This window comes from Haliaeetus leucocephalus, unplaced genomic scaffold (assembly GCF_000737465.1).
Source record: "Haliaeetus leucocephalus isolate CR32 unplaced genomic scaffold, Haliaeetus_leucocephalus-4.0 Scaffold473, whole genome shotgun sequence".
Classification (NCBI taxonomy): Eukaryota; Metazoa; Chordata; class Aves; order Accipitriformes; family Accipitridae; genus Haliaeetus; species Haliaeetus leucocephalus.
The window spans coordinates 3202197-3259716 of NW_010972909.1; the positions used below are offsets into that span (position 1 = coordinate 3202197).

The window sequence follows — 57520 nt, forward strand, 5'->3', positions numbered from 1 at the left end:
TAAGTGATTCCACAAAATATTTACACGGAGTAGTGGACTTGTTACAACGCACTTATTTCTTAACACTGGCCATGGTAAGGTGGACTGATGCATTTCTACATTAGTCCTATAGCAGATAGAGAAATACTTCCTTTCCCTCATCAGTTCTCTTAACAATGAAAAGCTGGGGGGACCAAACATTAAAGTTAAAACACAAAGCCCTTCATCCAAGTCAATCTACAACAAGAACATAAGAAACACCCCACTGTATCATTCATTTTAGGCTACCTAGACGAGTGCATGTAGCAAAGGCTGGCTACCCAGCAGTTGCAAACAAAGCTACCTGAAACACGCTAGGCTAGCCTGCTTAATCAAAACAGGGGATCCCACACAGACATAAAGCACAGAAAAACCTGAAACCAGCTGGCAAATAGTACCTACTTTCTCTTGTCGCATGTCCTTCTACTCCTCCTCTTTGCTGCTCCCTCAGCTCCACACAAGAGTCTCCCTGGATAGGTGCAGGCAGAGGAGCTGCTGCCTGACTCTGCCCCCAGCTTATCAAGTCCCACCCTGGGTAAGGCAGGGTCCCTCCCTTCTATCCACCTTATATGGCTGCCCTTGCAAAAGGCAGAAAAAGAACTGGGGAACAGTTTTGACGATTTCAGAGAGGAGTTAATTCTGCTTCTTCCTGTTGTCAAAACAAGCAATCACAAGCAACAGCTTAATTTTGCTGAGGATCATCCTCCCTTCCCTCCCAGTCCTTTTCTTATCTGCATGCACTTAATTGCAATGGGTTAAAAGTGGCATTTCCTTTCGGCACATCTAAAAAACTGAATTAGGTGTTGCTTGTAGCTAGCTGGAGGCTCTGCAGCAGGCTTTCATATTGAGTAAGTCTAAACAGGCATCTTCAGTTGTTTGTTTTTTTCCATTAAGGTTTTGGCAAAACCAAAAGCAGCACTTCATTATGTTACATTAAGTAATGGAAAATCAGAGTTCTCTATTGTTGTTGCCTTTCTGAACTATGGCTTATTTTTGTTACTAATTTGGGAGGAAAAGAATCCCAAACATAACCATTCCAGCACCAAACTCCTCATTTTATTGTTGAACTTTCTAATCAGGGAGGAGAAAGTGAATACTGCTATTTCTCTCTTTTTCTCCCTTTTGTCATAGAAATCAGACTGTTGTCCAAAACACCAGCATTCTGACCATGATTTCCTTCCCACTTTTCCACAGCCATGTGGCTGGGAATGAAACAGAAGTAACCACCTTTTCTTTTGGCAGTAGGGGAATGTTGCCGTTGTACATGGTCTTCAACTTTTATCGTAATTGTTCATGGGGCTAAGACCTCTCATTCCTTGGGAAGATTATCCCAGAAAGTTACTTTCTTAGTTTCCCAGTTACATTTCCATACAACTGGAACAAAAAAATGTTCTTGGTTCCTTTCTTTTTCTGATAAACGTAGTCTGATCAGTCTTATGTTTTTACTTCTCTAAAAATCACGCCCTCCAGAACATTGTCCTTCGATGCTGTGTGACTCAGTTCACACTGTACACAGAATCAAATACAGTATTCCAGATAGTACTGTAGGTGAGCTGTTGCGAAGGACTGATACCTCACTGGAGCCACAGAAAACCTTCTCCAGGTTTTTGCTCATGCTTCTTCCTTGAAATGCTTTCTGCACCAATTAATACTACTATACTCTCTGCTGTATTAACTTTTCCAGACAGTAGTTTCCTAAACATAAAAATAGCTGTCTCTTCTCACCTCTGACCTCTCCTGAATATAATCATTCAAGCTCTAGGTAACTAGCCAAAGTATGTAGGAAAAAAAGCATTTTAAAAAAACCAACCAAACAAACAATAATTATCTTTGATATTTTAAGGTTTAAGCTTACTGCAAATGCAGAAACTCAATAGGAGCAGGTCTGAAACCACTGCAGAAATAGAACACAGAGCATCTGACTACTATTTCTTGATCAAGGAAAAGAGATGATTTTTGTTAGACTGAAATGTGGAAGACATGAACTCATTCCTTCACTCCTTCACATAGCACCCTCCCCCCCCCCCCAAATGTAGTATATCACATCTTTGGGTCAAACTCTCAAAAGGCAATTAGTAACCTACCTAATTTATGACTTATGTGAAATGAAAATGCGTGATTTCAGGAATGTCCAACAGTTGAAGTTTTCACTGGTAAAATTGTATATGCTGTATTGGGTTTGTGTGGTGGGGTTTTGGTAGCGGGGGGGGGGCTGCAGGATTGGCTCCTGTGAGAAGCTGCTAGAAGCTTCCCTGGCTCCAAGTTGGACCAGCCTCTGGCCAAGACTGAGCCCATCAGTGACAGTGGTAGCGCCTCAGGGAGAACAGATTTAAGAAAGGGAAAAAAAACCCCAACCTGCTGGAAAACCTGCAGCAGAGAGAGGAGTGGGATGTGAGAGAAACAACCCTGCAGACACCCAGGTCAGTGAAGAAGGAGGGGGAGGAGATGCTCCAGGCGCCAGAGCAGAGATTCCCCTGCAGCCTGTGGTGGTGAAGACCACGGTGAGGCAGGCTGTCTCCCAGCAGCCCATGGAGGTCCACGCTGGAGCAGTCATCCACCCACAGCCTGTGGAGGACCCCATGCCAGAGCAGGGGGATGCCCCAAAGAAGGCCATGACTCTGTGGGAAGCCTGTGCTGGAGCAGTCTGTGCCTGAAGGACTGCAGCCCGTGGAAAGGACCCATGCTGGAGAAGTTTGTGAAGAACTGCTGCCCATGGGAAGGACTCACGTTGGAGAAGTTCATGGAGAACTGTCTCCTGTGGGAGGGAGCCCATGCTGGAGCAGGGGAAGAGTGAGTAGTCCTCCCCCTGAGAAGGAAGGAGCAGCAGAGACAAGGTGTGATGAACTGACTCCAACCCCCGTCCCCTTGCACTGCTGGGGAGGACGAGGTGGAGAAAATCAGGAGTGGAGTTGAGCCTGGGAAGAATGGAGGGGTGGGAGAAGGTGTTTTTAAGATTTGGTTTTATTTATCGTTATCCTACTCTGATTTGATTGGTAATAAATTAAACTGATTTCCCCCCCCCAAGTCGAGTCTATTTTGCCTGTGACCATAAGTGGTGAGTGATCTCTCCCTCTCCTTGTCTCGACCCACAAGCCTGTCACTATATTTTCTCCTCCCCATCCCAGCGTGCGGGAGCAGTGAGCCACGTGGTGCTCTGTTGCCGGCTGGGCTCAAACCACGACATATGTATATAACACCCTGCAACTGTATATAAACAAAAGTGTGGCTTTTGTGGCTGGGTTCACTTCTCATCTCATGTTTAATCTTGATGTGCCTGATGCAGCCCACATGCTCAGAGAGCATATACACCCCACACTGACAGCAGTGTATTTAGCACTAGGCACAGGAAGCATGATAACTTACAACCTAAAGGCCAGGATGGGGAAGCACAAGGAAATGTCTGGTTTTGAGATGCAGATTTGAACCCCTTCTTGACAAGGAGACACTTCTCAGGAAACTACCCTAAACACAGCACCAAACCCATTTTCCATTGGTATCACCATCACTGTCTCCTCCAGGGGTTGTATTTTAGAGGAAAAGCGTTAATCAGCCATGCAAGAAACATAAAGGAACAATATGGATATTACAACTGGATACCTAAAAGTTAGACACTGCTGAGCGCCATATACCATTCTGGTTTAGCTATAGAATCTTTTCTTAGCAATAATCATGCTAGGGCACAAAATCAGTGTGTAGTATGGCTTGGACTGGTTGTGCCCAGGCTGCCCTTAAGGGCCAAATTGCCACCCTTGCTTTCTGCTTGAGCTTCCCAGCCTGGTGAGCCAATGGTCTTACAAGGGACTGTAAACGAAAGCTTATTGTGGGTAATTAGGGATCCTGGAATGGGATATAGGCTTGAGCTCTAAGTTCATGTAACAGTACTCCCTGTACTTTTCATTTTTGAACTGCAGATTGAAACTGGGGTAATACCTGTCTTGTAAATATGTTAGGTAGTTCAGTTGTCTGTATAGTACTTTGCAATCCATGTAATGTGCACCATGAATACCATTATTCTTCTTTGCAAGGACATGCTGAAGATAAATTAAGATTATCATGACCTGTGTACTATGATATTGGAAGGATGGTACATAAAAAAACAGCAGATTGTGACACTGGGCTTCCATTCACTCCCAATTCCCATATTTTACTTGTCAAGTAAAATATATTGTAGCATTTTACAGCATGGGGGAAGATCTGAAATGCTAAATTGCCTTTTATGCACGTTGGCTTCATTATTTTAGTATTAATATAGATAGTCTACAAGGCTGACTGCTTGACCCACAGTGGTATCTGATAATTCTATAAATTTCTCATTTCCATTATGGAATTGCTGTGAGAAATTGAGATGAGTCCTTCAGTTATGCAGGTTTTTTCTCTCTGTTCAAACTGAAAATAAAATGGTTTATGGGAAAAACAAAACAGAAAATGCAAGTTCTTCAAGAAATGCCTGAAATTAGTAACAGTTGTGATGTGAAGAAAATGTCAGTCTCCTAGTATGATACATATCATATACATATAGATCTTGTACTAGACCTTAGTATAAGACCTAAGCTACATCTTATACTTTAAAATATGGTTGTTATGCCAACTCAAATTAAACAAATTCTATCCGCCTGGTGGAAATATTAATTAATTAATTAATTCAAATTATCATTATAGGGGGAACTAGTAGCAACTTCCAGATCAGTTTGTCTGTCTGTTCTTACCACACCTGTCCTTTTCATTTTTTGAAATTTCATCAACATTGCAAGCATATGGACTGAAATTTTCTTTTGGAAGTCTCTAATGCTGGTTTTGACTGGTTGGTTAAAGAGCTATTCAGCAACCTTTGATCATAAAGACAAATAGCCAGCTCTTTTAAAATAAAAACCACTGACAACAGACATATAGCAATCCCAAACCAAAACCAACAGTATGGTATTCCTCCTTTTGCTTATTCTGTTTCATTCATTTTTTCTGTTACCTCAACCATCCACCCTATCCAGGCAAACTCTGCCATTTTGTGCAATGAAAAGGGAAGAAGTGCTGGTTGCAGTGGCAGGTACAATAACGCTATTAAATGTTCCACACTAAAGCACTGGGCAACATGGTGAAGAAGCAACTCAAAGGGAAGGGTGAGAAGGTGTCGTGGTTTAACCCCAGCCAGCAACTAAGCACCACGCAGCCGCTCACTCACTCCCCCCATCCAGTGGGATGGGGGAGAAAATCAGGAAAAGAAGTAAAACTCCTGGGTTGAGATAAGAACGATTTAATAGAACAGAAAAGAAGAAACTAATAATGATAATGATAACACTAATAAAATGACAGCAGTAGTAATAAAAGGATTGGAATGTACAAATGATGCACAGGGCAATTGCTCACCACCCGCCGACCGACACCCAGCCAGTCCCCGAGCGGCGAATCCCTGCCCCCCTCTTCCCAGTTCCTAAACTAGATGGGACGTCCCATGGTATGGAATACACTGTTGGCCAGTTTGGGTCAGGTGCCCTGGCTGGGCATGAGAAGCTGAAAAATCCTTGACTCTAGTCTAAACACTACTGAGCAACAACTGAAAACATCAGTGTTATCAACATTCTTCACATACTGAACTCAAAACATAGCACTGTACCAGCTACTGGGAAGACAGTTAACTACATCCCAGCTGAAACCAGGACAGAAGGATATCAATGTAAAATACTCACTGACAAAGGGAGTGCCTTAATTTGAAGGATGCCGCTTTCGGTCTGGAAATAATAAGAGCACTGTATACACCCAATGGTATTGCCCACAGTCACACGTCCTGTGGCTGTCCTCGGCCTATAGGAATGACAAGAGGGTGAAAACGCAACAGGTTGTATATCGAAAGCACACTTTGATTCGTCCCCTTCCAGAGCACGTTCAATGGCGTGCCCCGATTCAGCACCCTGGAGAGTGCAAAGAGATCCTGCCCAGCGAGCCCCCACCTGCTCCCCCAGCCCCTGCACCCTCTGAAAACTACAGATAACCACCAGCAGCCAACCAAGAGGGAATCTTAAACGTGTTAAACTCCCACAGAAATGTACAAAGCGTTTGATGCACAGAAGAGCTCCCAGATCACGCCCCCCACAAGCGAGCAAGGTTTTCTTCCCTTAGTCCTGGTAAAAGAAGGGAATTCCTGATTTCAGAATGGTTCTTCAGATTAGGTTGCTTGGGAAACTGGGCCAGCATCTGGACTAACACTTGTGAGCTGCTGTCCTTATTTCCATTTACTCTTAAATCAGTGATTTACATCATTAAAGATCTATGGGCTAGTGTGTCCCTATACAAGGTGAGTGCATCTGTAGGATGTTGAATGTCACTATGGGAAGCATCTCTGATGCAAAGAAAGGTGTGTGTGAACGGGGTACCAAGACAGCATGGGACAGCACAAGTAGCAGCACTGTGAGTAAAGGAGAACAGTGCTCCCAAATGTTGACCCTGTAAAATGCTTAAATGTTTTGTGTGAGTCGTTATTTCTAAATATGCCACCATTTATGAATACTAAAAACTGAAATGGAAATTCTGAGAACTTGTTCTTTAAATTGGTGCTGTCCGATGCTCATTCAGGGCTATGTGTGAAATCATCACTTTGTTAGAGGTCAGGCAGAAGATGGACATGAGCCATTCAGATCAGCTGAGACCCCCATGTCTTCAGGCTGTATCAGGCGGTTTGCCACCTGCCCCCCCCCCCCCCCCCCAATCCGCCACAACAGGCAGCTGCCTATTCCACTCGGCTTTCAACCAAGTTTAGGAACAATAAATCTATTCCAAGGCCAGCTGGGCCACCTACGATAGCAGTGCACGATGCCTTACAAGGTCTTTGTCCAGCAAGAAGAGATACAAACAGCTAAGCTTTTCACTCACTGAGATGAAACCCAGGAACAAAATGTCACCTGTTCCCCTTTGGACTAGTATTATGAAGAGCTTGTCTTTTAAGGGAACATTTCCAAAGCAGACTTAAAAACTTTACAGGTCATTGGTTACAAACAGCAGATAAATCCTTACAATATTAAGATATGAGAAGAGTGAATGCCTCCTAAGTTTATGTATTTTCCCTCTTTATCTTGCCAAATTTGCAATTGCTATATGGTTCAGGATGAGGAGAGATGAGCAAAAGAAAGAATTATTTTTATTCATTGTTAACTCTGCTTTTGTGCAATTTTTCTTGTATGTCACCAGTTAAGCAAACCATCTAAGTCAATGCTGTCCCTATTTCTCAAAAGACCTTAGTTATTAATTACATCAAAGACCTTAGACATTAATTACCCTTAGACCAGCATATTATTTCTAGGCAATATTTGATATACCTTATACTTGAAAGAAGGAACACGATGGTGGGAATGAATCAAACCATCCATTTGTCCTCACACGAAACATCAGAATTTTCAGAATCTTTATTTCTGAGGTTTTCTCTCATTTTTATGAGTTCTCTGGGTCAACAGCGGTCCAACACTCATCTCAATAAATGCATACATTTTCATTTTTTTTCTACTTCACTTTTAGCAAGGATGTCATGTTCAGCTTATCTTTTTTTTATTTTTTGTGTGAAAAATCTCAGATAAGCAAATTACTTGTGTGACTTAACTGTCGTTTCACAATCTTTCAGGATACATTTCACTTTTCCATGAAGAATATACATTCTGTGCCTCAGTCTCGTAGCTTGGTATCCTGTTGCTACTTTACGTTGTCTCCCACTCCAAGGACAGGAGAGAGAAAAGCTGGAGAATCAGGGGGAAGAGTTGACAAAGGAGTATGTTTTCCTCTGCAGGAAGGAACTGTGAAAAGTATTCAACTCCATGACTTTTGCACCATAGTTCAGCTAAGTTTCAAGTGCACTAATTTCTATTAGACAGATGCTGTGCCAATGCCATTGTGGTCTGTATGTGCTATGGAAGTGTAACGTCACTCTCATTTGCACAAAGCACTGATCTGTTCGGTTAATAGTTGTATGGTAAAGACAATATTGGGCCCAGAAAAATGAGATCTGATATTCCAGAGTTCAAGAGATCCGTAGCAGAAAGGAAGTAACTCTGGGATGTCATGGCTTCAGGCATCATTGTTCTTGACCCCACTGAGCACAGCCATAATCATGCACTGTCATGAAACAAATGGGACAACAACCTTGCTAATTACACTGTCAGTTCAGTAGGCTTTTGGAAAGAAGGGAATTGTTAAATTGAAATATTGAGAATAAGGAGAAGTTTATATCATGAGAGTGCATTTTCTAACTTGGCATTATATGCTGATTAAGAAAATTTTGTTTATTGAAAGCCAGCATCATAGGGTCCTGATCCTGTTTGCCATTTTAGGCACTATTGTAAATCAAGCAATAATTACAATGCATTCCATGACAGTTGTTTTTTACAATGCTGAAGCCAAATTCTGCTGATCTTATGTTATTCTACCTGGACAATAGGGAACAGCTTGGTGTGCAGTTTATGGTGTGCTTCATCTTTAAGTTTAGTGCTCTTTACCAGGTCAGCAGAATTTTTAAACTAATAATAATCACAGTACACCTTCATAGAAACCCATAGTATTTCTAATACCTGGATAAATAAGAATAAAAACACTAAATAAAATGTATGAACTAAAATAAACTGCTACCACATAGGACAAAGTATCTGTTGATGTGCTTAAGTTGCATAAAAGGAAGACAAAATTACTGTTTGAAATATCGTACCTATTCTAATTGATGAAGAGGTATCAGATACCAGTCATGGAGAACCTTCAAATAATAAGAGACAATACAAATTCTTGTAGGGTGAACCTCAACTGTTACTTGATTCCTATCTTCAATTATATTAAGTGTCCTAGCATTGTTTTATTGGGTTTGTTTAAATCATTAGTGATGCATTGGAGGAGAAGGATACTGTTATTCGTACTGAGGTGGTAACAGAATACCATTAAAATGGTTGCTTATTACAAGTATATTTGAAAAGATTGATCAAAATATAACTATTGCTTCAGGTGAGACTTTTCCCATAGGAGATGTGTGTTATAACTGAAGAGAGAGTTTGGAAAGATGACAACGATCCTTTAAGTGTAATTGCGGCTGTACATTTTTACATTTACTTGTATGAGTTTAAAAAGTCAGTTAAGACATTCCGTTAATTTTAGTTAAAGATTTCCATAAAGCTTTTTTCTGTAGGCTGTAGGCTCTTTTATACAACCTCTAATTGATTATCAAGCTGATATTAAAGGGAAGTAAACTAAACTTGAAATACTTAATGTAACAGGTCCACATTACCTTCTCTTCCTGTACTAATCTGGAGTTTGAGGCAGTAATTCTTCTGAAATGATAGGCCCAAAACAGAGAATATCCTCAGCAAATCTCCTATTTCTTACTTTCATCTTCTGTAATTTTTAAGACAACTGTCTATTACTCTTTCTGGTAGTTCTAAATTCTTTACTGCTTCTAGAGTATGTAGAGTATGTAGAGTATGTATGTATGTAGAGTATGCAGTGCACATGTGCAACATGACCAGAAAACCAGGCTTCAGTATTCATAATCTATTCTGCATAGATTTGAAGAGCATGATCACAGAGGGGCTGCTCAAGTGCCCTCCCACTGTGTTCCAAGCAATCAAATTAACCCAGGCTGACTTAGCTTCAGTACAGGCAGAAAGGTATACAGCTACATGGTAATTACTGTGCCACTGCTCTGTGCACTCAGAATGTTAACCAGGGGTGGGATCGTAGAAGCAGATTCCCTCTTTCACCAGTAAGTTTTTGCTTTCTGAATGACCAATGTGAAATTGCATCTGACTGGGAAAATAAAAGAGGAACCATAATCTTTTAGCTACAGTTGACAAAGACGACAGAGCCCTTGTAAATGCTGGCTTTTTCACGAAGAAGATGGGAAAAGAAATCACAAAAATGGAAACAGGGAGGAAAATTGTGGTAACATAATCTATGATTTAACTACATGCAGTGAACATGCACTTACCTGACACCAACTCCAATAGCTTTCTGCTTATCTGAGTTTCTAACATGTCTGTTCTTCTTCCCCATATGCCATTTCTATGCAAAACCACGGTTTTGAATAAAAATGAAGTGGCTTTAGTTGTACTGTAACTGGAAATGCTTTTCCAAATGTGTGTGCATCTCAAAATAAAGGAATAACACTTGTATGCTGAAGAAGTATACAAAGAATGTACACCGAGGTAATTTTATAAGGCCAGTCTATAGGTCTGTTGATTTCAAGTTAATGTACTTGTAAGTAAGTGGATCACTATAGCAGTAGGGTTAGGAATATCTGTTTAATCTTAACCAGTTTCTCTGTGATAGAATTAAGCTATAGCTCATGAAACACCATTCAGATGAAATGCTTAATTATAAAAACACAGATTACACTATTTTTTTTAAGATTTCTGGAAAAGCTTGCTAGGATGAAAAAAGATTAAATAAAAAAAATTATCACAGAGATGTATTTATTGAACAGCAACATCTACCAAAAATAGTTCTAAGTAGCCGCTATAGTAAATAGAAACAAAGTATTTTATCTGTGTAACAATTTTTAGTAACTAGTGATGGTGCATGAAAAGCTGAAAAATACTGTATCTGTATTGCATTCATGGTTTGTCTCATGGTCACTTATAGGAAAACTGGATCTTTATTCTCTGCATCTATTTCTCCTTTTTTTCTCTCACTCTTCCATTTCTCAAGTATTATGGGGCTAATAATGATGAGGAAAACAGACTTACGCCCTCACAGAGAAATAAGCACATAGAGCAGAGGAAATACTGAAGAACTAAAATATCTTGTCATGCAAATACCAAATAATTCAAATCCAGGAAAGAATAAGAAATAAGTTATTTTAAACAGTTTTCTTTGCACCTGCTAATAATAGTCCTGGCAGAGTTTTGTTTTCTGCTTGTCTTACAAGAAATCAGCTTTGACTGTGTGGACTGAATTTTTTTTTAGGTATACATTTGTTGAAGATAAGATGGAATGGAGAAATAGTCCTGATGGAAGGTTTTGAGAAAACCTTGGTGGCTGCAGAGATCCTGCTCATTCTAGTGCATTTCCCAGCCTATTCATATAATTCTCTATTGCTGTAGCATCAGCAGTTTTCATAGTACCACTAATACAAACAAGTGATAACACATGGTGATGACTCAGCTGAATATGATGAGTTCACCCTGGATCTGAGGCACTTAAGTCCAGTTTTGGCCACCTTTTGGAAATTGGGGACTGTGTTTATCTTGCCTGAATCAAAGAAATCTAAACAAAGAAATGTGTGATAAGACACAATTTGATCTGTTTAAAAGTAGCTCTAGAAAAGAGGCTGCCTTGACAGTAAGTATTCTGAAGGAGGCTTGGATTCTTGAGAGCTGCTTGTTCTAGCAACTAGAACATCCCATAAATGTTTCTTTAAAAAAAACCCTTCTGAAGTAGACAGCTGGATGTTCACTTTCTTGAGTAAAATCTAACACGAGCAGCAGCGTGTTGAGCATGGACCATTCCACTGAAAGCAGATGTTTAAACAATAATTGTGACTAACTGGATTCTTTTTAGGAAAATCATGAAAAATTTGAAGACGATTTTAAAATAAATTAATAACTTTTGATACTGCAACCCAACATGTGCAAGTGATCCATGCTGAAGTCATGAAACAGGAACTCCTAGCTAACACATAACACCTGAGCTTGGATCTTGTTCTGTTACCTGCACTACATGCTTTCAACAACAAAAGACCTCTTCTTATGTCACCCTAATGTGGAAAATAAGATAAGATTCAGAGCGTCTTCGAAGTAAGAATGTTCTAGTGAGAATATACAAAAGGATTTCAAAAGGTCAGTAAGGCTAAGTCATTGTTTAGTATTTGTAAAATTCGCTAACTATACTAAGTGCTAATGTAAACCAATGACTTATCAAACTTCACATATTAACACCACTCTCCATTTTGTCTTCATGTGCATAAACTGACTTGCAAGGTTTCTGTCATGAGGACATAGATAGAGGCGTAGCTGTGCGTGAACACAGAGTGTTTCTCTCGACCTTGACAATGACACCTCACTGTGAAGGCAAGAGGCCGTACCTGACAAATATTCTGAAAATGAAGATACAATAACTTTTTTTTTAATTGGAAAAGCAATTATTATTTATAAGGGGTATTTCTGAATGTGTTACATGATATTCAGTGCAATTTTATATATCCCATCTGTATAGCATGACGAATATATACTTTCTGTCTCCAGAGGTGTGTCACGGCACCTTACTAGTAGTAACATTCAATTTTGTATTTCAGGATAGATTCAAGCTCTTCAGGCACTCAAGTCCAAATCCTCACTTGGATGCCTAGCTCTCTTTGATATCTGGACATTTTAGCTTCACAATTAACTTCTTGAGAATTTAAAGATTTAAAGAATTCAATTAAATAATCTTAGTTTGGAGTAATTATCAGACACTGCTATTAAGGGTTTCATCAGATCTTGGTTTGCCCTTTTTCCATGCGCTGTTAACAATGAGATGGACATTCCATAATTCAAAGTTTGTAAAATTAACAAAAATCTTGTGGAAATCTGAAACTGGAAGGTTTACTTTGTATTTAGCACTAGTAATTAAGCACTATCCATCATTTGTAAGAATGCATTCTGACCAACAATTGTGTTAAAGTGGATGAAGTCATTGTGAGATGCTGTATTAATAATGAAAGGGTAAAATGCATTATGGTTATGTTGCAATTTGAAAAAAAGATTAAAGCCAGGAACACTTTGAGCGTGGCCAGGGATACAAGTATATTGCTACAATAAAACCCCCTAACACCTGTACCTAACAGGATCCAAGAAGCAGAAAAAAACCCAAATTTAAGAAAAGCAGCGGTATCTAGCCCAGATTTACACACGACAGCACAATCATTTTGTTTCCGTATGACAGGGCTGAACCCATTTGCTTTTTGCTGAAGAAATTCACAGAGCTTCGCTTAACAGGGTTTGCTGAAAGAGCCTATCCCCGTCTACAAAGAGCACGCAGGGACTGAGAAGTTGTATTTTTAATTGTGAGAGTAAAAAACTGACTTCGGGAAGGAGCCACCCGCAGAAATCTCCATCCCATGACCGCGGCCCGGGCCAGTCCCGCAGGTCGGCTGCGCTCCCACAGCCAGCGCAGGAGTGACAGACACTAAGATGGCGGACGCGCCACACCGGTGCGAGGCAATTTCTTGAGCACGACCCTACGCCACTCTCCGCTCCTCCCTCGCCCTCCGCCTCCCTCCCATGACTAATAAGAGCAGGGCCGGGGGTTCTTTCCCCTTCCCCCGGGCGCCTCGGCCAGCTCCGCACCTCCCCTCACGGGCCGCGGCCCTTCCCGCTCCCCTCCTCCTCCTCGAGGGCGGGGAATGGCCACGCTTCGCCTTTGCAGCTGCCTTGGCCCGAGCCGGCTTCCGTCCTGCCGGCAGGTCGCTTGGGGCGGGGCACTACGCGCGTCAGGTCCCGAAAATGGCGCCCGTCAGCGGGGCGGTGCGGGCTGGTGCGAGTTACTGGGCCGTGTTCTCCCGGTGTTGCGGGAGGGTCGTGGTCGCGCCTCGCTTCGAGGGTGCGGCTTATTCCTCTGTGCTTGCGGTGAACAGCGGGGAAGGCCGGCAGAGGGAAGGTGAGAGCGGCCCGGCCCCCTCTGCTGTGGTGGCCGGGGGGCTCGGGCTGCGCCGGGCTGGGGGGGGGCTGAGCGCGGGCGGGAAGCTCAGGCCCGTGGCCCTCCTTCCTTCCCGGCTGCAGGCGGCTCTGAAAAAAGATCAAGTTTTGGTTGCAAGTATTTGCCGGAGAGCTTTTGTTTAAAAAAAAAAAAAAAAAAAAAAGAAAATCTCTATGGTAAAGGTTACAGATGCTGCGAGTAGTCTGAAGAAAGAAATGGGCAAACTGGTGTTTGCTAGACAGATTTTCAGCTCAGGATTGCAGTGGTACAGCGGACCTGCAGTGCATTGCCTGGTTTTAGATATTCCAAGTGAGAATTTCATCGTTTGTTAAGGGATGTGTACTCGTGTTAAGCATTGGATGTCGTGCCTGGCCTCAAGCTGAGCTGTTCAGGGTGTTCTGGGTGCAGATGGAAACTGTTGATCAGGGTTGTACCAATATTTTTCCGAAGGCTGGGCGGGCACTTGTCATCTGCAGATTCAGGAGCAGGCTAGGTTGCTGAAAGGGCCTTTAAGTGGTGTCTGATGTGAGGGCCTGTGGGCAGGAGTAAAAGGTGACCTGACCTGAAACTGGATGTTTGTAACAGAAATAATAAAGACTGCTATGAATGAAGCCTGTTTGTGAAAGCACCACAAAAATGGCAGCTCGAGGGGTAAAAGAATGCTGTGTATTAGCTGTTGCAGAGCCCTGTATGTTTTCTTTGGTTTAAGTTTTTATATAGCAAGAAGGCAAAGAACAGAATTGGATCCATAAAATACTTAAATAAGGAAGATGAAAGAACTGTGAAATTTACAAGTTTTCCCAAGGCTTATGTGGGGTAGGGTTGTAAGACAAATTACTGAGGCAAAAAGAACCCAAACATCCACTTCTGAATCCCATTCAATGTTTTTTTGCTAAATACATACTGTATCATAATGTGGCAACAACTACAAAACAAACAAACCCAACCCCAAGCTCAAACAGGACACTTGAAAAGTACATATTGTCAGATTCACCTTCATTTTTCTGACTATTATAAAGGCCACATTGTTTTGGTGTTGTTTTTTGGAGTGGGGGGTTGAAAGTCATTAAATTAGAGTTTGAGGAGGGGGAGGAAATGAAGACAAGAAAGTTAAGATTTTCATTTAAATTGAAAATCTAGTGGTATTTGATATCTTCATTTATCATTAGGAGTCCCTCGCCACAGCTCCAGCTGAAGTCAGTTGGTTAAAAAGTTCAGCCATATGGTGGCTCAGGCCTGCTAAAAGGGAGTAAACTCTTTCTGTTGCATCTTCTCTGGAACTGCTCAATAAGGCAGATCAACATGGTAAAATGGCAGGAAACAAACCCATTGGTTTGTTCCCCATCCCCAGCTCAAGAAGAAAACCAGTTTGATGTGCTGACTGTTTATACGGAGGTTAGATGAGCTTGAGAGTGGCACAGGAGAGGATGTGAAGACGTGCTGTCAGAAGGAAGGGATGGAGCCATGGGATCCTCCTTTTGGTAATAGTGAACTGTTAGGTTTGGCAGTCTTGTACTGCTGGTGGAGAGTGATTTGGGATTTAACAGCTGTGTGGGAAAGCGAAAAGGAAGCACAGTTACGAAGGGAAAAGTGTACTTGTACTCATCTCATTTTTCTCTCCCGCTGTGTCAAGCTGGAATAAATGATGCTAGCAAAATGCATTTAGGCTTGTAACCGCTAGATTATTGTTAATGTGTTTCTAGGATAGACCCAGACAAAATGGCTTACAAGCTTTTTCTAATCTTAAGTTTCAAATAATAAGTGAGCAATCTCCAATATGGGTAACTGATCTTCCCCTTCTTCCATGTAAAGGCTGGGAAGTATTAGTGTATATTGTCTTTGTAAAAGAAAAAAAGCATACAGGATTATGCTGCATTTTTTTTCCACAAAACCATATAGTTTGTATTGAAAATGTTTCTTTTTCTTTCAGCTTCAACAAGGAGAAGAGGCAGGACACCACAGTTCATAAGACCAGTAAGTACTGAAACTGTTGTCAGTTAACTCAGAGGTGTTTGAAAAAGTTTTCTAAGCTATATGTCATAACGGTTTGTACAGGAACCCCTTCTGCAGTCGAAACCTGGTGAAACAATCCACTGTGACTATTCCAGAACCAGCACCTAGCTTCTTTAACCTCCCAGCTGTTTTCTGTCTGTGTTCTCATAAAAGCAAAAACATTAACAATAACAAGCTAACAGTTGTATTGACACCATGTGCTGCAGGTCTTAAAAGTAACTTAAAGTTGCATTTAAAATAAAACCAGACATTTTAATGTTATTTTCATTATGAGTTTACAGGATTTGTAGTGGTTGCTTTCTGGCATAATTAAAAAGCCTGGTATTGTACATAAGTGAAATTGTTCTTGCACAGCAGAATTGTATCTGAACATCTAATCACTGAGAATTTTCTTGGTTGTTGTACACAAATTTCAAAAGTAGTATATTATATGTTATGATTTTTAAAGGTAAATCGTAAAAGTGGACCTGGCATGTATTAAATTTGTGTTGAACTTCCAAGAGCAGATGTAATGATACGCCAAAGCAGTCAGACCAGCTGACTGCATATACACATTTGTCTTTTACCCTTCTAAATTAAAAATTAAGGTTTGGGGGAAAGAAACAGTGACTAGATTTATTTTTATCTTTTTTTTTAAAGAGCATTTGACTGGAACCTTATTCAGCTATTGGAAGATGTAAGCTATTTCTGCAATATAGTAATTCATCGTTCCTATACTGGAATTTCTATAGCAAGTAATTTCAGAGTTATTAATACCTACTTCTCTTAACATGAACTTGTTCAGACTTTCAGAATTCTAGAATTTTAAAACCCATTTTCTTCCCCCCCACCAAATGCTTAGGCACTTTAGGAAATAGAGTTTGCAATTAAATAGTGGTTTGATGACTCACGCCCCCCCCCTCCCCCCCCCGCTGACGTATCACAATGCAAGAAGATAAGTTCTTTCTAAGCATTTCTGAACTAAAATGCAATTGAAGACTGGGAAAGGCCTGCTATCTAAGCTTTAAGAGGCTATCTTTTAAAAATTCCTTTACAAATGAGCACTATTTATTCCTGAAATAACTTGTGTGTGTTGCTCCTGCTTTGTCTCACAAAACAGGTATATCTCCCATCAAATTAATTTTTATAATTTTCTATTTATTAGCATGCACCTCCCAGAACTGAGAAGATGGCTGTTGATCAGGACTGGAGCAGTGTTTATCCAACAGCAGCTGCATTTAAACCTGCCTCTGTGCCTCTCCCAATTCGAATGGGTTACCCAGTGAAGAGAGGAGTTCCTCCACCAAAAGAAGGCAACTTAGAACTTATAAAGGTAAGACACATGCCATTGATGTGTGGTAACTTTAAAAATTATTATTCAATAACACTGCCCTGCTTTGATTAAAATATTTGTATTGGATACTGTTTTATTAAATAGGATAATGATCTATTTAATTTCTAAATTAAATGGTAACAAATACAAATATAAGTAACAAATGAACAAAATCAGGAGACTTTTTTAGGAATATCATGCCTGTGACTTTTGTAATGGGGTGGGGTTAACTCTTCTGCTAAATCAGATTTGAGAAGAGTTGTCTTATCTCAATATTTTTAAGCAGCGTATTGTACTACCTTAAATGTTAAAAGTGTAATCACATTTCAGTAATGCCCCTTTATTTATGAACGGACAAAAAGCTATCTTGGTAACTCTTAATATGTCTGTTTCAGATTCCCAATTTTTTGCATCTTACTCCTCCTGCAATTAAGAAACACTGTGCAGCTCTTAAAGGTGAGGGGTTTTTTTGGCTTTGTCAGGGTTTTTTTTTTTTCTGTATTTTAAAAGCCATCTCTCTTGGGAGTTTTAAGACAATGTAAAATGTGACTGTGACGAAGTAGAAGGTGAGACATGGTCCACCTCTGAAGCTGGTTATTTGTCAGGCGTTGGCTAGTGTTGTATGCTTTCTTGTTGCTGCATTGAGTCATACAGGTGATGGGCAGATATGTCTTAGGAGGTTTTCAGCACACCAGTAGGGCTTGTATTTTACCTTTCCATTAGGCCCTGCTTTTACTGGAGAATTTATAATTCAGTGTCTTAAGGAAGATGAGTGATGAATGTGACTCAGTTCTCAGAAGATTTTCTGCGATTAAACTCAGGTTTAATCAGTAGTTGTTCTGGCATGCATTAAAAAAAAAATGATATTAATAAATGAAATCCTCTGTCAGAGCAAGATCTGCTGGGGAGATATGGGATCTAATGAAGACCAAGAGCATCTCTGCCAGCCAGCAAGGCAATAAGGAAAACCTAACGAGGAAGTTAGCCTAAAGAGAAGTGAAGGCACAAGGGGTCAGGGAGGAGATAGAATCATTTAGGTTGGAAAAGACCCTTAAGACGAAGTCCAACTGTTAACCTAACACTACCAAGTCCACCACTAAACCATGTCCCTAAGCACCATGTGTACTCATCTTTTAAATACCTCCAGGGATGGTGACTCAACCACTTCCCTGGGCAGCCCGTTCCAATGCTTGACAACCCTTCTGGTGAAGAAATTTTTCCTAATATCCAATCTGAATCTCCCCTGGTGCAACTTGAGGCCATTTCCTTTCATCCTATCACTTGCTACTTGGGAACAGAGATCAACACCCACTTCATTACAACCTCCTTTCAGGTAGCTGTAGAGTGATAAGGTCTCCCTTCAGCCTGTATAATAAGAGATAAGAGGCCTGTCTTGAGTTTTCTGTGTACAAATTCATGCAGCATAGGAAACAGGAGGAATTAGAAGTCTGAGGAGTCACAGAAATGCAGAGCGAAAGCTTGTATGACTGAGATACAGGCAGGGATGATGTGGAGGAGAAGCTGACCTGTACCCAAAAGACAATTTCGGATGCAGAGCTTTGCAGTGAGATGCATAGCAAACTGGTTAAGAATTTGAGAGTTGGGATCAGAGGAGAAGCTGAAAAAGATGTCTTGGTGGCCATCTCCCACAGACTGCCTGGTTGAGAAGAGGAAGTGGATGAACAGTGGAAAAAAAAAAAGCCTCACAACTGCAAGCTTTGATTTTCTTGGGGAACTGCAGCCATCTCAACATCTGCTGGAGGGTTAACAGGATGGGATGGAAGCAATCTAGGAGATTCTGGAGTGTGTTGCCAATAATTTTTGATGCAGGTGCTGGACAAACTGTCTATGGGAAGGTGCTGTTGCACATGCTTCTGGCAAGTATGGAAGAACTGGTTGGAGGGAGATGTCAGGGTTGCTGGCAGCCTTGGTTGCAAAAAGATCATGGAGCTCAAGATCTTGAGAGAAGCAAGGAAGGCAAGTAGTGTATTGAAGGCAATTTCTCGAAGACGATTGAGTTGACTAGGAGACATGCGCTATTGGATTTGTTGTTCAGAAACAAGGAAGAACTGGTCAAGCATGTGAAGGTTAGGGGCATCCTTGGTAACAGTGGTCATGAAACTGTGGTGTTTAAAATCCTGAGAGAAGTGAGCAAGACAGACAGTGGAACTACAGTCTGGACTTCAGGAGAGTGACTTTAGTTTATTCTGGAATCTGTATTGCTTGGCAGATCTCACAGGGGAATCTCCTGGGGAACAAAGTGGCCCATGAGAGCTGGTGGATGTTAAAGTTCCACCTCCTTAAAAAAGCAAGAATGGTCCATTCCAGTGTGCAGAAAGTTGAGCAAGTATGGCAGAAGGACAGCATGGGTGTGCAGGGAACTCCTGGGTGACCCGAGATGCAAAAAGGAAGTACACAGGAAGTGGAAGCAGGTAAAGACTATTCAGGAGCAACAGGAGGTTTTTGCCTGACCATCTTCAAGAAGGGCAAGAAGGAAGACGCAGGCAGCTGCAGGTCAGTCAGCCTCACCACATTCCCTGGAAGATTATGAAGCAAATCTTCCTGGAAGCCATTTCCAAGCATGCAAAAACATGCTTTATAACAAACTGAATAGCAGTAGAGAGCACAACCTCAGCAGGTCTTCAGATAATAACGAATTGTGGGGGGGAACAAGTGATACACTGCAGAACAAAGCTGCCATTCAGAAGAATGTTAACAGGCAGGAAAAGAATCCTCTGCAAAGACCCTCATGAAGTTGAAGGCAACTGCAAAGTCCTGCGTCTAGGTTGGAGTAATGCATGCAGTGGTACAAGTGGAGGCGGGGGGTGGTGGTGGTGGCAGCAAACAGCTGGAAAGAAACTTTGCAGAAAAGGTCATGTGGAGCCTGGTGGGCATTTGAAAGTTCAATATGAGTCAGCAGTGTGCCAGTGTGGCAAGGAAGGCTAACAGCATACTGGGTTCTAGCCACCACACTCAGGAAATTAATTCTTTTCCCTCTATTGAGTGTTGCATTTGGTTCTGGTGTCCCCAGTACAAGAAAGACGTAGACTGTTTGGAGGAGGGCCACACAAATGACCAGAGGGCTGGAATGCCTCTCCTGTGAAGAAAGGCTCAGAAAGTTGGGGGTGTTCAACCTGGAGAAGAGAAGGCTCTGGAGGGACCTTATTGTCGCCTTTCAATATATAAAATGGGCTTATAGGAAAGATGGGGAGAGACTTTTTACCAAGGCCTGCAGTGACAGGACAAGGGGCAATAGTTTTAAACTGGAAGAAGGTAGATATTTAGATCGGATATAAGGAAGACATTTTTTACAATGAGGGTGGTGAGACTGAAGAGCTTGCCCAGAGAAGCTGTGGATGCCCCATCATTGGATGTATTCAAGGTTGGGTTGGATGGGGCTTTGAGCAGCCTGATCTAGTGAAAGATGTCCCTGCCTACGGCAGGGTGGTTGGGTCTAGGTGATCTTTGAAGGTCCCTTCTGACCGAACCATTCTATGATTCTTCTGTTTGGCAATTGTGAGGCTGCATCTGGAGTACTGTATCCTGTTTTGGGGAATCCAGTACAAAGAGAGACATTGAAATACTGGATCAAGTCTAGCAGAGACCCTGCTGTTATCTAAATGAGTATGGTTTCTATAAATAGTACTTGTAAAAAGATACATTGCAATAAATTAAAAAAACCCAACAAAATAACAGATATTACATGGAGTGTTTTCTCTTTATTATACAGATTTCTGCACTGAATGGCCAAGTGCTTTGGACAGTGATGAGAAATGTGAACAGCATTTTCCTATTGAAATTGAAACAATAGATTATGTTTCTGCAGGGACATCTATTCGTAATCCCAAAGCAAGAGTGGTGACATTAAGAGTAAGTAGTATTTTTGGTAAACGGCCTTTGTTTCAAAAACCCAAATGCTTGGCTTTCTTTTCAAAACATGTACAAGTATGATATATTGTAAGGAAATGAGGGAAATGATTTACTGAATGTCTGAATAAAAAGCAGTGGATTTCCTTAAGTATATTGCAGCATGTTAGAACTGAGGTTGTAAGGTTATGGATATGTATTTATAAATTAAGTCTAAGCTCTAATATAAACAAAATAGTGTACCTTCTGAAGAATCTACTTACAGAAAATGTCTTGCTCAATGTCTTGCTTGGGCTCTCGTTACAACTTTATAGACCCTGGAAGTGCTCAAGTATTGAAAGATAGGTCACATGAATGCAGCACTATTCATAAGTATTGAGTTGGCAGGCCTCTGGGCATCAGTGCGTGTGCAGTAGGAGCAGCAGCCTTCTGATCATAGGATCATGGGGTACCTGAGGTTGGAAGGGAGCTCAGCAGTTTCTCAATCTGACCTGCTCAAAGCAAGGTAGGTATGAGATCAGATCAGGTTACTTAGGACTTTATCCAGTTGGGTCTTGAAAACTTTCAGGGCTAGAGATTGTACAACCTTTCTGGACAGCCTGTTCCAGTGCTTGCCTGTCCTCATGGTAGTAAAGTTAGGATTTGCTGTGGCTTTTGAATATGTGTTTTGAGATGACATTTGAGCCTATCTGAAGAGCAGCAGCAGCAGTGGGGTCAGTGATAGTTGTGCTCTTACTCTTCATTACAGAAGTTAAAATATTGCGTGACACCACATGCACATAGAACCTATACAACATCTAATCATGGCAACTTTGGACGGCAGTAGTTCATTTTGTCTGTAGGAGTCTCCACTTTCCCTTTATGTTGTAAAACCTTTTGGTTTTGGCTGTTTGGGCTGAAATTTAATTTGGTCTGTCATTGACTTAAATATGCATTTCACACCGCTGTTAGCAGTAACTTCACCCTGCCCTTGTAGTCATTGCATACTAGAGTTTAGCCTTTTGTCTCCTAATTCAGATCCATGTTCAAGAGCAATTTTTTCACAAATTTGTATGCATTAGAAGTAAAAGGAAATGGGGTGTTTCTGTGAGAATAGAAGCCCCTGACTTCATGCTGGATTGTGAATGTGTGCAGAGGCGGCACACATTGGACCCCTTCTTGTTCCCATATTCAGTTCTCAGATGGAGTAATACTGACATTTGCTGGTCAGTGGTGGGCATGGTGTCACAGGTAGGGGGAAGAGCTCAGCTGCTCAAACAGCCTTGACTCTCCCATTAAAAACACCAGGTGGTGAATGTATGTGAATTTCTGGCTTTCTAAATCATGTAAAACATTACTATGTTAGGTAGAAATGTCTTCTGTTAAATGTGGCTGTTGAGAGACAAGATGTTGGACTAGGGGCTGCCTATGCTGCTGTGGAGAGGGTAATTCAAAATGATACACAAATAAGCATGTCTGTATTATCCTGTCTAAATCTGTCCATTAATGTTAACTGGCCTTGGTACTTTTAAGACATTATGTGGATGTGTATTATACATGTATATTAAAAAAAGGAGGGGTTGGAGTGGGAGACAAAAACTGAACAACTATCCATATGCTTTTTCAGTTACTGGTGTTCTGATCCCAGACTTCATTAATACATTCTTTGTCTGATTAATCCTCTGACAACAAAATCTGCCTAAGGAGGGGGAAGAGCAGGATTTAAAGGTGAAAGCAGATGGCACTGGGTCAGATAGTGGTTGAGTTTCTATCAATGAGAGAGCATTTACTGTGCTCTGTGTTACAGACTATGATAAGCTCTCTGATGGATCTTCATGATAAGATTTCCTTTTTTAAATAGTTTAAAAGTTAAACCTTTTTAATCTTAATTAAAAAAATTATGCCTTTTTTCTACCAGGTATCATACTGGAGATGCTAATTTTTCATTTCTAATGCCAGTATTTCTTGCCATTAAATTTATCCTAGTCTATGCTCAAGTGGAATTGTCTACATTGTGCCAGACAACATAGTACTACAGGATGTAAAATGAGACTTTTTTTAAATCAACTGCTGTTCTTTGTGGAGCTTAATTCATCTAAAATTAAACATAAAATAGTCTGTAGCATTGCAGCTAACAATTATAAGCTGTCTAGTTGCTATCCCATTTTGAAGCAAGTAGCCATATAAATATTTTTCACTTTGAAGTGACTTTGGATTAGTAAGAACAACATATTTTTTGTGATCATGTAATACAGGCAACAGACCAGATAGCTTTTTAGTTTTTGTAGGAAAAGCAAGTCATGTGGAATAAAATCATAGCTCTCAACAGGAAATTTCAGATGATCACACTGTATGAAGGCAGCATGATACAACTATGATAATGCCATCCTTTTAAGACAGTGCAAAAAGTACTACTCAGTGAAGTTGTTTTGCATTGTTGGTTCAAGCAAGCCAATGCTGGACATCTGGGCTGGACTATCCCATTAAGTTTAGATAGTCATGGTCATAAAGGGCTTATATGCACTAGCAGTTGTATGCTTGCCAGAAAGTTCTGTCTGAAACCCTTTAGAGTTTGGAACAGTCTTTCTTTCTGTGAGTGTTAGAGAAAGATACTGTTAAGAAAATGTGTTTTAGAAAAAGGTTTCTCATCAGTTTGGGTGACCATTGCCAGCTAGCAGTGAGGCTAGTCTGTTCTGTAAGGGAAGGTGATCCAGGGGCAGAAAGGCAGGCAGGGGCAGTGACCTCCCCAAAAAAGGTGCAGCTACTACCCAAGCAAGGTGAGGACAGGTCTGGTAATAGTAAGCTCGTCCATCCAACAGACCAGTAACCACCTGACAAGTTCATAATGATAAGGCAAGCTTGAAGTCGAAGGGGGAGGACAAGTCAGTGGACCAGGATTAGGTCTAGTGACAGTAACTAGGATCAGTCAACAGTCTGGTGACTGTCAAGCCAATCCACAGCGATGCAGTAGGTGAGGTCAAGCCGGGAATTGAAGGATGTGCATCGGGTCGGTCAGTGTGGGCCACAGCTGGGCCCAGACATAGCTGCACTGTGGCTCTGGCAGAGACTGAGGCTGACTGCCTATGCTTAGATGCAGCAGGTCCACCTTCTCATAGCTCCTTTTTTTGTCACCACTGATTCAAGGCTACATTGCTGCACTGTAGGGAAGGGCACTGTATGTAAGGTAGCCTTGAGCGCAAGCGGCCAGACCCTTACAAGGGGATGCTGTGCATAAGGGAACTTGGAAGTATAGTGCCTTCAAAAGTGATTGTTCATGGTTGTTTTGGGCTGCACTAAGAATTCAGCTCTTTTCTTGCAGCTTGACTATTGCATTAAAGGCTGGATGCACCTAACAGGTCAGACAGAATTAAACTTGACAAAATGTGAGCTGCGGGGCAAACCGTGGACAAATTAGTAAAAGACTATTATGTCTTCATGTGTTTAATATTCCTCAGCAACTCTCACTTAATAGAAACTTATGTTTCCATCACCATGTATCTTTAGACTGTTAAGGTTCACAGCCTTTTTATTTGCTATTGTGTAAACAGATAGCTAAAACCAGCTTGCTTTACTTTTCATACTTGTTATTGCATATAGAAACTAGCTTCAGACCAACTTCTTAGAGTTTTTTTTTTAAATGAGCACTAGTTATTTGTTGTGTATCTTGCATTCATGGGTTTTCTGGTATTGAAACAGAAGGCAAGCCATTCATGGTATTGTTTGATCAATTATGTGAGATCAGAAAGTTCTGGTCCATTATATTGTTATCTCTGTGCTTCTTTGCATACTTCTATTAATCTCCCAGTAATGATTTTGAGAATTCTGATTTGATGTCTCTTGAACTGATGTCTTTCCTCCTCTTTTGGATGTTTGTCATAAATATTTTTGATATATCTTAGTATTAACTTTACTTATCTGTATTTGAAAAAAAATATATCTGAAAAAGATTCATTTTTCCATGTGACATACATGTGAATATGAAATCAGCTACAAACTAAACTGACAGCTCTTTTTTTCCGCTGAAAAAAAGTTTGAGTAGAAGTATTCTCCCCCAGCCCCTCTGGTATTTGGATGAAAAGAAGTTTACTGTTTGAATACTCAGATTATATTTGCCTTGTGTTAAGACTTCTAACATGTGATACAATCAGAAGAAATTCTGCAAATGCATACTTAATAGCTCTTTTAATTCTTGATAAAAGATGTGCCTAACTATCTCAAAATATTTGCAGGGTGCAGAGATTGTGTTTATCCAAGTAATTAAAGGTGTTTTCTCTTGTACGTGAAGGTTAAACTTTCTAACCTGAATTTGGATGACCATGCAAAGAAGAAGCTCGTTAAACTTGTAGGAGAGCGGTACTGTAAGGATACAGATATGCTCACAATTACAACGGACAGGTATGGTTACAAGAAGGGGAAAAAAAATGCCTGTAGGAATGGTCACAGTATAGAAAGGGCTTGGTGTCTTCAGTATTATCAATTATTGTCTTGGTAAATTGTTATATTTTTAAGGCCAAATTATGACCTAAACATACCAGTACTCCTGTTATTAACTTTTAAAATTGTAATGGACAAATCACATAAGGTTGAACCTAATATTTGTTAAATATGGTTAGTTATTGAAGCTCTGTGTTTAAGTCTCAAATGTTACTTCAGAGTAGTTGTCATGTTTTCCAACAGAACCCATAGGTTCTGTTAGTTTTAACAATGGTCTGAAGTGTTTCATGCAAGAAAAATGACATCAGTGACCAGACATTTCTTGATGTTTTGTTTTTCTAGACATAAACAAATTACTGTAGTTATTTACAGTTATGCTCAGAAGGCTGCATTGGAGAAATGTGGTTTTTGTGTTGAATTCTGAAGCATTTAAGAGAATACATATGTATTCCTAAATTCACAATACACTTTAATTCACAGCTGCTTTCAGTGGTAGGAAAAACATTATTGGTAGTCTTTTCTGTTTGCATGTTTTGATAGAATTCTTCTCCCCCCCCTTAAATTTCCTATCCTTTGGTATGATATACTGTTTTATTCTACATAAATACAAAATGGATAAAATTGTGCATATATTTTTTGACTATACTTAGAAATCTGGGTAGTTTCTGGGACCACTTGCGCAACCAACAGTTTCATTTTCCTAGCAAGACTTATTTTGTGGCTAAAACATTAGGATAGCTGAAAGGAGCTTACCCTCTAGAGATCTGTGAATGGTCTCATGCTGTGTTCCAGAAGAAACTCTTAATGTGCCTGTTGATATTTCACTTTATTTCTGGTAATTTCTAAGGCTCAGGCTCGGAGTGGTACCCCTTTCTTTAATACAGGATTTTCAAGGCTGGTATTTACATTACTTTTAAACAGAGGCTCTTTCACTATGAAAGAAATATACTTTAAAAGCTTGAGTCCTTTTTAAAGTTTATTTGCTAGAATAATCATAGTCCCTAGTCATTCAGATGAGTGGGGTTTTTTTGAGTGTCTCAGATGTAGTCTTGCATGATTGAATTTGTTCTGCATCAAAAAGGGGGGTGAAGGAGCCTGTAGGAGGAGGTGAGTGTGAGGAGACAGGAGGTTGATCAGCATGAGGAAGAGATTAATGTCATCAAATTCTCAGCAGAAGGTTTTGATGACTAGTTTTAAGAAATAACACTGTTTTTGCAGGACTGTCTTATCACAAATAATTTTACTGGTGATCCTGTTTTGACTTACAGCTACATTGACTTAAACTTTTCTTCTTAAATTGTTGGCTAGATTTCCAGTTCTGAACTGTATTTCACAGCTGTTTTCACCAGTCATTCCCCTCCCTTCAGATCTGGGGAGAAAAAATAAATCTGGTTTTAAGGGAGTTCAAACTTAAAGTATGTTGGATTCCACTTTGGCACAGAGGGCAAAGAAGTTTTTAACGTTTCCTGAAGATCTGTAAATTCTTGTATTTTGTACATTTTGCTACTGACTTGCAGATGCCCATTCTTCCATGTTCTTAATACTCATGCCTTTATGATGTTACTCTTGATGATGTGTAACTCAAAGGCATGTGAATCAAACACACATTTTCCCTAAGATTCCCTACATTACAAATCAGAAATGTTGATGGGAAGTTTAATGTTTTGTTCAAAAGTATATTATAGTGGCTTGATTTCAGAAAGATTACCGTTGTTTATGAATTTTCAGGTGTCCGCTAAGAAGACAGAACTATGATTATAGCATACATCTCCTCACCGTTTTGTACCATGAATCTTGGGTAAGCAGTCATGAATAACTTGAGCTAATGCACATGTACTCTCTACCGCACTCTTTCGTAGCTTAGAAAAAGTTGCATGACTGTGTGCTGTTAAAGTAAATTATCTTAGATTCTTTTCTTCCACCTCGCTTTTCTTCAAATTCGACTGAGATCAGTTACCTCTGAATCTGAATTTCCCAGTCAACTTCTAGTGCATTTTTTTAACTTCACAAGTTCTATTCTGTTGTTTGTGTACATAGTTTGCCTCTTTTCAGAAGTTCTCTAGTTTTTGACCTTAAGAGATTCTTTCCCAATACTTCGTTTCTGACAACAACAAGCCTAAAACTGACCCTGAGCCTAGCAGAAAACACCTTAATTCTCGGGATTCCTAAAGGTACGTTTTGTTTGGCAGCATGCTGGGCTGCCTGTGCACAGTATTCAGATATTAATTGGGGGCATACAGAGAAATGGTGTACTCTGTGATTATCACCTTTTACCTATGCATTTTTAACTGTGACCATGTTTAAAGACAAAAACAAGTCTATTCCAAAAAAGCCGGGGGGTATGTTACTGGCTTTAAAGCTATGAAAACTAACATACAGCACAGTATCTACATTTTGCCTGATTCCAAACTCTTATTTGTTACTTAGAATCTGTCTTTTCTTGGGCTCTTCCTAGGCTTCGGTAAACCATTGCTGTAATTTGGAAGTATTCAGCTTCTTAAATGATGTTTCACAAATCTTCCTCAGGCTGGAAGGAGTGAGGACTTAGGCTGCTTTTTTGAGCTCCCTTTTGCTCAGAAAAAGGGACATCCTCCCCACCTTCCGTTAGTTTTAGGATTTCATTGCATCAGAGTTAGTGTCCTGAAAAATATATAAAACTCCTTACACTTGCTTTGGTAGAAACATTTAGATAATGTAAACTTTTCTATAATCATTTGGGATATGGCACATTCGGAATTTTTCCCAGTAGTTTTTGTTAAATGGTTATACATGTGAAATATCCAATATATTAATGTATATCCAATGTGTTAAATATACTATTCCAATTTATTGATAATTTACTACAATTCTCAAGTAGTCCTCTAAATATAATAAGAGATCTTTAGACCACAGGTCTGTCTTTTATAGTGAATTCTTCAGACTTGTCTCCTGTATTTTTATAGTTAATTTTGTTGGTTATAAGTACTGCCTTAAACAATTTTACAGCCATTTTTTACATAAAACAAGGTAGCAGTCTGAAATGAAATTGTTGAAAACCCATGCTTATGTTTGGGATAACTTAACTTTGTTTAAATGTAATATGTTATTAGTCACCTTGAGACACAGTGAAAACCTTCATCATCGGTATATTTCCATAGATGTATTCTTTTAAATAAGTTGTAGCTGATTGCCTAACAGAATTCATACTTAATGTTTTCAGTTGTTCTTTAGTATTTAAATTAAATCTCCATATTGGGCATTTTTATGAATTTGTGTTGATTTTTATCATTGCAGTGATATAAAAAAAACATAAGGAGGATGAGCTCTATTTCCCTTTCACTGGAAGTTGCCTTGAAGGATATGTTTTGTAATTGTATAGTGCATCAAATTAAATTCAGCTTATACTAACATCTTAAAAGATATGTTTACTTTAGATTTCAAGTGCTTTGTACACATGGATATTTTTGTCCCCATCAGCATTACATTGCATTACAAATCTTTAATGACAGATCAGTTTCCAGTATTAAGCAATGACAAGAGAGCTAGATGCTGCTCACTTTATTAATTCTAGATGAACACCACATCTGTCCTTTACTCTAGCATTACTTAGTGATGGAAGACAGGGCTATATGATATTGCTATGTGAGTGTTCAGTGTGTATTGAATATGCACAAGTCTCTTGCCCTTTTATTACCTTTCAACTTCCATGTTAATATTTGATGAGTTCCTCAATCAGTTGTAATTGTCTTTGATTTCCATGAAAAATTAATGGTCTCCCAAGGCATGTGGGTTTTTTTGTGACATGTTTTGTTTTGTGGAGTTTTTTTCCATGATCAGTGGTAATGCCTTTTAATAACTTGCTGAAAGATAGTTTGGATACATTTTGTAAACCATGAGCAGACAATGTATAGTTTAATTTGTATGAGCTGTAATAATGGAGGGGGATGGACAAGGACTAGCCTTCCATGTAGACGGTAACATCAATCCTGTTCACAGAACTAATTGCAATATTTTATGACTTTCCCAGCAGACTAGTGCCACACTTTTCAGGCATGTGGTGATGGAATTCAATAAAAAAGAGGGCAGTGTTCCATTCTTGCAAAGTGAAGGGGAAGATGGCTGCATGTAAATTTTGCCCTCAATCCTGAAAACTTTGCCTACTCTCTCTAAACATGGCATAACTCTATAATTTATGTTAATTACTGGTTTACTGAATTTTGTGAACCAGCAAGCATGTGAATATATAAAAGGAAAAACTGCATGCAGATATACATCAGGAAATGTAATTGGAAGTGTAATTATGTTTTAATTGCCAATGATGCATAATTCTTTTATTACAGTTACAAACTAGAGCATCCAAGTAGCTTAGGAATCTGAAACCTTTTCAAAAGAATGACAGTTCTTTGTGGTTTTGTTGGGTATGTAGTGAACTATGTGCTGTGAAGCTCCATTGTGTAGAGATGCATTTCCAGCAGAAAGTTATTCTTAATGTAATGAGTATGAAGAGTTTAATTCTGGCTCATCTGTCTCTGTATGCATGGTTAGAAGACAAAATTTATCACTGTGTCAACAGTAGCCTCTATGTTACAAATTTTCTTGTATGCTTTTCCAGTCTTGGCTTCCATAAAAACCCAGGGCATCCACAACTCACTGATTCTGTTGCTATTGCAATTAGAGGGCTCAGGTGGTGTTAGTTTGCAAGCACCCTTGCTGTTGCATATTTCAACTGTAACTCCATTACAAGTGTGTGCAGACAAAATAGAAGGGAAAGAGAGGAGATTACCAACAATTGGTACAAGTATTGTGCTGCCTCAAGGCTCTGAGTGTATTGTTAAGAATGGGTTTCTTTCTTGGATTGTGATGGGAGGAAGAGAGTTTGTTTGCAGTTAAGTGAATAAAAGGTTGTCCAAATCAAATTTGACAAACTGGTTTCTGAGAGGTGCTACAGCCAAAGTGAGGTAAGGACGTCGATAGGTTAATGCACTGACTAGCATTTGTCTCCTCTAATATGCTAGCAGTCAATGGATGGTGCAAGAAGACAGACTAGCCAGATTGTGAAAGGCTTTGAAGATGTGTTGGAAGATTGAACCTGCTGTAGGGAAGCTTTCAGAGGCATTCAGGTGTTTTTTATGATGATGTGTTTTAAGACCCCTTTTTTGAATGCATGGGGAAATAAGAAAAATGGAAGGAATTGAAAGGAAGGAGCAACTTTACTTGATTTTTGGGGGTTATTTTTTGGCAGGGAAGGAGTAAATGAATGTTTTGGTTTGGTTTTGTAAGTGTTAGAGGAAGAAGCAAGAGTTTTCACACTGTGGGAGGGAGGGACAGGAAAAGAATCATCAGACTGTTTGTAGATGGTCAGAATAAAGTTAAGTTGAAGAAGCTCACAAAGATGTCTGGAGTCTAAAAAGGTATATTTGTGACTTGGGAATGGAGAGAGTAGCTGAAGCTATTTGATTACTTGTAGGAAAAGTGGGATACTACTGGGTAGCCTTTTGGGCTATATAGCCCCTACGAATTGGCAGTTAAAAGTAGTATTGCATTTGAAACTGTACTGTCTTTCCTGTCTTCTTGTGTTCACCCAGAATGCAATCAATGGACTTGACTATGCGGAATTCTGCAAAAGCTGAGGGTGCTCAGGACCTTTCAGGATTGTGTTAGAATTTACCAAAACGCAGTGCAGTATTACCAGTTGGTATTTGATCTGTATTTAAACAGGTAAACCCCCTTTATTTTGAAGAAAGAAATGTGATGATTTTCTTTCGTCCTCTAGAATGTATTCCCGTAGTGGATAATGCTACCCTTGCTTTTGGCAAAGGGCATCTGTAGTGCTTGTTATTTTCTGGCAAAAAAATTCTTGCTTGTTTTTTTTTTAGTAGAGGAAGTGAAGGAAGAGAAGGAAGAACATGAATTCATCCTCTGGTTCTTGATTCATCCTCTGTTATCACAGGTTCAAATGAGATACACTGTAAAGCAGAACAATTATGGGAAGCTGTTCGGAGTATTGGCAGAATATTGGTGGATTGATAGTAGTTGCTTCATAAGGCAGCATGCTGTTTCTTGAGATGGATCTGAACAGTGGGAGCAGTATTAATTAGGGATCTACATATTGTGTTCTTGGTTCAGCCTATTTGAATTACAGGCTGGCTAATGAGGTTGACTAAATCTAATGGAGAGCTCAATTTAGTTGTAGTCTGTTACTTACAGAGGTGGATAAGAAGCAAGAAGTGTAGCTTAAGATGCCAGACTGATGCATTTGGCACCTTAGTTTTGATAAATGCAGATAGATATCTGGCCTATGAGTTCAATTATCTTTAAAACATTCCGATTTTAAAACTTAAGAATGTTCATTTATTTTCTTATTTTGAAATACTTGGAGATCTTTTGCTTCCAGTTCAATAGTTTTAAGGTTATTAATCAAATATTTGTGTTTTATTAGCTTTTAGAATGTATTCAGTAGATATCTGACTTGTACCATCTGGTAAGAATTGAATTTATCTTCTTCAGAGTTTTTGTGTGATTACTTTCAAATTATCCCCCAGGATTGTGCCTGGATTAAATTAATCAAAGAAAGGGTGAGATATATTAGGTAGATTGTTAAACAGTTCAATCAGTTGCATTTCTGTTACCTTTAAATGACGGTAGTTCTTGAATGCTGTAACATCTCTCTAAACCTGAATGTATTTTTATGGTAATAAGTGGTTTTTAAAGAGTAAGTGTTTGCTGCCCTCAAGTGGTTAAAAAGATCATAAACTGATTTCTTCACACTTGGCTCGGATTAATAGTTTATCACTAAAAAAAAGTTCTGTTATGAGTTGAAAAACATGAAGGAGAAACAAGTGGAGCAGGAAGCTAATTTTCAAATAAGGAAAAACATTCATAGTCATTGTAAGGGGGAGGAATCTGAAAAAGAGTGAGGAGGAAATAATTTGCTGTTCTTTTAAATTAGTCAAGACTAGGAAAAGGTGCAGCAATTTTCCTTGCTCCAATTCTACATGATTTTCAACATACCCAAATGCAAGATGATGGAGAGTGGAGGATATCATTCTGCATTACACAGCTGAGATCTAGAAGGATTAGTGAACACTTGCCTTTGGATTTTCTATTTTCCAGTGTATTTCTTAAAGTAAAAGGTGTAATCTGACATACCAAGATGTGATGGGTTGGCCCTGGCTGGACGCCAGGCGCCCACCAAAGCCGTTCTATCACTCCCCCATCCTCAGCTGGACAGGGGAGAGAAAAATATAACAAAAAGCTTGCGGGTCGAGATAAGGACAGGAGAGATCATTCACTAATTACCATCACAGGCAAAACAGACTCAGCAGCTTAGGGAAAATTAGCTCACTTTTTATTACAAATCAGCCAGAGTAAGGTAAATGAGAAATAAAACGAAATCTCAGAACACCTTCCCTCCACCCCTCCCTTCTTCCCGGGCACAACTTCACTCCCGGATTTCTCCACCAAGCCCCCCCAGCGGCACAAGGGGGACAGGGATGGGGTTTACGGTCATCACATGTTATTTTCTGCCGCTTCACCTCCTCAGGGCGAGGGCTCATCACACTCTTCCCCTGCTCCAGCGTGGGGTCCCACCCACAGGAGACAGTCCTCCATGAACTTTCTCCAACGTGGGCCATTCCCACGGGCTGCAGTTCTTCACGAACTGCTCCAGCATGGGTCCTTTCCGTGGTGTGCAGTCCTTCAGGAGCACACTGCTCCAGCGTGGGTCCCCCACAGGGTCACAAGTCCTGCCAGAAACCCTGCTCCGTGGGCTCCTCTCTCCACAGATCCACAGGTCCTGCCAGGAACCTGCTCCAGCGCAGGGTTCCCACGGGGTCACAGCCTCCTTCAGGAACCCACCTGCTCCGGCGTGGGGTCCTCCACGGGCTGCAGGTGGATATCTGCCCCACCATGGACCTCCCTGGACTGCAGGGGGACAGCCTGCCTCACCAGGGTCTTCACCACGGGCTGCAGGGGAATCTTCGCTCCGGCGCCTGGAGCATCTCCTCCCCCTCCTTCTGCACTGACCTTGGTGTCCGCAGGCTTGTTTCTCTTACATGTTCTCACTCTCTCTCCGGTGGCTGTTTTCCGCGTCCCAACTTTTTTTTCCTTCTTAAAAATGTTATCACAGAGGCGTTACCACTATCACTGATTGGCTCGGCCTTGGCCGGTGGCAGGTCCGTCTTAGAGCCGGCTGGAATAGGCTCGCTCTCTCTCGAACACAGGGGAAGCTTCCAGCAGCTTCTTACAGGAGCCACCCCTGTAACCCCCCCCCGCTACCAAAACCTTGCCACATAAAACCAATACACAAGAATAACAGTAGAGTAATGCTGTACACACTTTTGAACTCCCTCTTGCTTTTTCTAGTAGTGTAGTTATGGGAGTCTGATAAAAAATTCAAGACTTAAAAAGAACAGGAAGGAAGAAGGAATCTGGAATTAGAGATAAGTGGAAAGTGGCTACTGAATATGTACAGTAATAGCCAATTGTGTTTGCACTGTAGATGTTGTTAGTACTTGAAAGGACAGGGAAGTTGAAGCAGAAAGATGAGGGGAAGGAAAAATAACCCTGAAGAATGGACAGAGTGACACTAGAGGCTTAAGTAAAATTTATCTCTGAACCCCAAAGCTGTGTAGTTTGAATCAATTTGAGGAAAGCGTCCCACATTGCTTTTGCATTCTTTTTTAAGTAGTGTATTCAACTGGAAGGCACTGGTAGGGTGGCAAATCTGTGTATGCATGCAGCTGAATGACTTTTTACATAACTATTGGTGATAATCCTGAAATGCATTGTATAGCTTTTCTCTAGACTTCAGTTAGCTCTTAAATTGTCTTTTTTTTCATACAAGTAAGCATAATTTTTATCACTTCAGTTGTGCCAGTAGAACTTAGTACAATTTTGCAGTTTTCATAGTAGGAGTTTACCTTAATTCAGTCTAAAATATGTGAAAGGATATGAGCCTACTTTTGAAACTTAAGCGGTTATCTGGCTACTTAGGTTTCAAAAGTATATTTTAACTTCATGTTCTGAATACTCAGGATGTTGTCACACATGGGTTGTAGGGTTAAAATGGGAGGTGGAGGGAGGCACTCTTAAGTCTTGCTGAAACTCTCTCCCTGGGCAGAAGAAAATTCAAGGTTCACTGAATGGAAAAGGAGAGCCATAGCCTAGTGATTAGAGCATGTACCCAAGAGAGATTCAGAGCTCTGGGCACCATTTAGTATAACTGAAGACTGCTTAGTGTAGATCTCCTGATTTTGAGATCTTAGAATAATGAAGTGTGATATAATTGCGCTCTTCCTACAATAGCGTTCTTTCTCAGTATGTCATTATATATGGTTTAAGTAATGCAAACTGAGGCTAAAGTAAAGGCGGTGTCTAAATGTTGTAATATGTACTTTGTTTTGAAGTATGTATTACATGTTATTGTGCACTTACCAGTGCTCAAAATCTAACAACTTGAAAGAGTCTTCATCATTAATGTGAGTCAGAAAAGATAAAGCTAAGTAGCATAGTGGATGTTAAATTAAATAAACTTTTTCTGAAGATCTGAGTTCAAACATATAAAATCAAAGAGTTTTGCTGACAGGAAATGTGTATTGTAGTGAAAGAGGGTGAAACTTCTTTGTACCTCTTGCTTGGAACCATGAAGAATTGAACGTTCAAGCAAAAGGTTGAATTAAAAATTGTCTTTGTACTACTTCAGACTGTAGTAGGCTTTTTTGCAATACCTTGTGTTTAAGCCTCATGTTTGTAGTTGCTGGAGAAACAAGGCTCCTTTTTGATGCATAAATATAACTTCTACAGCTGTTTAATTTTTTGGTCTAAAGTTTGGAGTGAAATGAAGTCTTATGGGGCATAGATATTAACAAAATGAACAGAAAATTATCAAAGATTTGGACCCTTAATATCACTGATCTTTCTTGATGAGATCAGAATCTTATCTGATCGGCATTCAGAAAACAAACAGATAAATATATTACAAATGACCCTTTTAGAAGCCTGGATTTTCCAGAAAATACTTGCAGCCACTTCAGGCCAAAGAAAGTAGGTGTCCTAATCTTTGAAAGAGGCTATCTAGATGATGGTGACTGCTGAGAACTCTGAAGCTAGTGACAGAACCAGAGATTAAGCCTGAGTATCATTAAGTATGAGAGCATCTCTTGCATCCAGTATTATTTTTTGAGGCAAAGTTCTGTTCGTTCTTCTCTGCTTGTTCTCCTTTTCTGTTTTACTTTTGTACCTTACTGGAATGTTTAGGCCTAACAGTCTTTCTCCTGATTTTCCTTGACACTCTAGAGGTCTTACCTTCCCTGTGCCATAGCTGTGTCTTAGAAAATAATGTTCTGCTCATTCAGAAGAATCTATTTTAACATATTCTGCATCACCAAGCAATTAAAATTTTTTGTGTCCGATCTCATCAGATACAAATGTTTTGCCTTTTTACAAATTCATGTTGATATTTCTTTTTAAGTTGCTAACTAAATAGTACAGGTCAAAGTTGTAATATTTCCAAAGAGATAAGTACATAATTGTTTTGGCAACTCCTCTTTGGATTGAAGGTACCTAATAATTTGGAAAATGCTAGCTTAGCTGTCATTTATTACCTGAAAATCTGTGGTTATTGTACCACACAGGGTATCTTTTATTTCAATGCAGTACTACGAAATAGGTGTATTTATTCCAGGCTATACAGAGATTGAAATTTGACTTGCAATTTAAAGACCTTTCCCTCTCCTCAAAAAAAAAAACAAAACAAACCCACTAAAATACTTGGTCTTTGCTAAACAGCATTGAATTTTTAACTGTTCAAACATTGACAAGAAAATTGACTAGCATGAATCATGTTTTTAATTTCCTTGAAGATTTGTGTGCCACTTCCAAATTTTAGTTAAAATCTTTTTCCCAAAAGAACTGATAATTCTAATCCTCTTCCATATTGCTGTGACAGCAAAATTACAAAAGTTAAACTGGCAGGAAAAAAAGAAGGAAAGTGATGGTGAAATGCCTGCTTAAGTGATCAAAATGCTTTTTTTTCCTCTAAACTTAGAGGTACAATATAAATTGAAGCTTTTTGTTAATGACTTATAAGTAAAAGCAATTTCACTGGCCAGGGTACTCTTTTAGTATGTATACTGTGTCAGCATTTCAGATTAAGCACTGTAAAGGCTTGTAAACCTCCTAAAATACTGGCTTAAGCAGTAGCATAAGGCTTGCTTAGACACAAATCCTTATTCTGTTTATGGCATTGAAAAAATAATTCTCTATATTTGCATTGGAAAGTGTTTAAAAAAAAAAAATCAATCTTCTGTTCCTCTTCAGTAATAGGGTTAGATCCTTTGACTTCATATGAAAAGTTGTTTTCTGGTGATTTTTTTTTTTTCTTTGGTTGCAGTTCTTAATGGAAGTTTTGGTAGGAGAAACAGTTGAAATTATTAGCTGAGTGCATCTTCAGCCAGGCTGGTTAATGCTTACTGAGATTGTCTTACATGTGATAGAATGAAGCAATCATTTTTAGTGAATTCATTGAAGAAATATCCATTCTTGAGTTTTTTAACCTTGTTTGCTAAGTGGGGATTCTAGAAAAATGTTACACAATGCCACACTTGTATTCCAGTTTTTAAAGTTTTATTCTTTTTTGTAAGACTCTGAACTACAGTGTTTACTAACATTTTAAATTTGTAGGGGACAAAAATAATCAATGAACAAAACTTTGAGTGATTAAGACCTCATTTTTGAAGTTTCTTTCACTGTCTCATTAGTTTTCTTCATAACACTTCAAACTGAGACTACACTTGTAATATTTCCACTATTCAGAGTTTATGGGTGCTTGTCTACCTAGGGTACTTTTTCAAGTGAAAATATAATTCCAGATTCACTTTTTCTCTTGTAATAAATCTAGTTGGAAAGGTATTTTAAGTTTCACTCCATACAGTCAGTTTGCAAAAATCTGGTTTCTGTTCAGTTTCCTGTTTGTGATGTATGTCTGGACCTGTGTACAGTAGAATAACTTTTCATTTTGAGGCACGGCCACCAACATTGCAGCAATGGATACTGCCTTCTTGTAGCACGGCTAGGAATGGATTTTGAAATCTCCCCCTACTGTCAAATCCCTTCCTGCCTCCCTCCCCCCCAGAAGTCAGATTTTATTTTAAAATCCATTTTGACACACCATTTGGCTGGGAAGGATTCCAAGAAGGAATACTCAACAGTTTCTTTGGCCTGCTTTAGAATCTTCTTGCTCTGTATGCTCAAAAGAGATGGGGAAATCTTAATCTGTTTATCAGCGTGCATCTCCAAAATCCTCTAAGTTAATGTGTGCAGAGAGGGATTTTCCTAAAGAGATAAATGTAATGACTGTAATTGGTTCTTGTTGTCTCTGCTATAACTTAAAGGTGTTTAAAAGCCTCACAGTGGTCTTTTGTTTGAACTTCTAACATGAGTTTGGTCCAGGGAGTGACCAGGAGTGATACCCATATTCCCTTACTCTTTGAGAAACCCTATCCCTGTGAGAGAAGCTTTTGCTTTAAAATTCTTTTGGAGTTTAGGGAAAAAATGTCTTGGATGGCCCCTATGCAGATAAACAAGGGATATGTAAAACAGGATTATGTCATTAACTTAAAACTGTGTAAATCTCCACATTGAATTGCACTATTTTTCAAACATACAAGGAATACTTTACTATACCCATGTGTTGTGCTACTGTTTTAGCAATACAGGCTACAGTATGTCCTTTTTTTTTCCCCCTCTAGAAATTGAATGAGGTTCTTTACTTCTGTGTTGTATTGTGTCCAGGTTTTAATGTCAGTCACATGAGCCTTTTAGCACTGTTTCTGACTAAACATTTGGATTCAGAGATTTAAAAGACAAGAGATTCCATTTACGAGGTACAGGATGCAGCTTTGTTCAAGTATTGTTAAATTCAGATAGATGGACCCAAGCACACAGGGTTGTAGGAAGAAAAATCTTTAGTCTTAGTTAAAGGTTATTAAGTATTGTGGTTTGACTGCAGCAATGTTGTTGACTAGTGGACAGAATAAAATAAACAAATGAAAACCCAACAGCACCTACCCCCTAACCCCCTGGAAAAAAAACCAAAACCAATAACAGCAAACAAAAAAGACCCCAATGGTCCCATGATTGCCAGGTTTATTTGGGTTCTGCATAGCTAAAAATTTACTGAAGAACTGTTTCTGGCAAGGGATTTAAAAATAAAAAGTCCATGTGATGTAAGTACTTCAATGTTTCTTTGAACTTACTCCTAGAGAAATATGAGTTTTATTTAGACATGATTTCTACAACAATTGTAAGAAAAACATAACCACCAAAAATACTTCAAATTGTGATTTATATAGTTGAAGTAATAGGACACTATGTATTGTTTACATCAGTAGAATACTAAATAATTATACATATGCAAATAAATATACAATCTACAATATATAAAAATACAAATATCTCTATGAAGTGTATATATTTACCAAAGTACAATAAAAATAAAATTAAAATGGTAGGTTATAACATTTGAAATATCCCTTAAACAGTCTGTGAAGCTAGAGGAAGGCCTGCTGAATTGGAGAAATGTTCAAAGACAAAATTTATAAAGCACTGCACAAGCCACGTATTTACAGGCCCTAGGATGATGTCTTCTGTCTGTGTTCAACTTTTGATCCTGTTTAATCTTGCAGTGCTAATTAGGTTAAAAATTAGCACCTTCTGGATAGAGATTCTTTTGAGGAACAATCTGTTTTGCAGAAGAGGAAATAGATTAACTGGTGGTGCTTTTCCTTATGAGTCACAATTAAAACATTTCCCTAATGTTGAAGGATTGCTGTCTCTCATCATAGGTTACTTGGTATGAGCTGTCTCACTGTGTGTCTTATAGCCAATGTAAACATAACAATCATATGCTAGGGACATAATAGCTAGGTGTCTAATTCCAAAGCTTGAGCATTTAGGGTTATTTAAAATTATTACTTCTACAAGGTTTTTTGTTATTCATTATGTATAGTCTGTTCTGACTTGTCTAGTTATATCTGCCAGTTACATAAAGAATGGGAGAAGTGGGAGGAAAGAAACTCATTCTGCACAGAAAATGCACAGCATACAGGCACCCTTTGAACTCTGTTTGAGGCTTGAGTTACAGGCCTTGTACTTTAGAGGAGGGGAAATATCTTCCACAAGGAATGTAATTTTTAAAGTGAATTGGTATGAGAGATAAGTTTCTTCAAATTATTGTAGCTTTGTTTCAGTCTTAAATAGTTTTTAAGACAATGTATATTCTCTTTCAGAAAACTGAGATGTGGGAGAGCGAGAAGACTGAGGAAGACATGGAAGAATATATCTGGGAAAATAGCTGTTCTCAGAAAAATGCCTTGGATACACTGCTTCGAATAAAAGCCTCAGAGAATGTCAGTAATGTAACTAAGGAAGAGCTTCTTGCATCTGAAGTGGTTAAGAATTACAGAAACTCTGTAATTGCACTTAAAAATGAAGGTGAAACAGAAAATAACGTGTCTCAGTATAAGGAGTCTGTGAAGAAACTATTGAATATACAAGCATTACCATGAGAGCAGACTCTGCAGGTACACCTGATTATTACAGAAATGTTAAACTACTATGTTAATATTTCTATATTATATGGATACATAATTATTCAGAACCTTAACTGAAAATATGAAAGTTGATGATAATTTCAGTAGTAATCAGATTTTTCTTTACCACTGGATTTTCTTGTAAACATAATTTTCAGGTCCATGAATCTTGTTTTTTGAATAAAGTATGTTTTGAGTCATATTGGTGACTTGAACATTGTTCTGTGCTTTTAGCTTGGGAGATCCTGGTTCAGTCCTCTGCTTAATCACTTCTCACACAGTATCTTTTGGCATGTAACTCACAGCAACAATGTCAAAAACAATGAAATTACTTAAGCTCCCAGATCCATTAATTAAGAGTCTGAAATTTAAGAGTTCTAAACTTTCTAAATGCTTTTCAAATGTCAGATTTTTCTCTATCTGTACTCCTGTAAAATAAAGGTAATGTTGCCTAAGTAGTTTAACTTTTGGAGAGGTGTTGAAACACACTGAGCAGTATGAGGTTCTCTCAGTTGTCATCATGAGGGCTAACAAATACCCTCAGTAAAAATACCTGTCTCTAAAATGGTGGCATAAAATAAGATAGAAAATAGGATGGTAGTAGGCAGGTGAACTAGCAATTATTGACAGGATACCAAAATACCTGGGAAAGGAAGAATGATGAGAGTTGCTGAAAGTGAGAGCTGGTGAGTAGTGAGGTGAGGAATGGACTGAGTCTTGGTACCCTGAGGCCTGCTGAGTTGTCTCTTGAATGTACCCAGGCTGTTCAAGGAAGAAAAAACCAAACATTTGTAGCATCCAGCTTACTGCTGTGAAGCACAGAGAAGGAAATTATATGGGTGTTTATCTTGTGTTTGGTAATTTGTATTTGAAAGGAATTGACTTGAAGCACTGGAATCACAGGCAACTTCTATTGCCCTCTCATGGCTAATATAAAAAAAAAAAAGCCCTTAAAAATATCAGCTTGAAAGGATGTAACTCTTCTTGCTTTTATTGTACCTTCCTGGCTTACTAAGATTTCAGCTTAGAGAGAAAGTCTTCATTTTCTAGAAGGGGCAGAGGGAGTTTTTATTCATCAGACTTAAGGATTCTACATACCTACAAGAAGAACCTAGCATGTGGCCCTGCCAGCAACTTGTTGAGAAGCAGCAGCATAAGAATAAGGACATTGACAACTGAAGGGAATTGAGTTCTGCAGGGTGTCCTATGTGGCTTGACTCACTGACTGCTAGGATTTCTCATTGTTTTGTGTTTGCATACAGCCAAAGGGTTTATGTATTCCCATTTCCAAAACATTGTCAGTTTTGGAAGTATTCTTCTTAGGTAGGGACTGTTTTCTTATGGAAGGAGACTGAGTTTAATGCAGCTTTTTACTCCCTATGAGAAGTTGCCAGAGCTGTAGCTAAGATTGAAAATGCTTGGCCTATAATTCCAATTTTGCACTTACCAACTTGGTTATTTAGGGGTCCTTCCTTTTAGATCTGTATTAATATGAAGTTTTAGCAGAAGCTTAATATGGGGTAAGTTTTAGCTGCTATCAGATTGTTCCTTTAGTCAGGGTTAATGAGGGTAATGTTTAAAATTCTCATGTGAAATAGTATATCTCTAATTCCTAATCTTTTTTGAACAGCTGTGAAACCAAAATTACTGAGGAAGCAACTGCAGTTTGACTCAGAGTGGTATGGATGGTGGAGTTGTGCCTGGCTTTATGCCAAAGGCAATTTGGTTCTAGTATGTACACAAGAAAAATTTGTTTCCTTAATTAGCTTTGTCAGTGCTTGCATACTGTCTGGTGTACTAGCAAGCATATGTAACTAACTTCTTTTTGCAGTGGCATGTCTTATACCAGACTGTCATGAGTAATGCCCTTAATCTTTTAAGAAATCCAAAACCCCATAAGCTTGCTTTTCTCCATAAAGTTGTCCTTATGTACTCAGGACATATGAGTACCTGATAAAATCCTCTCTGCAACAGAGGACAATTCAATTTTCCTTTGCTCTTCATAGACTTTAAATGGACCTAAGCATGACTCTGTATGAAAGGTGTAGTTAAAATAGCAATTTGACTTAACTAATAATAATGGCTGGTAGAAAGAACAGCACAGCAAGGGAAATTGATTTTTTTCATTTGATTGTGTTAGCATTTCATTAGCTTCACAGCTAATTAATGGAAAACCTAAAATGCACAGGCTTCTAGCGTTCCCTCTGAAATGTTCAAGCCTAGCTTATATACATTCTATAAATGTTTCAAGAAATACAGGCAGGATAAAAGGTTGCTGTCTTCTGAGTGCCAGGACACTCAGATGTCTCTACCAACAATAGGTTATACCTACTGGCAAAGAACAATGGTGGGACTAATTCATTGTGTTCCTTAACCACATCCAACACTTACCATCAGGAATTAATTGTCAGAGATATCAATTTTCCAGTAGTATCTGGCTTAATGACCCTATGGCTATAGAACACTTGGCCAGCTGGCCTTAGAAATCTGCAAGATTGACCTCCAACCTTGGTTTTCAATGTCGTCTTCATGTCCTCTCCTTGCTAAGAAACATGCGAGCAAAATTTAAAATCTTTCTAATACCGTAAGTGCCAAATCAAGCTGCTAGAGTCAAATGCAATATAAAATTCAGAGTTACGCTTGTGATTTTTAGTAATGGTTTATATGTTACAGTACAGAACTTGTGTAATGCAGTGGACTGGATCAAAGGTAGCCTGGGTTGTATTTTGAGCTCTTTGTCATCTTGGATGTTTCTCTTTCCATTTTTCTGTTTCCCCCCTCTGAACTGTTTGTGTTTGAGGGTGGCAGTATTTCTCTGTGATTATGTAGAATACCTAGAACAGTGGGATGTTAACTCCAGTGGGAGTCTTCCCAACCTTGATGATGTATAATACAGCACATGTTTTTATGAACTGAGCTACACATCTCTATTTTCCTGTATAATACTCTTGCAGACCATGTCATTGGAAACCTGCACTGAAGTTTAAAAACTATGAGGAGTTAAAGAGTAATAGACTTACAGGTTAAGCAACTGTATGGCAGAGTAGTAAGTGTATCTGTAGCAATGGTCACTTATTAATATATCATGTGCATCATAATGTAAATGCATGCCTCTAAGGTGTGTATCCCTCTCTACATACCTGTGTATATGTACTTTCTTGTTACATGAAAGTGCTCATGTTACTTAGAAATGTAGGTAGATAATACTTAAATCAAGAAGCAGGCTAGGCCCCCCAGTGCATAAATTTGAAAGGAAGGAGGAGAAAAAAAACACACATAATATCTAGAGGCATTGGCTGTTTCCATAGGTAATTCTTTTACTGGTATTTACTGGCCAAGAGGAACATTGAGCTGGTTCATGACAGCCCTGACCTCAGGCAACCCTGTCCATCACAAATTGAAACTTGAGCAGGAAGACTACTACTGTATGTGCTGCTTTGCGGTCACTGTTCTAACCTCCAAGTAGCAGATGTCTCATTTCAAATCCAAACACTTGCCCCCGCAAACTGGAAAAGTAAGTTCTTTACAGCAAGGAAAAATAAGCCATCATCTCCAATGGGAAAAAACCTCACATGAATTAAGTTCTTGGCCATCTGGAATAGCTGCGATGCATAGTTTTGCTGGTGCTATTGAGGAGACTAACCTTTCTTTTATCTCCCATATAAACATTCCAAAGAAAGGTTGAGATCTAGCGCTTGCTCAAACTGGAAAAGAATTGGCTTTGTCAGCATTTGGGCTAATTTTTTGCATCTAGAAACTACTGTAATCACTGGCATAAAATGTCTTTAGTAAACAGTGTGCTAGGAGTTGTGAAGTGAGATGTTCAAAGTGTTGCTAGTTTCTTGAGGTTGTTTGTCTATGGTCTATCGCACTTTTGCCCTTTAAAAAAGGGCTGTCGGACACTAAGCATAATCTCTTGCTTAGATTAGACAAGAAGGCCTGGACAGAGACATAATTTAGTCTTTGGCAAGGAGAGTAGATGTTACAACTACTTGTAACTTCAGCAAGCCCTAAGCCCTGACTGTGACTGGCTGTGTGTGAAGAGTTGGTAAACCCCTACAGATAATCTCATGGTCTTCAGGGAACTAATTTGTACTCCTGGCTGGAGTTGACACTTTTTGCCCTATTTTCATGCATAACATTGCTAGAAGCACAAGTAAGGGATAAAGAGACAGTGACTAAAAAGGGTTGTGTTGTCTGGACAAATTATCTTTCTACCCATTTCTTGTTTTCCCTCATACTTAAAATGTATGTATTTATTGTCTTGTGGCTCTCCTAGTCTGTAATAAAATAATCCTGCTACTGTGCTTTATATAACCCTTTTCCTGCCTATTTTTTTCTCTATATGCCAACAAACCTAGAAGACTTTTCAGAACATAATCTTGTACGTTTTAGTCATTCCATCCTGCCCCAGAAGCATGTGTGTGTGGGACACACAGAAATTTTCACTTCTGTCTCATTTTCTTTTTCTGGTGAGTATTGAGGTCCTAGCTCCATTATATGATTCTACAGAACATAATATTGAGGGTAAGTATCAAAGGAGCATCAAGGTGCTATTAAGTGCATTATACAGTCACTAATCTGGAGATGAAAAACCGTGGACACCAGGGATGACTGTGACTTGCTGCAGATCACACAACTGATCAATGGTTGGATAGAAGTTATTTTTCTGAGAGTAAAAGGAGGTGGAAAAAACCCACCTGTTTGAAAGCAAGTAGTATATTACCTATGACCTCTTTCTAGTAAAATTAATGCCGCCTTGCAGAGATTTGTGTTTCTGGCGTGTTGGAGTGTACCCTGTCTAGTGAAAGGATTTCTTTGCTAGTCTTTGCATTTGTAGGTATACAACATCCCTGGTGTAAGAATAGCAAGTTCTCACTTTTTCAGGAGTTGATTTCCCTTTTAAAAAAAATAAATCTAATAGTAGTACCTATCCCCTATGACTAGCTATTCTTCTTGAATCAAGGTGCTGTGGAGGATCATTTACAGCAAAGGAAGAATTAAACAAGCTGGAAGAGGCCAAGCACTATTGAGTTGGCAGCACTGCAGACTGTCAGCAGATGTTTTGTGGGGCATTTAGGTAGCAGCCCAGCCTGAATAGGAAGAAGAGTCAGGATAAGAATGGATACTGAAGACTTGATGACAATGAAATTAGTGCAAGTTGACTTGGAGCATGTGGTTAATCAGTTTGTTTATTTAATGTATTTGATCAGGTTGTCATGATGTATGAAGCATCTGACCATTATCTGTGGTAGACATCAAAACATGAACTTTGAAAAATCTCATTTTCTGGTTAAGAATTTATAAATGCTTGTGTCTTTAACAGAAAGGTGGTTCACTGAGCCATGAACATTTCCTTCAGAATTTGACAGAGAATGGTTGGTAGAGCACTGTACAAAGAGAATCCTGAACGACATGGTCTGCAGCTCCTAATCTAAAAAAGAGAGTACTGACAGTCTTGGCACACATCACCATTTCCAGTCTAAGTTGTGGAGAAAGGATATAAAGCACGTCGCAGTAATCTACAGGATGAAGAACTGAGTTTCTCCTCTGATATACGTGTGCCTTTGTTTCCTAATGAAATGAGTCAGACCTGAGACTTATCCATTTCGGGGTCAGATCCATGAAGATTACCCTAAGATGATGAGACATACGTTCTTTATTTACAATGTTGCTGTATTCATCCTTTGATACAATATAGAGTATGTTGGTTCCTTTCTCCTAGTTCTTTTCCTTTCAGTGTTAAAAAGCTGGAAAAGAACACCTGTCAGCTTCCTCTAATTCAGAAGAGCCCTTGGGGTCTCATCACTCTTAGTTGAAATTTTTAGTGATAGTTAAACTATGTGCTAGATTCAGCCCCATGATGAATTAAGAAAGTACAATTTGATGGTAAGTCAGCTTGTTCAAATTTACAAGTGCATCATGCAGTGGGCACATCTCCAGAGTTTGTATCACTTTACATATAAACATAGAACTGCCTTTAAAAACAATTCATACCTGATTTTTCTAGCTAAAATAGAAGGAATTTTTGTGTTATTTCAACTGATTAAATAACCTCACTCCTTTAAAATGTTCTCATCCTGTGTCAGTCCCTCTTCTATTACATATAAATTAGCATACAAGGTCAATCAAATAATATAAATGAGGGGATTTTTAACTTCAGTTTTGTAAGCTACAGTGCTGATCAGTGTGGGCTGAAATATAATTTTAGGTCTTTTCCTCTGAAACAAACCTGCTCAACTGTAATGAGGTATTCACGTGGCCTTACAACCTCATCACTGCAGTCTTTGAATATTGCATGAATCTTAGTAGTTTTAAAATAATTTACTGCCACATAGACGTGAAAATCAGTTCTATTTTTTATTGTTTCCTTTTTATAACATTTACACTGGTCTGGGAAATAAAAACTTCTTACAGCAAGTGAAGAAAGTGAGAAACTCTGAGATGTCGACAAGTTTAAAAGAGGAAGAACAATCCTGGTTACTGTTGAAAATGTTTGCTTTGCTAAGCAAACTTCCTAAGTAAGGTAAGGCAAGGAAATACCTTGCTACCTTGTTGATCTAGTTGCTTGACTTATATTCAGGAGGAGCAATTTTACGAATAGAGTATACAGGATGAGGAAACAAAAAAGGGGGGTTTATTATAAAGGTAATTTGCAGAGATTTCAAAACATTTTGTGTATCCCTGTGCAACATACATTAAATGACTGTCCCTATTTTGAAAAGCTGATGATGTAGATGATAAATACAAGTAGGCAAGGAAAAGCAAGTCAAGGTGGACAACACAGACTGATGCTAACTGCAAGGCATGAGCAAATGTTAGTTACATTTGTGTTTTCCTTAGCCAATAACAGAATGGATTTGTCAATGCACTGCAGAGCAAGTAACGTTACAAAAGCAGTTGAAGTCTGAGGGTGCTTCTTGTTACCAGAAGTGAGAAGTGGGGTGAAAGTAAAGCATAAAGATTGAATGATCAATTGTTTGGGTATGAGTTTATGGAATTCAGTAGTTTTGGGGATTTGGGTTCTTTTTGGCGTTTTTCTTTGAAGGAGTAAAGAGTGCTGGCTAAAATTGTTTTGTCTCAATATTAGGGATAAATGAGGAAAAAAGGTAATCTAGAACTTGGAGAAAAAAATTGATAGTTTTTATAGAAACAATGAGATCTGAGGCAATTAAAGGATGATTAGGGTTAATGATTTTATGATACTATAAAACTTTGGTCGGTTTTACTGATTACACTTATACTTAATTTTCTCAGGTTAGTTCAAAGTCAGGGGAGAGAGTACGTACAGCTGCAGTGAATCTGCTCTCTTAAGTTAGGGAAAGTGTATACTGTTTGTTAGGCATTAGTCTGGGTCGGATTTTGAACCAAAATGTGCTCGAACACCTCTGAGCATGCAGTGGGAGCTATGAGTGTGTACTTCTTACCTAGAGAGACAGGGGAATTGTGTTTCATCTGTCAAGAATTAAATTACAACTGAAAGATTCTGAAACCATCACTGAAAAAATTATCTTTGGTTTTGTAAAAGAAATAGGTTGGTATATATGATTAATTTTGAAAAAGCTATTTGTTCCAAAACAAGGATGGTGACAGTATTTTACAAATCACCTTTGACAGCAGTATGTTTTATGAATTGTCTCGACATTGCTCTTCTTCTCCTTATCGGCTTATACTGACCTCTCCTGTTACTGCAATGCCCTGCTGTGAAAGCAACAGTACAACAGCAAAGGAAGATGAGAGAAGAGCAAAAAACAACAGGAATCAACCAGACACCCAAAGCTGCAGCTTCCCAAGCAGGTGCCTCATTATCCGAAGTATAATTCCTACCACTGTAGCCTTTGGTTTCATTTAAGTGTTGCTTACTGCTGTTCAGACGAGGAGGAGTGGGCATGTGGGATAATACCTCGGCAGACTTTGATATCAAAGTTGAGTGTGCAGCCTTCTTGTCTGAGCTGGTGGTTGACATAGTGCTTACTGAAGTTCTGCATGTCCTCTTAGCAAAATGATCATCTGGTGGAAAAGTTTCTGCCCTGGAATAAGTAGTAACCTCAGGTTTTTGGACTGTCAGGCTTGTGCTGGAGGTGTAAGTGTTTGCTGTTAAGCTGTGGCTGGTGGTAGAAGAGGGAGCTTGGAGCAGAAGAGAGCTCGACGTGGCATTATGATGCTGGCATCTTTCCCACTCGGTGGACTTTGTGCTGTTTTGACTTTCATATTTACTTGGTGTGGAGTGAGTATTTGGCTCTTTGGATGTCAGTTTTTCAAAAATAAGAAGATCTGGATCAATCCCTATTAAATCATAAACGATGTTAGTTAATGCAATGAAAGCTCATCTGCGCACCCACGAAAGGAGCACATGCAGACAACGGCAGGTCAGGGAGCCCAAGTAATACCCATCAACACTTTTTGGACTGGGGGTGTCACTGCCTAGGGTTAGGGGACACTTCACGGGATGCAAGGGAAGTGCATTTAGGGATTGCACAGGACTTAACTATGGGATGCTTAGGGAAGGAACCAAAGGTGAGGAAAGGGAGGGATCTAGGCTACTGGGGAGTAGGGGAGTCCTGACAAACGGGGGCTGTGTGTGTGAGTGACAGTCTGCACCAGCAACTGGAGGGGGGGCTGCACCCTCAGGGGCTTGGACGTCTGGGTGACAGCGACTGGGGTCCAGGCTGGGCAGACTGAGTATCTGAGCCCAGCTGGGGGGATTCACATTGTACATAGGTGTGTATATATATTTTCACTAGCAGATCTCTGTCGTGTGCCACCAGAAGAAGCAGGATGAGGCTCTTGGTGCTACCTGTGTTCGTGTGTCTGCTTTATGCATTTGTCTGGGTTACCTGTGTGGCTGGTTGTGTATATATGCATACTTGTGGTAGGTATGTGTGCTCTTCATGCATGTACCTAATGGGAATACACTTTCAGCCTTGCTACTGGTTGGATCTGGGGTCATGGAGCAGTGGCAGCTTCGCCTCTCAGTCTGTCAGATCTGGTATGGTATTTTCCCCAAGCATAGTATCGGTTAGGTACTTGGAGCATGACTCTTGAGAGCAGGATGTATCTTCAAGGTCCTTTCTCATGTATTGAATGGAAGAAAGGGGGAAAGTATTCTCAGAAGTAGGTACATTAATGAATAAGGAAAGAAGTCTTATGCTTTTTTAGCATTGCATGTTACTTCAGAAGATCTTCCAGCACAGCAACTGACCTAGTATAATTTTAATGTTTCCTATAGTTGCTATGTTTTCAGCCTTTATAAGTGAAACGTTTAATTACCTGTTGTGATGTTGTACAAAATGACATTGATTCTAGCCTTTAATATGCAGCTTTCCAATGCTGGGCAAGACATGTGCAGGCAATTCATATTCTCATGAATGGCTCCATGGTAGAACACTGCTAGATTGCAGGAAACTGTAAGACAAAAGGAATAAAGTTGAGCTTATCAGCATAATGACCATTGCATTTTGCATGTTATTATATTATTTAACATCAGAAGATCATTAATACTGGGCAGCTCCATAGTACTTTAAATCTGTGGTTCTCTGATTATCATGTAAACTAATTAAGTGTCCAGTCAGAAAAGCAGAACTACTAATAATTATATTCTTATTTTACATCTGGAGAAAAGGAATCGAATACCCATCTGAATTATAAATGTATCTGATTAAATAAAATTATATGTTTTATCTTGTAGTCCCCCTACCAGTTGCCTGCCTTCATGTCTCTCATGCAGTGAGTGGACCATTTCTAAAAGTAAAGCTATCAAGGAAGGCAGCTTTAAAGTGTTTTCTTTTGTGTAATATACCTGTCTGCTTGAAACTGGACTGCAACCACTCATTTCACCCAGACTATTAAAAAACATCCTGAACTACAATAAGTAAGTGACATCCTGCTCTGCTGCCAGTTCCCATTCATTTTCTCTGTTTGCCTTTGGACTATTGTATTTCTGTGAATAGAGCAGTTTAGACAATTCTTCATTTATGTTTGGAGGTTCAGTTTTATCTTCCCACATCAGAAATCAGGGCTAAAGTAATAATGAAAAAATGCCTGAACAACTTGTCGCTGAAACCCGATTTTCAAAAGTATATGATGTGCAAATCCTAATGTTTTAAGATTTAGATTGAAAATGTATGCTAAAATACTTATTGGAGTCACACTATATAAAAAGCAGGAAAGATTATTCTTTCAGAGTCTTACAGTACATCAAAATCTTAAGTCAAAATATCAAGTCAGAAGTTAATTTTATTTTATTACATCAATGTGCTTGGAACAGGATCAATGTTAGTTTTTGGTTTAGTCGTACGAAGTTTTGGGAGTTTTATTTATTTCATTTTACCTGCCTTGAATGTAGCCTCCATACCTGAACTAATATGGTTACCTGCAATTAAAAATGTATTGGCAGGACAGGGCTTTATAAATGTGTTCTATTTATTTAGGTATTTATTCTGAACATTTTTCTCACATGTGTAAGTAATGAAAATAATTTGTAATGCTTCTGCAATGTATAACAGAAAAAGTCATGCAACTTTTTCCATTTTATGTGTAACTAAAAAAAAATAATCCCTAACCTATGTACAAATGAGAAAAGAAAGAAAATAGACTACACCTGAGCTTACCACCTTTTCTGTATTGTTTGTATTTTTCATCTAGCAGCCTCAATACTGCATCATAGATTTAACACAGTAAACACACGCCTTGAAAATGTTTTTTTTTTCTGTCATAATGCACTTACCTGCCCTAAGAGCGAAGTATTTTCAAAAAATGTATACAATTAATCAAAGATAATAATCAGCAATTTTTCTTTCGCTGATGTAATTTTCATGTCCTATATCTACCTCTAGTTAGGCTTCATCAGTTTCCAGTTCTACATCATAGGAACTTGAGCTTAGAGTAGATATTTATGAAAGTGAGACCAGTACAAAGAAGGTTATGATTATCAAAACAATAGAAGAACATAACTTGTAGAAGACAGAATGATAATCTTATAGGGATTATAGAAAGCTCTGGCTTTATTATATACCAATTGGTTTACACTGTTCTTTAAAAGATTAGAAACATTTTGTAGTGTTAGAGAAGCATATTTAGCCAGTACATAACTATTTTGATATATTTCCTGAGAACTACAGGCATTTCAACAGGTGAGATATAAAAAACATTGGCTTCTACAGATAAAGGAATTTAAAATCCGGTGACTGTTTTTAAGAAAATAATTCTGAATATAGAAATATTTCTAGGCATCAGTAAACATTTTGCATCATTTTTAGCATAAGTTAACAGTCTAAAAGACAAAGCCCTTCAAATATTTCTATGAAATATCTATGTAGTACTTGCTTTTCTGTGATATCTTTTGTTCAAGGGTTCTTAAACAGTCTGCAAACACTAACAATGTGGTATTATTGAAGTCATTGTTTGAAATATCACTATTTTCAGATATTTCTTCACATTGATGATTTTTCTTCCAACAGAAAACTGTTCTTCACTTGCATCACATGTAGCAGTATGTACCCTTGCCTTCAGACCCAGGTATACAATGTTCTGGATTTTGTCAAAATTGTTCTTTCCTCATAGAATTTAAGACATAAGTTGACTCTTCCCAGGAATGCAGCTGGCAGTTACATCAGTTATGTCAATGTCAAGTTGTCAAGGTCATATTTTTGCTCGTAATTCGAAATTTCATCAAAATTTATATTGACTGCTTTTAGTAACTGGTACCTCACTTTCATCCTCCATATCCAAAAACCTTTCAAGTCTTTTGAGTTTTGTGGTCAAATTTAGGCACCACAGACACACACTTCATGCACACTCCTAAAATATACTCCTACAGTGTACCAGTGCAGTGTGATATAGAGAAAGTATGGTCTTGGGCTTAAGAAAAGCAATGATTTTTCTTATTTTTATTCTGAGTCTGAGTTTACAAGGCTAGGGAAAAGGGGTTGCCAGCTGAATAACTGCTATTACTTATTGCTCTAATTTTATTGTTCATATTAACGTTATACCTGGGTTGCGTGAGAAACATAGTGTAAACACAGAACAAGAGAGTGCTCTCTCCAAGAAAATGAATATTCTTGTGTTTCAGAGAAGGACAAATTGTGTGTTCCCTCCCTTTTCCCCTCACCATGTCCTGGTGTAGTACCATACTCCATGAAGAAGAGTCCTGTTGGAATCAGTGTCACTGTTTTTTCTTTACAGGAGTAGATGGTGATGGATCCTGAAGAGTTATTGTTTTAATGTTGGCATTGCCCTCAAGCTTTGTAACAGAGATCTAAAATTTCAAAGCAGACTTTCAGATTTTCCTGTGTTTCTAGTGTAGTCTTCTAAAAAATTCAGATTGTCAGATTTCTTTCTATGGGACTGACAGTGGGGGAACAGTTACAATGTGCCTCTGCTTTCCTGACTCAAAAAAATACATGCATCCTTGGTTTTGGTTTTGGGGTTTTTTTTCATCATTTCTTCTTCAAGTAAAGGAGTGTTTAGATAAAAATTACCCAAAATGTTTTTCCTCAAATGTTGTGATATAAATTTTAATGTATGCCACGATCTTGGTAATAAACACTCACCATTCCTCAGAAGGCAGCAAGTTCTGCTGCACTGTTGGGGTGAGACTTCTGCATAAATCTTCAGCACCTGGGCTCCTCTCTTCTGTGATTCCCGCAGGTCAATCAGAAGACCTGGGAAGCGTCGGATCCAGCAGTTCTTGTAAAAGGTAGTGGGTGAGCAGAGAGAGTCCGACTCCACAGCCAAACGCAGAACCAACAGCACTTCGGCTACTACCACCAGCAGAACCATTTCTTTGATGTAATGGGCTTAATCAGCACGCTTTCTCCTCCATGGATGGATGCACTAAAGTTTGGACCAGCATTTTAAGAGACAATCTCTTGAGTGGTGAGGATACTGCCAATTCTGCCAGGGACATGGGCCAGGGGATGTTTTTTCCAAACAATTCCCATGATGCTCTTTGGGCAGCTGCTGGAAGGAAGCAGCTGTTTTAGGAGCTACGTACAATTATAATAGTTATTGCTGCTGTTCCCTAACTTGATCATTTGGAGACAGTTTTTGAAGGACAAAAGGCACAGGCAGGTTTTAGTCATTCAGAGAACTTGTTTCTTTGGTCCCCAGTTTGTGTCTCTTGTCCTTCTAAGACCAAACTAGGCAGACAGCCTTAACCTGTGTGAATAATGGTAAACTCAGCATATTGATTCACCTCAGCTCTGAAAGTATGCAGTACAGTCACGTGAGAGTGGGTAGGTCTGCCACTTCATTCAGGCACGCTATTACACTCAACACAATAGAAACAGCTCAGTTTAGTTTCTTAACACTTTTTTAATTATCTGGCGGCTGCAAATATAGTTTCCTTCTTTACTAACAAACTGAATTATCTAATTCTGTCTGCTAGCCAGAGGTGGAAATCTGTTCCCCTTCCCTACTCTGTTTTGGTTGCAAGAATAATACAATTTTATTTGCAAAGATCTAGAAATAGATTAATATGACTGGAGAAGGCTGTAACCTGCATTCATCTCTGGACCAGACAGGTAATCACAGTCCTGCCCCTAATAAGTTTAAGAATATTGACCAGTCTGTATGGGTTTTTCTGCTTATGTTTAAGCATTGGAAAAGGCCTGTGAGGCTTAAAGAAAGAAAACAGCGTTGGCATATAGGGAGGCAATTTTTCAAGCACCTGGTCTGAAACCTGAAATTCCCAAGTGTTTTGTTTCTTAAAAGGACCCAGTTTCATCCCTGATTCCCACTTCTGTATGCAAGATTCCCACTTCTGTACGCCTTTCATACAGAAAGGCTTTAAATTATTACAATACATGAGTTGATTTAAACTCAATGGACTACATAGTTATGTTGAGAGAGCTAGGTAGAAATATGGTTGTCTGCTATAAAAATTGTGTGTTGAATATATAAAAATATTTTAGACTGCATTTTTTTCCTTCAAGATTAGAATCAAGGAATTTCCCCAGTTCTATATAAAGTATAGATCGGTTACATGGGGGGGAAGCCTCAAACTCATTTGAATTCTTTAGTCATTATAGCTGGTGTTTATTTTGCAAAACAAGGCCCCCAAGTTTGGAAATGAGCCAACACGTACACAATTTTGTTCTACACAGAGTTCCTTAGAAAGTAGTAAAGCTCAGAGTAGGTTAACTCCTGTTGATCCAATAGCAAGACCAAGGCATTTATTTATTCAGTGGAACTACTGTCTATAATAAGGAGGATTCTAAATAAATGTCTGGTTTTATGCAGACTGCATGTCTGTTGTGGCGAATACGTGAATTAAATTGTAAGGAAGAGCGTAAGTGGGTAATTCTTTAAGCCTCCGTCCTGAAAACCAGCTCTTGGTAGTTGTGTTGTTTTATTTAGTTTTGGTGGTTTGATGTGCTTTATTTTAATGTCTGTGAAAATCACTTCTTAAAACCTTAAATATGTTTCCATACACCTGTTAGTTTGCATTCAGTGGACTGGGATGTTTTTAAGCATTTATCTACTATTGCCACAAGCACTATTGACAGTGTATTTTTCTAAAATTTTTGTTTCAGATTTCCAAATTTCCAAATTCAGCTTTCTGTAAGACTTGCATGCAAAAATGTTGATTCCTGATTACTTTCCTCACTCCTACTCTTCCCACATCTCCAAGAAGAGAAATCTAGAATATTCTGAATAACTCGGGGAAGCATTTAACAAGGAGATGAAACTGATACAAACCAAGTATTTATATTGGGTAAAGCTGAATGTGTCTTTAGTCCATTTAAATAAATAGAACTATTTGCATGAGCAAAAAATTAGATGTAATAGGTAGCTTTGATGGTATATGTATTTGTAGTTACATAAAGATTATGTCTGTAGATAAAGAAACTGTCTCAGTTCCTCTGGTTTTGTATGTTTGATGCCTTGCAAGGTATGTATGTAGATAACATGTATGTTTACTTCTTCCTTTCAGGAAAAAAAAGTAATAATAAAGGACTAGCCCTGTCACCTATTTCACTTAGATGGACCTGAAATGCCATATGATTTCTTTGATTTCAGTGGAGCTCTGTCCAGACATTAAGATAAAGTGCGAGACTGGATGTGAACGTGACTGAGCATCTAAACGTCTTTCAGACCATTCAGTAAGTCTTTCTCTGGTATCATGTTTCGAATAAAGTAACAAATTCTCAAGTACCTGTTACTTCCATTGAGGCAGTCTCCAAACACAGTAAGTGAGAGTACTCACTGTGCCTAATATTTAATTATGTATTTGCAAAAATAGGCTTGGGTAACCAGCCCTGTTGTGTACAGATCTATGTGTTTTCAATGTATATTTTGCCAATAGACACGTTGCTACTCTGAATACCTTCATGTTTTTATTCTGTTCTGCTGCGTGCTTCAAACAAGCAGTGTTTTTTTCCTTTTCATTACTTGTCATTCTTTCTCCCTTCTCTGTTTCTGAATAAATTATAAGACCTGGAATAGCTGCAGGGAAACTTTTTTTATTTAATGAAATATAAAAAGATTGAAATAAATAAGGAAATAGCTGCTTTAGGCAATCTCCTTTAAAAACTGAAAAGTTCTGTCTATTAAGTTTCAGAGTCTTCTGCCAGCCTCCCCATAATTTCACTTTGACTTTTCTATGGGAAATGCATATATAAAATTTAATGCTGAGGTTTTAAATCACAAACATTTTGCAAGAAGGAAATACCCGAGTCTTACCTGCAAACCAGTGACCGACTGTTCCATGTGCTCTGCAAGGAGGGATCAAGAGACTTTCACTGTTAGTAAGGAGTCTCTGGCCAGTATCAGACCAGCACTTCATGTTATTCAGTAATTCTGTTCATCGGTCTTCTCAAATTTCTTCCTGGAAAACAAAAAGGCAGTTGCCTGTTTTCTGTGAGAACATGGATGTCTTTGCAGTCCTTTCAGTAAAAGAGATATAAATGTATCTGCCACAAAGGAATAGAATGATCTTTTTAATGATTTTTCTTAGAAACAGAAACAGTACCTGAAGTTTTCCACCTGGGCTGGCAGTGGTAATGGCACAATCCAAGAGCTTCCTAGCACAAAGGATTCATCATCAGGCATTAACTCTTTTTTTGCCAAATACAAACAAAAGCAGACACTTTTTCCCTATAAAGTAACAGATATATATTGATATTTGGAATTATATTTAGCTTATATGGAATATATGGTTCTAGTACTCAGAATACGGAAAGACCAGAAAGAGGATCTATATAGTACAGGAAAGCATTCCCGAAAAGGACTAAAAATGCCAAGGCTTTGATTCTGTAGTCAAATCAGCGCATCTAAAACCACACTGCACATTGGCTTTGTTCATGGGTCATCTGTTGTCCACACCGTTATTGGCCCGTCCTTCTCTGCTGAATGAATGTCTTGAAGTCCCCTCTCAGCCCTAATGGGGAAGGACAGTCGATGCCCTGGCTCAAGCTGAAGCTTAGGCATTTGTGCTGTTTTAACAGCTATGGGAGACAGTGGCGTTAGTTGCTATGTCCCAGCCAAGGCTAGTGCCTGTCTTTGATAGTTTCTCCTTTCTTCTGCTCCATCAGTGGTGGTTAAGCCAGTATGATCAGAGGGACACATGCCTCATGTAAATGCAGACTAGACAAGAGAGGACACTTGGGCCTCCTGTCTGCATCTTCTCTTTCCCAAGTAGGTTATAGGAGAGAAGTGAGAGATACCCCCTGAGGCTCCGATGGAGCAATGCAACGCTCCTCGATGCTGCCATGATGATGCAGAAGCACGTAGCAAACGATTGCTGCTAGCACAGACCCAGCCTGTCTCAGGCGTGGGAAAAGACCAGTGCTAACTGTGCAAAGCACTTCTTCTCTGCTACAGTTAAAGTCAAACATGTTAGCTTAAATCGTCTCTGGTTTAGGTTGTCTGTGACAGAGCAGTTGAAAGATGACAACTACCGGCTGAGAACCAAGACCAAAGCCTGCAGTTTCCCAGGTGAGGTATGAACCTGCCTATGTCCTCCTTTGAACATCAGTATGCTTATTTAATCAAATGTGCAGCATAATCCCCTGCAATGTCAGCCCTAATAATCTCTGCTGAAGTCACTGGAGCTCTGTGCGTGTGTTGCGCTCCGTGTGAATAAATTGAATTGCCGGCCTGTCTTGGAATAGTCTTTATCTCAGTTTTCTTAGATATGTACATGTGTTTTCCTTTTATTACAGTAGTTTCAAGGTCAAAATTTTACCTAAGCTAAGTATTTTGATAATGCCAGAATATGTCACTGTTGCTCTGTAATAGTAAAAAAATTACAAAAGGCTAATGTAATGAATCATGAAATAATGAAATGTAAGTACTTTGAAAAAACTATCAAAGCAAATCTTTCTGATGTTATTGAAATACTGTGCTCACTTTTCTTCTCCTTTAAAATTTCCTTGAAATCAAAACATTTTTGCAAAATGTCTTAAGTCCAACGAAACAGCATTTTTTGAGAGAACTGTTTTGTCAAAAACAGCTATTAGTGGTCAGATTTTGGTTTGGAGCAATATATCAAACTTTTAATGAATCTGACCTTCTGCAAGGTTTGTGCCAGTTGGGTCCAAGATTCTGGTTTCAGCCCCATCCCAGCAACATGGTAAAAAGAGGTGAAATATTACAGTTTCTGTTCTTGGGACTTCATGCAAACCATTTTTTAAATCTTTGTTTCAAAGGGGCTGCCAGGCCCTGAGATTGTCTCAGAGCTTGGCTTCAGTCTAAT

General features: G+C 39.0%; 2 protein-coding genes across 2 annotated transcripts; one reads left to right on the forward strand and one right to left on the reverse strand.

Annotated features, from left to right (window-relative positions):
• Positions 1-13454: 13454 nt before the first annotated feature.
• Positions 13455-39914, forward strand: MRPS35 (mitochondrial ribosomal protein S35). Its single transcript, XM_010575315.1, has 8 exons — positions 13455-13608; positions 15578-15621; positions 16805-16972; positions 17368-17428; positions 20703-20842; positions 25104-25213; positions 26981-27050; positions 39520-39914. Exons 1-8 carry the CDS (start codon positions 13455-13457, stop codon positions 39796-39798), a joined length of 1026 nt encoding a protein of 341 aa, XP_010573617.1. The 3' UTR covers positions 39799-39914.
• A 7505-nt stretch (positions 39915-47419) lies between these two features.
• On the reverse strand, positions 47420-52602 carry MANSC4 (MANSC domain containing 4). The gene is made up of 3 exons (XM_010575437.1): positions 52374-52602; positions 49093-49227; positions 47420-48108 (listed from the first exon to the last, which is right to left on the reverse strand). The coding sequence occupies exons 1-3, from the start codon at positions 52600-52602 to the stop codon at positions 47420-47422; spliced, it is 1053 nt and encodes a 350-aa protein (XP_010573739.1).
• Positions 52603-57520: the final 4918 nt, after the last annotated feature.

What these genes read in the sequence shown, in the direction of transcription:
- MRPS35 (XM_010575315.1), top strand. Translation starts at nt 13,455, where the DNA reads ATGGCGCCCGTCAGCGGGGCGGTGCGGGCTGGTGCGAGTTACTGGGCC. An exon ending in GGAAGGCCGGCAGAGGGAAG is followed by an intron (nt 13,609 to 15,577) that starts GTGAGAGCGGCC and finishes TTTTTCTTTCAG; the next exon opens with CTTCAACAAGGAGAAGAGGC. An exon ending in CACCACAGTTCATAAGACCA is followed by an intron (nt 15,622 to 16,804) that starts GTAAGTACTGAA and finishes TCTATTTATTAG; the next exon opens with CATGCACCTCCCAGAACTGA.
- MANSC4 (XM_010575437.1), bottom strand. Translation starts at nt 52,602, where the DNA reads ATGGTTCTGCTGGTGGTAGTAGCCGAAGTGCTGTTGGTTCTGCGTTTG. An exon ending in TTGCTGCCTTCTGAGGAATG is followed by an intron (nt 49,228 to 52,373) that starts GTGAGTGTTTAT and finishes TTTGTCTTACAG; the next exon opens with TTTCCTGCAATCTAGCAGTG. An exon ending in TTTGTACAACATCACAACAG is followed by an intron (nt 48,109 to 49,092) that starts GTAATTAAACGT and finishes ATGATTTAATAG; the next exon opens with GGATTGATCCAGATCTTCTT.